General features: G+C 40.1%; 4 protein-coding genes across 8 annotated transcripts; 3 read left to right on the forward strand and 1 right to left on the reverse strand.

The window, feature by feature from the left end:
• Nucleotides 1-9,633: 9,633 nt before the first annotated feature.
• Nucleotides 9,634-17,755, forward strand: LOC103714797 (pyruvate kinase, cytosolic isozyme). Its single transcript, XM_008802210.4, has 3 exons — nt 9,634-10,380; nt 15,962-16,423; nt 16,629-17,755. The coding sequence occupies exons 1-3, from the start codon at nt 10,123-10,125 to the stop codon at nt 17,439-17,441; spliced, it is 1,533 nt and encodes a 510-aa protein (XP_008800432.1). The 5' UTR covers nt 9,634-10,122; the 3' UTR covers nt 17,442-17,755.
• A 136-nt stretch (nt 17,756-17,891) lies between these two features.
• On the forward strand, nt 17,892-25,841 carry LOC103714796 (acyl-carrier-protein phosphodiesterase PptH-like). Of its 2 annotated transcripts, none has more exons than XM_008802209.4 (7): nt 17,892-18,325; nt 18,466-18,959; nt 19,199-19,318; nt 19,410-19,463; nt 22,353-22,516; nt 25,236-25,412; nt 25,489-25,841. In XM_008802209.4, exons 2-7 carry the CDS (start codon nt 18,537-18,539, stop codon nt 25,691-25,693), a joined length of 1,143 nt encoding a protein of 380 aa, XP_008800431.2. In that variant the 5' UTR covers nt 17,892-18,325; nt 18,466-18,536; the 3' UTR covers nt 25,694-25,841. The 2 variants fall into 2 exon arrangements, with proteins under 2 accessions (XP_008800431.2, XP_038976940.1); XM_039121012.1 differs by having other exon boundaries at nt 25,499-25,685.
• A 7,114-nt stretch (nt 25,842-32,955) lies between these two features.
• LOC120107649 (aquaporin TIP3-1-like) lies at nt 32,956-34,305 on the reverse strand. The gene is made up of 3 exons (XM_039121006.1): nt 34,038-34,305; nt 33,683-33,930; nt 32,956-33,597 (listed from the first exon to the last, which is right to left on the reverse strand). Exons 1-3 carry the CDS (start codon nt 34,171-34,173, stop codon nt 33,214-33,216), a joined length of 768 nt encoding a protein of 255 aa, XP_038976934.1. The 5' UTR covers nt 34,174-34,305; the 3' UTR covers nt 32,956-33,213.
• A 4,506-nt stretch (nt 34,306-38,811) lies between these two features.
• LOC120107648 lies at nt 38,812-52,156 on the forward strand. 4 transcript variants are annotated; one of them, XM_039121003.1, is made up of 6 exons: nt 38,812-39,102; nt 40,158-40,220; nt 40,321-40,477; nt 50,555-51,191; nt 51,272-51,453; nt 51,809-52,156. In XM_039121003.1, exons 1-6 carry the CDS (start codon nt 39,069-39,071, stop codon nt 51,867-51,869), a joined length of 1,134 nt encoding a protein of 377 aa, XP_038976931.1. In that variant the 5' UTR covers nt 38,812-39,068; the 3' UTR covers nt 51,870-52,156. The 4 variants fall into 4 exon arrangements, with proteins under 4 accessions (XP_038976931.1, XP_038976930.1, XP_038976932.1 ...); XM_039121002.1 differs by having other exon boundaries at nt 38,813-39,102; nt 51,802-52,156; XM_039121004.1 differs by lacking the exon at nt 40,158-40,220 and having other exon boundaries at nt 38,815-39,102; nt 51,802-52,156.
• Nucleotides 52,157-71,168: the final 19,012 nt, after the last annotated feature.

Genomic DNA, 71,168 nt, shown 5'->3' on the forward strand with positions numbered 1-71,168 from the left:
AGATTAGGTTTTCTCCTAGAAACTGACACGACCCGCTGGTACTTTTTCTATCAAGCTTACATCCAGCGAAGTCTGAATCTGTGTACCCTATTAAGTTTAGGCTAGATTCTTTAGAGTACCATAGCCCTATGTTCTTAGTTCCTATTAAGTATTTAAAAATTCTCTTAACTGCAGCTAGGTGTGATTCTTTAGGATTAGCCTGATATCTAGCACACATGCAAACACTAAACATAATATCAGGTCTACTTGCAGAAAGATATAGTAAAGATCCTATCATACCTCTATAAAGTTTTTGATCTACAGATTTACCTGATTCATCTTGATCTAATTTGCATGATGAGCTCATGGGGGTGCTGATTGATTTGTTTCCTTCCATATCAAACTTCTTGAGCATCTCCTTGACATATTTTGCTTGATTGATGAAGATGCCTCCTTCAGATTGTTTGATTTGAAGCCCGAGGAAGTAGTTCAGCTCTCCCATCATGCTCATCTCAAACTCACTCTGCATCAAATCAGCAAACTCTTCGCAGAGGCGATTGTTAGTAGCACCGAAAATGATATCATCAACATAAATCTGTACTAATAGCATCTCCTTATTTTGCTTTTTCAGAAATAATGTTGTGTCTACATTTCCCCTAGAAAATTCTTGTTTTAATAGGAATTTACTAAGTCTCTCATACCACGCTCTAGGTGCTTGTTTTAATCCATAAAGTGCTTTGTTCAATTTATACACATGATTAGGGTATTGATGATTTTCAAAACCAGGAGGTTGTTCTACATACACTTCCTCATTAATATACCCATTTAAAAATGCACTTTTTACATCCATTTGAAATAGTTTGAAATCCTTAGAGCATGCATATGCTAATAATAGTCTAATAGCCTCAAGTCTAGCTACGGGAGCAAAGGTTTCATCAAAATCTATGCCTTCTTCTTGATTATAACCCTTTGCCACTAGTCTAGCCTTATTCCTTATAACAATTCCATTTTCATCTAGCTTATTTTTATATATCCATTTTATACCTATAATTGGATATTTAGAAGGTCTCTCTACTAGATCCCACACTTTGTTTCTAGTAAATTGGTTTAGTTCTTCTTGCATTGCATTTATCCAATTTACATCATTTTCGGCTTCTTCTATATGTTTGGGCTCAAAGTGTGAAACAAAAGCTAGATGGTTATTTAGATTTCTAAGTGAAGCTCTAGTCCTAACCGGTTGAGATGGATCATCTAGAATGAGTTCCTTAGGATGCCCGTGAGCATACCTCCAAGCTTTTGTTAGCCCATGATCCACAGTAGCCTCTTGGCTTGATGATTCTCCTTCAATCAACTTTTGATTATCATCTTGTAATCCCATCTCATCTATCTTTTCCTCAAGTATTTCAACATCATCATCAAAATTAACTTTCTTACTAGAGGAGATGTCACTAGAGTCATCAAATACTACATGTATAGATTCTTCTATGACTAAGGTTCTTTTATTGAATACTCTATAGGCTTTACTAGTTGTAGAATAACCTAAGAATATTCCTTCATCAGATTTAGGGTCAAATTTTCCTAGATTATCTTTCCCATTATTATGCACAAAACACCTACATCCAAAAACATGAAAATAATTAATCTTTGGTTTTCTGTTTTTCCACAGTTCATAAGGTGTTTTCTTTATAATGGGTCTCAATAGAACTCTATTTAATATGTGACAAGAGGTATTAATGGCTTCTCCCCAAAAGTACTTAGGGAGGTTACTTTCACATAACATAGTTCTAGCCATTTCCTCTAGTGTTCTATTCTTCCTTTCCACAACTCCATTTTGTTGTGGTGTCCTAGGTGCTGAGAAATTATGGGTTATCCCCTTTTTACTACAAAATTCATCAAATGATTGATTTTCGAATTCGGTACCATGGTCACTTCTAATGGCTATGACTGAAGACTCTCTAGCATTTGTTACTTCCTTATGGAACTTCTTAAAAACAGAAAATGCTTGATCCTTATGTGCTAGAAACATGACCCATGTGTACCTAGAGTAATCATCTACTATAACTAGACCATATTTATTTCCACCTAGGCTTGTTGTTCTAGTTGGACCAAATAGGTCCATGTGTAGTAATTCTAGAGGCCTAGAAGTAGAGACACATTTTATGGATTTAAAAGAGTTCCTAGATTGTTTGCCAAATTGACATGCTTCACATATTTTGTTCTTTTCAAATTTTAATTTTGGCAAACCTATCATGGAGTCTCTTTTAACTAGTTTAGTTATTGTGTCCATGCTTGCATGACCTAACTTACGGTGCCATAACCAACTAGCATCATTATCTTTAGTTTCATTTACAACTAGACATTGGTTATGTTTTGCAAGATCTTCTAGGTCTACAACATATACATTTCCATGTCTAATTCCTTTAAAAACTAAACTATTATCATTAGGATTTGTTATAATGCATAGTGATGGTTTAAACATAACATCATATCCTATATCACATAATTGACTAATGCTTAACAAGTTATGCTTAAGACCATCAACATATCTAACATTATCTATAAAAGTAGAAGGGGTGATTTGAACTTTACCAATACCAATGATATGACCTTGGTTGTTGTTTCCAAAAGTCACAGCACTTCCCTTCTTAGCTTCAAGGGTGAAAAATTGATCTTTATCACCCGTCATGTGCCTTGAGCAGCCACTATCCAAATACCAGCGGTTTTTGTTGACCTTGGCTGCAAGACACTCCTACACAAGCAAATCATGTCATCTTAGGTACCCAAGTTTTCTTGGGTCCTTCATGGTTAGTCAAGTTGGTTCCTTTTGGAACCCATACCCTTTTAATTTTCCTTTTTGTTTTACTTTTCCTATAGTCACATGCATTTGCCTTATGTCCTATAGTTCCACAACAAAAGCAGGTTATTTTCTTAGTTTTAGTTTCTCCAGCTTTAACAAAGAAGTTACTAAGAAGTTTTTGTTTATTTCTTGGTTTATACCCTAAACCCGCTTTATTAAATACTGCTCGTTGACTATTTAGTATCATATTTAACTTTTCAGAACTATACGTAAACTTTTCAACTAAAGGTTTGTATTTTCCAAGTTCTTTAGTTAATGTTTGATTTTCTGCTTTTAAATCATTTAGTTCTTTTGTGAGATCCTTGTTTAAGATTTGTTTATGGTTTTTAAGTTCTGAAAGTTCCTTAGTTAGTTTTTCATTATCTTTTGTTAAGTTGTTAGTCTTCTTAATTAAGAGTTGATTGCTTGTCTTAAGTTCTAGATTTTCTTTGGTAAGATTATCTTTATCCTTAATTAATGAATCATGTTTATGAATGTAAGTTTGGTTAGTTACTTTTAGTTCTCTGTTTTTAACATTTATATTCTTATATTCAATCATTAATTCATTAAACGCATCATAAAGTTCATCAAATGTAAAATCAAAATGCGTATCGGAAGTTACCTCGTTTTCGTTGGCCATGAAGCAGAAATTGGCCTTCTCTTCTTGTTCTTCATCCGATGATGAAGATGATGCGTCGGAGTCCGATAGGGTGGTGACAAGGGCTTTCTTCTTCTTCTTGTACTTGCTGCCCTTCTTTAGTAAGGGACACTCAGCTCTGATGTGTCCCGGCTTTTTGCACTCATAGCACCAAATCCCCTCATTTTCTCTTTCCTTACCTTTGTCCTTGCGGTAGGAATTTGAGGGGCCTCTCCTTTGATGATAGGACTTCTTGTGGTTGATAAATTTCTTGAACTTGCGCACAAGAAGTGCCTCACCACCATCTTCCTCATCTTCTTCTTCTTCACTACTGCTACTGCAAGATAAATCTTTGTTAGATGAAGTAGACTTTAAAGCTATTACCTTTTTCTTATGGGAGGACTCTTCCTCGTTGTGTTGTTTCATGGTGAGCTCGTGCGTCATAAGGGATCCAAGAAGCTCCTCAAGTGGTATCTTGTTCAAGTCCTTGGCTTCTTGGATTGCCGTCACTTTAGCTTCCCATGACCTTGGTAGACACCGAAGGATTTTCCTGACAAGCTCACTGTTAGTATAGTTCTTGCCAAGGCTTTTTAGGGCATTGACAATATCAGTAAACCTAGTGAACATGCATGTGATTGTTTCATTTGAATCCATTTTAAATAGTTCATATTTATGAACCAAGATGTTTATTTTGGATTCCTTGACTTGATTCGTGCCCTCATGGGTCACTTCAAGTCTGTCCCAAATTTCTTTTGCAGAATTACAAGTTGAAACCCTATTGAATTCATTACGGTCTAAGGCACAATAAAACACATTCATAGCTTTAGAGTTTAATTGTGCCTTCCTCATGTCATGTTCATCCCAATCCGTTTCTAGTTTGGGTACCTTGACACCATCTACATATATGGATGGGATGTATGGGCCATTCACTACAATGGTCCACATCTCATAGTCTTGGGCTTGGATGAATATTCTCATCCTAGCCTTCCAGTATGAGTAGTCGGATCCATTGAAGAAAGGGGGTCTTTGGGTGGACTGACCCTCAATGTGAGAAGATCCAAATGGGGTTGTCATTTTGATCTTTTAACTCTTGAGTGGAAGAGTTTTTGGCTCTGATACCACTTGTTGCCCAGATAGACAACCCAAGAGGGGGGGGGTGAATTGGGTTTAAATTAATTTGGGTAATTAAAACGTTATGGATGATTAATTAAAAACTATTGCAAGTTATTTAATTAATGCTAAGTGCTGTGAGTGATGTGAGAGGAAGAAGAGAAGAGACAATCCAATGCAAACACAGAGTTTTATAGTGGTTCGGAGCTACCCCTTGCTCCTACGTCCACTCCCCAAGTCTCTCTTGGGAATTCACTATAACCCCCTTGGATTACAGCCGGTTGTTTTGCAAGCTCACAACCAAACTTGTTGTTTTACGAGCTCACAACGAACTCAGTCGGTTTTCCCAGGCTCACCGACTAGAACCAACCCCGATTGTTTTCCCGGACTCACAATCAAACCCTTACACACGTTGGTTTTTAACTTGGCTCACCAACCAACCTTAATTTCCTTGATTCAATCCTCCGATTGAACCAAGTAAATACAAGTTATAGAAAGACAGGAAAATAAGCTTCTTAAAAGCAGATGTAAAACAATATAATCAAAAGAGGAGTTTAGAAGCCCTCAAACGCTTTTAAGCTGAGGTAGAGGAATGGCTTCTTGAACTCCGGTCTCCTCTCGAATGAGTAGTCGACTTGAATGCAGGAGGAGGAAGCTTTAATTGCTGGGAAGATGTAGTTGGTTGCAGTAAATGCTGATCTTCCCCCTTTTTCGTTGAAGAGCACGTTGCAGAGCTTGAAAGCTTGAATGCTTGGAGTGGAATTGTTGTTCTCTGCCTTGCTACAGTCTTCTGTGGCTATTTAAGCCAACCCCCACGGAAACTAGCCGTTACACTGCTTTTTCTGCCCGTTCTGCACACTCTGCGCAGCCTGACAATATGACCGTTGGTGGGTTGGAGTCGACTCGCGCGATCAGGAGTCGATTCGGCTGTAGCGGGAGTCGACTCAAGCTTTTCCGGAGTCGACGCGGCAACTGTTCCAAATTTGAATTAAAGTTGCCGTCACGACTGGGAGTCGACTCGTCTTGACCCGGAGTCGACTCGCCAACTTCTGGAGCTGACCTGGCAATTTTGGAGTCGGCTCATCCACTGAAGTCCGTGGATCCAATTTTGAATTTTGTCCACTCGAGTCGACTCGACTGTCCTTGGAGTCGACTCGAATCTCAGAGCCCGAACTCCCGATTCTCTGTCTTTTGGCTCATCCAGTCTTGGAGTCGACTCGAACTTCCTTGGAGTCGACTCGGCTCTCAGTTTCCGAAAGTTGGTCTTCTGCCTTTTGACGTGAAGCTTGTCTTGGAGTCGACTCGAGCTATCTGGGAGTCGACTCGAATCTCAGAGGCAGTAACATGGTTTTCTGTCTGTCGATGGTCGCACAGTCTCGGAGTCGACTCGCGTATTGCGGGAGTCGACTCGAATCTCAGAGTCCATAAAATGCTCTCTGACCTTTTCTTTGTGTACCGCTGAGAGTCGACTCTTGCTTTCTCTGGAGTCGACTTGCCAACCATCGGAGTCGACTCGCGTTCCACTGGAGTCGACTCGAATCTCAGACTCGAAAACTGCTCTCTGACTTTTCTTTGTGTACCTCTTGGAGTCGACTCTTACTACCCTGGAGTCGACTCGTTGAACATTGGAGTCGACTCGCGCACTTCAGGAGTCGACTCGTTGACAGGTTCTGAGATGAGGCTTTCTGTTCTTCTTTCTGTTCTCAGTCGGAGTCGACTCGTACTAGTCTGGAGTTGACTCGAGCTCGTGCCAGTGAACTTGATACGCTTGGAGTCGACTCGTGATACTCGGGAGTCGACTCGAGTCTCAGACTTTGGTTCAGCAGACTTCTTAACTTATCCAAAATACTATGAACCAAATCTAGAGACACTTGGACAGGATTTTCACTGAAACACTCAATTGAATTCATTAGTAATCACAAGATATACTCAAATGCTTTGAGCTCATCAAAATCAAATGGGGTTTTAATCAATCACTCCACAACCTTCCATCCTAGAGGTGATATCTTTGCTTCACACTCCTCTCTAGAAGAAAGCCATCTAGGATGCCTGATCCATCCAAACCAATCTAGATCACACTAATCCAATTCGTAAAGCTAGGTAGCGCGTGCTCTGCGCATGCTAAGCAATAGGAGACACTCAATGAGAGTCTCCTTCTTTCAATGACTCTCGGTAGCAATTGGAGTCATACAAACCATTAGAGGCCGGAAAAACTCTAGCCTCCACCATATTTGGCACACTATCACTGATTGATACGCTTTCATGAGCCGACTTCAGCAGATCACAAGTCGACCCTAAAATAGTTTTAGAAGACAGATAAAAAACTGAAAACTTCAACGTAGTAGCAAGTCAACCCATGAAGTACACAAGCTGATTTTAGTCAAACAAGAGTCGACCCCAGAAAATAATGAGTTGACCTCTGAACAGCCACAGTAGAAAGATAGAGAGCAGTAAAACTTAATCCATTGAAAAGTCGATCCCTAAAAATAACAAGTCGACTCTTGTCACCAGACAAGTCGACCACTCAATTGAGAGAGATGACTTCATAATGTACATAGAAGAAAGATAGAGCAAAGTAGAAATAGAAGCAAGTTTGAGTTAACCCATGAAGATCACGACTCGACTTTTGAAGATCACAAGTCGACCCCCGAAGATGTCGAGTCGACTCCTTTGTACCTGACAACAGTAACAAGTAGTTTTTTGTGAGTCAGAATGACTGTTTTTCATCTCACGACGACTCTATTACCTGTCTAACAACTAGAAGTGTATTACAACATCTTCCAAAGGATATAAATGCATGAAAACACCAAAAAAAAAAAGAGCTCAAGTAGTACAAAGAAATCCATCAGAGCAAAAAGAAAAAAAAAATAAAAGAACATAAAAGAGAAAATCATTCAAGAACCTTCATAGTGAGTTGAACGATTACATCTTCTACAACTGAGAGTTAGTGAAGCGTATTCAAGATCATTCAAAGCCAACTAATAGAGTCAACTTCCATTTATTGTTTTTGTATTTATTGTTTAGGAGTTATACTTTATCAAGCATGTACTTAATTCTTTCTATACTTTGCTGTAACAAGTTTCAGGGACTGAAACTTAAGAAAAGATCCATCCAAATTTTGAATTCGATTGTGTTGACCAGGGGATAGGCTTGGAGAAGGTTTTGGTTGATTGCTAAAAAAAAATTAACTTTGTTGATTGTGAGCCCGAGTAAAATAGTTGGTGTAGATTTTGGTTGATTATCTAAAAAAATCAACTCGATTGATTATGAGCCTGTGTAAAATGATCGGACTGTAATCTTAGAAAGATTATAGTAAAATTCTCAATAAGAAAGTTTTGAAAAGTGGATGTAGGTGCAGGGTTAGCACAAACCACTATAAATTCTATATGTTTGTGCTGCTTGTTTTGCTTGCATTAATTTCTTGCATATTTATGTATTACTCATTTGCTGAAATTAATATGCATCTGCCAAGCTTTTAATTTCGCTGCATTATACTTAAGTTTTTGAAAAACCTAATTCACTATCCCCTTTTAGGCTGCATAGCTGGGCAACAAGTTTCTAAATGGAGACATAAAGATCTACATAGAAGAACCTAAAGAATTTGTTGCAAAGGAGCAAGAGAATAAGATTTGTAAACTTGTTAAGTCCCTGTATGGTTTGAAATAGGCTCCCAAACAATATCATGAAAAACTGAATAAGATCATCCTATCTTAATAAAATGACCCTTTCTCATTTTATTGACAAAATAATCAGAAAGTTTAGGTTTTCTAATGGAAAACCAATTTCTGCTCTGTATGATTCTGGAGCATACCTTAACAAAAACTTGAGTGAACTTGTTGGTAAAACTAAATATTCTCAAATTATTGGATCTCTCCTATAAATGGCAAACAACACAAGAATTACCTATACTATAGGAGAATTAAGTAGATATACTTATAACCCAAATCAATGTCCTACTTTGTCAATGAATTGAGAAAAGATTAATTGTAATTTAGCATACAAGAAAAATAAAATTCCCTTCATGATATGTGTAGAAGGCTGTTGTGGACCTCTAACTAGGTCTACTCTAATCAACATTCAAAGATGCAAATAAAACCAAAGAAGTTTTGAAGCAAACCTCGACATAGTCAAATGATTATACCAAAGTATAAACTTAAGAAGTTAAAATAAAAATAGTTAATGAATTCATAATTAAGCCACCTCAACCATGGAACATGTGATGTTTGGACAAGTAAATGACAGATATTAGAGTCTACTAATAAGCCAGGACATAACATGGGATCATAAAAAGAACTATCATTCTTTAGTGGGGCAAGTGTATATAACCATGATCTAAATGGGTTAAGCTAGCTCCGTTGGCCAATTTAAAAACTCAAGCATATTTAAACTAATTAAGTCATAAGTATCTTCTAAATGAATAAATCTCCAAGAGTTTTTCATGATTATTGAGTAATAATCATTTAAAGTAATCTATTAATTTTCTTCACAATCCGTTATAAGACTTACAAAAGAATAAATACATCAAAATAAACAAATAATTGTAGATGCATACTAACTATAAAAGTTTATAATTAGAGGTGAAATCAAATCGAGCTAAGTCGAGTAGCTAGAGGCTGGGGCTCAATTTGATTCAATCAATATCGACCGAGTCTTAATATCCAAGCTCGAACTTGACTCGAACAATAAAAAACAATACTCGAGATCGACTCGACTTAACTTAAATATCAACCAACCCATATTCGAGCTCGAGTTCGAGCTCCAATTCGAAGCTCGGTCATAATTAAAAATATATTAAAGCTTAAATTAGATCAAAACAAAATATACAAATATTTATATTTTCATATATTAATTATATAATATAATATAATATTATTAAGCTCAAGCATCGTTTGTAAGCAATTCCTCCTTGGTTTGCAGCATCCTAAGATTACTACACCTACCGCAACAATGTACATTGTTCTGGCCATCAAGGTGAATCTACCCCTCCCGTTCCAGCGGTCCAATAACATCATCAGTCTACAAAAAACTGGTTTTTAAGACGCAGCTCAAGCGTGCCATGGAAGACCGGCAGCACAAAACCGTGTATCTTTTTGAGGAGGTGACAGCGGCCGAAACCGCTCGAAATCTTTTCGCTTCCAATTTCAGCTGCGCCCATAGGACGCACACTGGCAGCAGCCCTGGCCGCTGTTTCGCCAGATCCATCTTTCTCGCGTCTCGGTGCAGGAGTTCATCGATACAGCGGCTGAGATTGCACCGGCCAATCCACCGAATGTACCCCCATCTCCCGTGGTTCTGTGGGCGGATGTACGAATTCCATCGAAATCCGGGCTCATAGAATCGAAGGGAACGCAGATCCCACCGGTCAAACCCCAGCCGCAAGGCATCCCATTTCCTATAAATATTAGAGAAGGGAGAGATTTTTTGTCGTTTTAATTGTTAGATTCTAATCTCATTTCTTGGATCCCACTCTTTTTACGACTTTTTTTGGATTTTGTTTTCTTTTATTTGGGGGGCTGTTGAGAGAGAGAAAGAGAGAGCGAGGGGGAAAGAAGAGGTTAGGATGGCGAACATAGATATAGAGGGGATATTGAAGGAGCTGCCGAGCGATGGGCGGGTGCCGAAGACGAAGATCGTGTGCACGCTCGGACCGGCGTCGCGGTCGGTGCCGATGCTGGAGAAGCTGCTGCGGGCGGGGATGAACGTCGCCCGCTTCAACTTCTCCCACGGCAGCCACGAGTATCACCAGGAGACTCTCAACAACCTCCGCACCGCCATGCAAAACACCCAGATCCTCTGCGCCGTCATGCTCGACACCAAGGTCTCCCTTTTCTCTGTCTCTCTAAATTTTATTAATCACCGTTTTGATGTGATTGGTATATTTGATTTTGAGGTAGATTCTGTGACAAGACTTGTTTTTTAAAGGAACTGAATTGTGTTGCGTGGTGATCGTCTTTTTGTTCGAGATATCGTTTGGTGCATTGTGTTTGGTATCAGTTGGTGTTCCATCTTTCTCAAACACGGTGATGATGATACTGTAGTTATTTGATTAAATTATTACGATTTGGTGTTTATTCTTTGTCGTCTTCTGCTTGTTTGTTCAAGGAAGATCATTTTTTTTTAAAATTTTAACATAATGTTTCGTCCAAATAGTGATGTTACGAAGTAGAAAGAAATCATGTTGCATAAGGGCCTCCTGATTTATAATTCATATGTCGATTTCTATCAATCATTTCATATAGCAATTGAAGTCGAAATATATAGTTGTAGACTGACTGAGATTAGCTGTGACATGTAACAACAAGGGGCACCTCCTCATATATAAAACAATTTTACCTCCAATTAATCTAAATTTCTTATTCATGCGACGTTCTTGTTATAATTGGGAAAAATGCCAGTGTCTCAGAAAAAGATATATATTTTTCTTTATAATTCCTTGAAACCCCAAATATAAGATCTGGTTTTGCAACATCTGACAGCCACAGTCCACCAAATGAAGTTCTTAGCCACAGTCCACCAAATGAAGTTCTTACTCATAATAAAACGACCTTTGACAGTGTTTAAGCCCAAAATAGTTGCTGATGAGTTATTGCCTCAGAAAAAGAGATCGAAGTTTTTCTTTATCCCAAGGTGAAGGTCTTCTTAATTTGATGATTTAACTTGCAATTGTTTAATTCCGAATGGAGATATCTGTAAAGGTTGGTTTATGCTATTATAATGTGCACAATCAAGGCGGTTTGGCAATCCTTGATCAAGATACAGTGGATTCTCTTTTGACAGCTCCAGAAGGAGAAGGAAGGATGGAATTCAACAGACATATGTTTGTTCTGTATTTCATCCAATCTGACAATTCCCATTTTGCGAATGTCCACTGCAAAGTCGCTGAATGCATAAGCCACCAATACCTAAAATGGACCATGTAATGTACTTTGTCTGTTGAGTTGTGGGTACCTGTCAGCTTTTACCAGAAATTCTTTTATCTTACCTTTGTCTAATTCTTTTTGAATCATATGCTTAGAGGGTAGGCCCAACCTCTACGACTGCAATTTTAGCTCCTTTTCCTATTGTTTGTTACATATCCTCTTATCATTCTCCATAACCCTTTTAGTGTTCTACGTTCTACTCAATTCATGTTAGCCTGCCTTCTCTATTAGTAAGAATTTGGCTAAAACGAATTGGCTTGAACTTGAAGGACGATATCCTTGCCTACTTGACTTCTTCCATTTCTTTAATACAACTATTAGGCTTTGTGATGAAACATGTATATGATTACTGCATAATGTATGCTTTGCAATAGATGAAAGGTTATCCTAAAAACGATGTGTATCACAAAATTTCCCACCAGTCAAGGGATAGCATGGCACTAGTGTTATGTGTGGATTTTGCTGGATACACCATAAGTGCACTATTTTTAGAAATTATCTTTAAAGGTCTTGCTAGTGCACATTAGTGGACTATCTTATTATAGTGTTAGTACATCCGGCCCGGCATCCGGTTAGGCATACTAAATGTTGGTATTGCCCTCCGTGCTGCATACTGATTTGGTACTAGCACGGTACAGTCGGTACGCATCGGTACCAACTAGTATGGCAAATTTTGGTGGAACCTGTATTTTTATCCTAGCTTACTTTTGCAAATTCACTGTTTGTTCTTTTTGTTGATCATCTCATCCACATTGGTCTCCTTGTGTAGCTTCCTAATTATGTTTCAATCAATATAATTTGTTACTTCTCCCATTTTGTTCTACAATTTATCATGCTTTCTGAGCATGCTGTCCGATAGGTTGTTATATTCAGTGGTATCTTGAAAATAAGTATCTTTTTAACTCATCTCTTAATTAAAAAAAAAAAAATCAGATTTTAAGAATTCAGGCAAGAGGTTGGGTCCATGACCAGGGGCAATGTAGGTCAAAATCTGTTCAATCTTTACTAAGAAAAGAAAAATAGTGAAAAGAAGAATTTTTGTCAAATTCCAACAATTTTCTAGTATGCAGTATTTAGGTTCCATAAAGTTCTGACTGGCCAACTTCTGCTTTTCTTCCTTTTGCATTTTGATTGCCAGTCAGGCTCTTTGGAAGTGAACATGGAAGGTTTTTAAATGCTTAAGTGGTCTATGATACATAAGCTTTATATTTGGTTGCATGCAATTACTGGAATGTGCTCAAGAAAGTTCTAAAGAAGTAAGTACTTGAAAGCAAGATCCAGTTTTGGGTCTTGCATGTATTGAAAGTTAACTTTATAAATTTTGGTTGATTCAGTCAAATAAAGTGTTGGTGGTCAGACAAGTCAACAATGACAGCTATTCATGTTCAAACATGGTCATAAAAGTCCAAGTAGAAGACGGTATATGGTAACATTTTGGCCTTCTACTTAGGAAGTGATATCAACCAAAAGGAAACTGCATCATTTGAAGGGAGGTCGATGGTGATTTCATTTAAGCTTTTGTTATGATGTCCTACAAACATGTTCCTTTTCACCAAAATCCCTTAATCAAAATTTACTGGGAACGTACTCTAATGGAACTTCTAGAACTTTCGCCAATTGCATGCCACCAAATAAAACCAGGTAGGTAGTCCAGATAAAGGAGATAGTGAAGAAATCAGCAACGTTAAATGGTCACCACATGGTACATAAAACATGTGTATCATTACAAGTTTGTTTAAAAATATGATCTTTTTATCAGAAATGTGGGACCTTTCAAGCACAGATGCTACTGTGCAACAATGCTCGGTTGAAGGTGTTAAAAGACACTGATCTCATTAAAAAATTGTTAATGTGCATCCATTTTACTAGTGCATGCTCAGGTAAGCCTGGGTTTTGATAGGAAAGTGAGGTATATGAGAACACTGGACAAGGTAGGAACTACAAAAGTGAAGTGGGAAAAATACCTATCAATGATTAAAGAAACTATAAAACATTAGGGACTAAGAAAGATTGGGAGAAAAGAGAAGAATAAGAGAATAATTTACAGCCAGAACAATATTTTGTGGGAAAGGATGGTGATACAGAAATAACTAATGTTCTGGATTTAGATTTTCTTGCAATCTGATTACCATTTTCAGAAGATTTCTATACAAAGTTAATGAAATCTGAAAAGTTGAAACATGGAGTACCTTTGTTTAATCATATATGTACAAGATCTAGATTAGAGAAAGCCAGAAGGTTGATAGTATCACTACTTGCAGTTTGTATATTTAAACTCATACTCTGTTGTTTGTAAATGTTCTAAAGCTTGATTCTTTCTGAAGCACATGATTGACTGGATTGTACTATTCTATAATAGGATTTACCACTGTTGCTGAAAAAAGCAATGCATTGTGTTAATATTACACCAATTCATTGTAATTGCTTGACTTCAGAAAGTATGTAGTAAACATAACTTCACTACCTTTCCTGTACTGGCACTGAATATGCATACAGGCACACATATGTACACCTTGCGCATATACACGTACATTAGTGTGTTTAAAGATGTAAAATATTCATTCATTATATGTAAAAGTTTGTTAACTAATTTATGCTTAAACATTTATATAGATGCTGACTGATATGTGTAAATTTTGCTAGCTATGTCCACTATGCTTCATAGAAAATTTATACTTATTAAAATAACTAACCATTGTGTACTTTGTAGATTAAGTAATTTTTTTACTATACAGTTTAATACAAAGATGTAAGACCATTTGAAGTTCTATCCAATCAAAATTATAAGATATGTAGTTTTTTTTTGTTTTTTTAGTGAAGAACATATGTAGTTTTAAAGTGACTGTCCTGTTCACAAGTTTTTTCTTTTAAAAGCTAGTAGGAAAAAAAATGTGAACTGATGCAATTATATGGTTCAAAAGTCTTAGGTCATTAAAAAGCGATGATCTTCTGATAAAATAGTGAAATTAACTCTAGCTGCCTAGCTAGCTAGCATCCAGAGATGTGCTCTGAGGAAATGTGGTCTTAAAAATATTTATTGCAAATAATCATAATTTTAGCTTTTGGTCCAAGTTTTGCTTTCCTTTAAATTGTAAAATGGTTGGATAAGTCAATGGTATTTGAGCTTTGTAAGTGATGAAATTACATTGCTGTTGGTTCAGCAATACATGTCTTCATTTCTGGAGTGAAACAGTTATGTTTGATCCCTATTTAATCTCCGTCTATGTTATTCCTTGTCTCTCTAAATCTTGACCTGCTCCATTAAGCTTTACCCGATCAATATGGGTTTCGATATGCATTGCATTTCTGGCCCATCAAGTTCTGAGAATACCTTATGAGCATCTTTCAATCCTCACATCAACCCTATGCAAATTGGTGCTAATTTTATGGCTAAGATGACAGGGCAAATGAGGGCTCTGACATATCATCTGGAATACCAGTTGTCAGGTAGTGAAATCTCTGTTGTTGTTTGTATAGTTTAAGCTTATTGAACCAATAATGTTCCTCTAGACAGAGAAGAAATGACAAATTTTCATTTAGAAAAGTGTGTTTTATTTGTAATACCAAAAAGGCCAAACTGAAGTATTTTATGCTGCTGATATGCATTAGAATTACCGAAAAGGCCAAACTGAAGTATTTTATGCTGCTGATATGCATTAGAATGTCTCATATGCTAGGCTAAATTGTTTTATTTGTTTTACGGAATTACCGAAAAGGCCAAACTGAAGTATTTTATGCTGCTGATATGCATTAGAATGTCTCATATGCCCTAAATTGTTTACTGGTTGGTAGTTAATTGAATCAATATTTTATGGTGTAGTGTGATGGATACCATTATTTGGACCTTTGGAGATGCGATCATTTTCTTTTTAACATATCCTCTGAGGTCATACTTCACTGCAGATGCATTGGATAAATATCTTGTTCTTTGATAATGAGTGAACTGCACCGATGTATGTTGCAGATTTGAACTCGAAATTTGTTACAGATTTACTTATATCTCCATGACTTCATGTCTTTTCTGTTTGCTCTGTACATCGAGATGTTCTTGAATTTCTGAACCATAAATTTTCACTAAGACATAATGCTTTATCTTGTTTCCATGCTGAATTTACTAGAAGAAATTGTACTCTGTGTAGTAATTAAATTCTTAACTTATCATGAATGTTCTTGCAATCATTTCGCACATTAACAGTATAAAAGGAACTTGATGTATGTTTTAAGGAACTTCCTATTCTCCAAATATAGTAGTACTCGTGCCCTATTATGGACATGGTTTCCAGAAGATCAGTGCTCTTGTAGGTCACATGAAATTTCAGAGAGAACATGGTCACAAGACATTATAAATATTCACCAGATTTTAGCTTGATGAATCTTGGATCTACATGTTACTGGACTACAGGTTGTGCTGGTGGTTGTTCTTGCATCTGCTTGCAATATCTACCTGCTCCTCTTACTCTTTTGGTTTTATTGTTGCAGGGACCTGAGATTCGCACTGGTTTCTTGAAGGATGGGAAGCCTATTCGACTGAACGAGGGTCAGGAAATCACAGTGACCACTGATTACAGCATCAAGGGTGATGAGAACATGATTAGTATGAGTTACAAGAAACTCCCTCAAGACCTAGAGCCTGGAAGTACCATCTTGTGTGCAGATGGTACTATAACCCTGACTGTCCTCTCATGCGACCCAGATGGTGGGACTGTGAGGTGCCGGTGCGAAAACACTGCTCTTTTAGGTGAAAGAAAGAATGTCAATCTGCCAGGTGTTGTTGTGGATCTTCCCACATTGACGGAGAAGGACAAGGAAGACATCATGGGATGGGGTGTGCCAAACAATATTGATATGATTGCGCTCTCATTTGTGCGCAAAGGGTCTGATCTTGTTAATGTTCGAGAGTTTCTTGGGCCTCATGCAAAGAATATAGTACTGATGTCAAAGGTTTGTTTGACCGTTGACTAGCTTCAGTATCTTGGCATGCTATTTACTTTGCACTTTTGCTAACAATTTCTTTGTTTAGAGTCTTAATGTGCTACTTGACTCTACTTACCTCCATATTAGCTTCTGAAATTTGACCTATGCAAAATCTTGCTTACAATGAATAATACCTTTTTCTAATTTTATGTTGTTTGTGGTGGATTTGAAGGTTGAGAACCAGGAAGGTGTGATGAACTTTGATGAAATCCTGAAGGAGACTAATGCTTTCATGGTTGCTCGGGGTGACCTTGGGATGGAGATTCCCATCGAGAAAATCTTCCTTGCTCAGAAGATGATGATCTACAAATGCAATCTTGTTGGCAAGCCTGTTGTCACTGCAACCCAGATGCTTGAATCGATGATCAAGTCCCCGCGCCCAACTCGTGCCGAAGCCACTGACGTTGCCAATGCTGTTCTTGATGGCACTGACTGCGTCATGCTTAGTGGTGAGAGCGCTGCTGGAGCTTATCCTGAGATGGCAGTGAAGATCATGGCGAAGATCTGTGTTGAGGCAGAGTCCACCCTTGACTGTGGTGCCATATACAAGGGGATGATACAGACTGCTCCTCTGCCTATGAGCCCATTAGAGAGCCTTGCATCATCGGCTGTCCGTACTGCAAACAAGGCGAATGCATCATTGATTGTGGTCTTGACTCGTGGAGGGACTACTGCAAAGCTGGTGGCCAAGTATCGTCCGGCAGTCCCGATCATATCAGTGATAGTCCCAAGTTTGACAACAGATTCATTTGATTGGACTGTCAGCGATGGGGCACCGGCGAGGCATAGCCTCATCTACAGGGGGCTGGTACCTCTGCTGGCCGAGGGTTCGGCCAAGGCAACGGACTCGGAGTCTACGGAGGTCATCTTGGAGGCTGCACTCAATGCGGCAGTGAAGAGGCGGCTGTGCAAACCAGGGGACGCCGTCGTTGCACTGCACCGCATTGGAGCTGCTTCTGTCATAAAGATCTGCATTGTGAAGTGATCCAATAATTGATCAAATAAATAAATAAATTGATGAGAGGTATTCTGGGCTCTCCCTGTTTTTCAATGAACAGGTTTTCTGCTGCTTTGTTTGTGGGATTCTCAATGTTGATGGCAATTTTTCTAGAATGAATTGGATATTAGTGGCTGAGCGCTTAATTCTTAATAATGAGCCCTGCTTCTTTTGTAATTGCTTGTATCGGCAGCGACATTAAAAATTTTAGCAGCTTAAGTTGTATCTGAGCTTGGATCTATGCTTATCAGAAACTTATGCTCTTGTACGGTGTCAATGGGATTCAACATTCAAAGTTCGAAGCCATGGATCCCAATAATTGGTCGACTACGATCGTATTATTGCTTCTTAAACTCATGTTTAAGTGAATTCCTTGCTTGGAGGACATATCATGCGGCCATTATCTAGTGGATTTATTGTATCAAGGAAAGATGGTGAAGAGCATCATTACCAAGAAGTTGGAGCATAGGGCCTGGATATTGATGGTGACTGCCACAGATGTGTTTGCTCATCCCTGAACAAGCACTGTTCCCAGCTTCCATCTCGTCTCAGGGTTTGTGTAGCATTGCTTGTTCCAAATTCCACATTCTGTAGAGGAACCAGCCACAAACGGTCAAATTCTATTGTTATATCTGGCATTCAGGTGGCTCCCAGCAGTCGCAATCCCTGTTTGCCATAGGATTCTGACCAGGTGTTCTTTTGTTTCTCATTTCAGCAAGATTGTTCTCCCTATAAAACACACCGCTATAATTTTGGCGTTCTCCAAGTCATTGGCCTCAAAACTTTCCGGTAAAATGATGGTAACAGGATAGGGAGAGGGACAAAAGCAAAATTCTTTGCTTTCCTTTGCAGTCTTTGCAAGTTCCTTTTTGGTATGCCTTCCAAAAATTCTCTGCAGAAGTGCCTTCCTTTTTCAGTCTGTAGTTCTTCTTGCATTAGCTGTCAATTCTACAGTCTGAGAAGAGCAACTGGCTGCAGAAATACTAATTCTCCCCATTTAATCTCCAAGCAGGTAGATCTTTCACTAGCTGGTACTTCTGATTCCAACTAACCCAGTTAGTGTTCCATTGTTTGGTGCCGCAAATGGTAGCTGCCATCATGGGGTTTCTGCCTTCTCACTTAGGCTTCCTGCGCAAATCAAGTTGCCCCAGTGGTATCTGTGATTCCATGGTTTTGAAACAACGTATCAGAAATAGAAGGGTTGGCATTTTTTGTAGGCAGCAGATGTTGCCCACAAACTGTTTGTATCATGGTCAGAAGGACACTGGTTCTCTGAAGGTCTATGTCATCTCGGACTTGCATACGGACTATGCAGAGAACATGGCATGGGTTAGGCGCTTGTCAACTGTGTGGTACAGGAATGATATCCTCATTGTTGCTGGGGATGTTGCGGAAACATACAAGAACTTTGTGGTCACCATGTCTGAGTTGAAGCATAGGTTCGGTAGTGTCTTCTATGTGCCTGGGAACCATGACCTCTGGTGCCGAAGGGAAGGAGGGAACTATGTAAGGTTCCTTGTTTCTTTGAAATGTCCAAAAAATAAATGCCAAAGCGTTTTTTCTCTTACTTTTCATTGTAAGTGGTTACCTGGGACCTGGGCTGGCAAGTTGTTCCTGTGGGTGCTTGCCAATCTAACTTATCAGATGCCCCCTAGAGTTGGACTGTTGGGGAATGCACAATTTTGTGATATATGATTTGCACCATTGTTGAATTGACTGAATGTGAAGTATTGATTTTGTTTCAGATTAATTCACTGGAGAAGTTGAGAGCCTTGCTTGATGTATGTGCTGAACTAGGAGTAGAAACCAGCCCAAGAAATGTCAATGGTTTGGGAATTATTCCTTTATTCTCGTGGTACCACAAGGTAAATAATTCCAGATCACCCCTCTGCCACCTTTCGATTTGTCAAATTTATCTATTTTCTATTTTCTGATGTTAGTGTAATTGCTTTGCAGAGTTTTGATAGAGAGAAGGATGTAACTGGTGTTCGGATCCCTTCACTTGAGATGGTGATTCACTTTCTTCTGTATTGAAAAGGTTTTGGATGACATGATAATATTGATTACTCTTCACAGATTAAGCTATTATTACTTTTATTACGTAACCTAATTTTGCTATCCTAAACTGTCAAGTCTCATTAAAACAACCTGAACCCACAGCCTATATGCCGGACACACTAACAGATCTGAAATCAGCATTGGTCAATCAACATTTCAATTTATAAACCTATAGATCAACCAAAAAGAATCCTTAGCACCTCAAGCATAATACAGATGCTGTCCATTTTGTGAGTCATGACCTTTTGAGCTTAAATTTATCCAAGTTCAGATCAACCAAATCTGAATGCAACTTATTCAATTTCCCGTATTTGCTTAATCTTGACTTTCCATTCTGCTCGACCTTGACTGCATCCCATTTTACCTTATTCAAGCAGTTTCAAAACCTTAAATATCCTTGCCAACATAAAAATTAAATCGACAAGTTCTTTGACAAGTGAATAATCACAAAACTGGTTATTAACTGGATAACTTATAAATGGACTATGACATTATTGATCCTAGAATGAACCCTTCATGCTTCTTAAGAATTCACAGACTTTTTTTTTCCTGTTTCCTTTGCAAATATGAATCACAATACCAAAGAATTGAGACCATCAAAGTAGAATATATCTCAGTAAATTACTTTACGCCTATCATTGCTTAAACAATGAAAATGATGGACAGCTGATATTGTTTGTTGACCTCTCCTTCTCTGCTGGTCTACCCTACATTTCCAATTTCATTAACAGAAAGTTAAATTGAATAACTAACTTGGTCCTTTAAATAAAAAATAATTAACTTGGTCCTTTAACCAAAAAATAATTAACTTGGTCGATCAGTGGATGCATTTTTAAAATCTATACACACATATAGATATATTATGTATTTTGCAGCATAAAAACTGCTATTTGGTTTCTTAGACTTCAAAGTGAAATAACTGAGGACAAATTGACATGTAGACACCTTTGCTATGCATCTATGCTAGTATCATACCACTAAAACTATATAGTCAGAAGTTCCAAACAGTACCATGTACTTTAAGTTGATATTTATGACTTTTCTAATTAAGTTTTATCTTTTATTATGTTGGGGCCTAACAAACTGAAATTGAACCACCAAGTTGTTCGTCATGGAACCAAGTGTTTGAACTTTGGTTTGTATCTCATGTATTCGTTCTCGATTTTCTTAATCTTTATACTATTTGAACAGTTTGTTCCAGCGCTTTTCATTTGAAGCAACTGAGTTCAATTTCATAGATTTTGTTGTGCATACACATTACATATACATAGACATACATATGTACATACATACATAAAGAGTTACGGTGCATTGCTTCTCAGAGCACTTGGGTAATATTTTTAAAAGGAGCCTCTCAAAATTAAAATCATCATCATTGATCATGATTTACGATATTTAAAATGCTAGAAATAAAAAATCATATATTTGTGAGGTCTTTTACGTATGCATCCACAAAAACAAAATTGACAATTTAAGCAGTTTGAAATCATGCTTTAGCTTGATCTATAGTTCAGAAATATCCAAATTAGCTAAAATTTTATTTGCATATATATTAAAATATTAAGAACAAGATCAATGGTTTGAAATTACATATTATGTAGTTTATGTTGGGCTTTTTCTCATTAGCTGTATTGCTACCATTCATTTTTTACTGGCTAGATGCATAGGCAAGAGAACTATAACATAAATGATTTTTAGTTTCTAACTACTTTATATATCTTAGATTACGACCAACGGTGTTGATTTTCATTTTGAGGGGCCCTTCATCAATTTCCATTGGGAAGCATCTGGAGCCAAATCCTCTCAGAAGCATTCTAGCCTAATTCTCTCCCTCTATACACACGTGGATATACGATTATACATACACATATATACATGCATCTGCATATGCATTATACTTTAAAGTAAAACCAACTATAAGCCTTATAAATTGAGGATCCACACATCATGGATCATAATTTGCATTATTTGAAATATGCGGAAACAAATTTTTATAAGAAAAAGTGTCTTGGATGTGTCTTCCTTTTGTAACAAGTGGATAAGGAAACAAACAATACCACTAAAGATAGTGTGCTAAAACATATTATATGCCAAATAAATTGAAAATACAGACCATATATTTTGTTCTAGACACAATAGAAAGTACAAATACTGAAATTAGCTGATTTGGATGCTTCTGAATTATTAATCAAATCAAAAACTGTATTGTGCTATTAAGGTTGTTTATTTAAGACTATTTGATGCTTCAGTAGGCTTTTGTTTTGGATTCTAAATGTTGTACATCAAGTTTAACAGCTTCTATTTTCAGTATTGATGTTGTATCATTAATATTTTATCAGCAATTAAGGTTTCAAACTTTCAATTATACCAAAAGGACCCATCTTGGGCATTTTTCCCCTAAAAAAAAGCTTGCAACTATTTTTTACCTCATTATTACATATGGATCCTTAAGTGTTGAATTCCTCCCTTGTGCTTTAGCGACCGGTGCAATTACTATATGAGGTAGTTACTTTCTTTCATTTAGAAGAATATAATTTGTTGCAGTCATGCAGTTAAAACCACACAGAGAATCCGCCATTACCTCTTGTAAAATCTTCTTGGGCTGAAAAGCTAATGAGCTCTGACAACTTTACACGGTTTGCTGGAATTCTTTTAATAGCATAATTTGACATTATTTTGCACAAAATTGCTGGCTTATAAATTTTCCGACATTGTTCAAACCATTCAACCTTGTCTGCAACCATTCAACCTTTTGCTGGCTTATGTTTGAGATGATTAAGACTTCTTTATTATCATGATCTCTTAAATAATAACAATTCTCACTTTTTATTATATGAGTAGGCTTGCAAGGATTTTCATGCATGCACATGGCCCCCGGAATTATCAAACAGTGATGTAGCTCTTGCTCATCACTTTGATATGATGAATGAGAAGAACAATAGTGCCGTCGATGAAGTCCATAAGACCAATTTCCATATAATAACATTCTCACACTTTCTTCCAAGGTAAGTTCTCAAATAAGTGCTATTATACATGCTGGATTAGTAAAAGATCACTCAATATAGTTTAGAGAAGAAAGATAAATAGCCATATTGTCAAATTCTTGGTAAACTAGGTATGAAGCCAGAGATTACTATCATATGAAAGAGAGTGCCTAACTAATGAATTTAATGTGAACCAGAAATAATGAAAATATTTAGAAGGAGTTCAATCAATTTTATGTTATATTGACTTAATCTTACCATGCAAAAGGACTTATTAGAAAGTTTGACAGGTTAGATAGTAAGGTATTACTTTTATGTGTTCGTTGACAAGATCCTGCAAACTATCTCATTATTAAGCATGATTGGGAAGAAAGCATGCAACTTTGTTTGGATGTAGTTGATCTGGTATTATTTGTGGATTAGGTTATCCATTTAAGCATTGCCTTGTATCAACCAAACACCACCCGACTCAAATCCTGTGGGAAGAAAAAAAAAGACTTCCATGGGTCTTTTTTCTCTTCTTGCAGCTCAAAGGCTAAAATCTGGGATGGGTTTGGACAAGCTCTTAAAAAATGCAAGCTAGATGGGCCAAGAGGCCCGATGCCTCCTGGATTTCAGCCAACTCCCGTAGGAATATCTAAACAGGCCCTTGGTAGGACTTTTGTCTTCCTCTAACTCCTCCTAATGTTAAGCATGAGTCTTATAAACCTGTCTGCAAAATCCTTTAGCTTGTGTACTTCATCCTCTTGAGCTTCTTTCCCAGCTAGGTATTCCACATTCTTAAGAAGGAATCACAATTTATAATTTGTTGAGCATCTTCCTCTCTTGATTGTACCAAAGCTTCTTCATAATTGTCCATCTTTGCCTTCATGACAGAACTGCATTATCTGCCAATTACATGATTTCCGTTTCTTCCATTCTCGTGGAAGATTACCTTGAATCACTAGTCCACCTCCCCACAAGTTCTCTGACTATTGGCATCTTGAGATATATGTGGCGTGCAATGAACTGAGTGTTACCTCAGTGGTCTCATACCCCTCCGCTTAAAACATGGAGGTCCTGGGGTCGAGTCTTGGGTGGTGTATTCCTAGGATTTCGCTCAGGTAATTATATGCAGTTGGGGTTCTCTCCTATTCTCAAAGATTAAAAAAGGAAATATTATATGGCATGCCAGGTTTGGGAATCTGACTTTCAAAGCACTCTCTAACAACGGACCTTGATAATCTAAGACTAAATATAACTCTTGGCATATTTGAGTGAGCTGAGAGCTAATCTACCATCGTTTGAACTCTCTCGCAATTCCTTGAAATTCTGTTTGCTGGATGCCATTGTTCTCTTTAAGTCATCAACTATGCTTCTATTTATTCTGCAATCTCCTTCATCCTATTCGCTCTATAAAATACTAAACTCCATCTTGTCGTCCTTTATTTGCTCCTTGGAACGTGTTTTTTTATTTCAAAACCTTCGTTCATTTGGCTTCATACCAACCTTTTCTTTGGATGTTAACATAAATCTCTCCATTCTTTCGAGCAACCTCAATTTAAACTGATTGTCACGAACTGGCATTTTCCTATCTTTAAGCCTGTGTCACACTTGTTTGACCTTCCTTCTCCTCTGTTAGACTTGCCTAAAGCTCATGTCAATATTCATAGGCACACTCCTTTGCACTAGAACCTAAGTTCACCTTGAGGACTCTTAGGTTTACATCTGAACATCACCTTTGAAGGGACTGCACGAAGAAAAAAGTAAAGAAAAGAAAATTCTTATCAAGTTCAGACTCTGAATTACAGTGAGGGGACTTTCTTGTTTAAAAATGAAGCCAAGTGGGACCATTTAATGCTGAATAATTATAAAAGACGTCTTAAGCATTTCTACATAATGCATATATTGTTCATAGAAGCGGTATATGGAGTGATCTGGGTTGTAAAAAATGAAGATCAGGTGTTTGATTGGAAACAAGCCTTGCATGGTGTATAATTAAAATGAGACCACACTACCGCTGCAACCTGCAACCATATATCAACTCTCTCTCTCTCTCTCTCTGAGTGTGTGTGCACGCTCACATGTGCATGTGTATGTGCATGCTCATGTGTGTGCACGTGTCCCTGCATGTGCATAGATATGCTGAAATAAGGCAAGAAAAAACATGTGGAGGGAAATGCATTAGAAAACAAAAAACTGAACAATTATGTCTTCGTATGTACATACAATAACATGGTATACAATGCTACTTATCACTAACTTCCTACTTATAGTTATGATGGCTATAAACTCAGACTTTGCCATATGTGATAAATAAGAGACAATTGTATGTGGATAATGTGGCATAACAGACAAACTATCAGCAAATTTCTATAGTGATTGGCCAAGCTGTTGAGTCCAAATCCAAGGGATGAGTTGTGAGAATTCTTGAAGTTGCATGAGCATGAAAGAGTTGAATACATGGTTGCACTGATAATGAGTCAAAGTGATGGATATGCAATGCTGGTGACGAGGCACATCAACGGGTGAACTAACATGGCACAGAAAGGAACCATAATAAGTACAAGAAGTGAACATGGAGTGATGTGAGATGATGAAGGTTACTTCATATTATTTTCTTAATGCAAAGCACACTCAGAAAATAAGAATGAATTTCATACAGCATCCTTATTTGGTCTAATGTTGATATTGAACGTCGCATTCTCCCATTTTTTAAAAACTTCTGTACAGAATTTAAGCTCATTATTGGTTGATGCAGGCAAGACTTATGTCCAGAGAAAAGGATGCTTTTTTACCCAAACCTTCCAAAGATAATAGGCTCAGACTTTCTGGAGGCCAGATTGAGGTCTATACACAGTAAAAATGGAAACGGATCAGCTTGTCATGTCTTTGGCCATACACACTTCTGTTGGGATGCTGTGCTTGATGGTATTAGGTATCGCTGATTCACTTTAATTTGTTGCCATATTTCAGAAGATAAAATAAACAAAAACTCATTTTTTGACATATAGGTATGTCCAGGCTCCTTTGGCTTATCCTAGAGAAAGGAAAAGGAGGATGAATGGTGGTGAAAATTGGCTGCCATTTTGCATCTATCATAAAGGATTCACCAATAAAGTATCACCTTCCTACTGGTCTGAGTACTACTCCAAAAACAAAAGAGAACCTGATAATACTGATCTTGCACCATGGGTTGCCAGATTTTATACAAGGTAGCCCAAACCCCTTTTTCTCTCATTATTCATTCTTTGTGTTGTACAATTATGTAACCTGCAAATGTAAAAAAAGATTTAGCAGAAGACAATTGAGGGTGGCAAACCCAACGCTATTAAATATATTAAGAAAGCTACATTCATTTTTCTCATTGTTTCTTCTGAATATATTGTCGTTACTTTGTAATGTATGGAAGCTGATTGTTTTTCTCCATACAATTTGTTGCTGGATTTTCACCCCGGCAACAGCCTTAGTCCCAACCGAGCCGAGCAGAAAGAGACCGCGTCCCCCACGAGGTATTGTCCGCTTTGGGCGCTCCGGTCCGCGCGTCCAGCGCTGACGGAGGGAGACGTTTCCGGCCCGCGCGTCCAGCGCTGACGGGGGGATTGCCCTCACGGTTTTGTCCCACAAAAGGGCCCTCGTGAGGAAAAGGCTTCGCCCTCCTCATTATAAGGCACGGAACCTTTCCGCTCTAGCCGATGTGGGACTAAATTCAAGGCCCCCTCCCCCCCCACAACATAGCCCCCCCAGCGGGAAGGTTCCGGCCAGGTTTTACCCCAACGGGCCCCCACAGTCCTGGAGGGTAGTCAATGGAGAGAGGAGGCGGCCCTTCCTCTAGCGCCAACTGTTGCTGGTGGTCCAAACCGAGAACGATTGGCACAGCGGTGTGAACGGGGTTCCGTTTGGGTTGCCTTGGTTGGTGTTGATTGCGCTCCACTTTCCACCGGAAAACCTGCAAGCAAGCCTCGCACCACCACTGGGGTAGTGGGGGCCCTCCGACGATCAAGTCAGAGGAGATTGGAGGAGAAGGAAAGATAATAGTAGCCAGTAGGAGAATGCACTGGAAGTTCTTGCTTACCTCCCCCCTTCTCCCCCCAGCAGCATATATATCAGGCTGGGGGGTCCTTCTGGGGGGTTGGTCATCGTGTGGCACGATGGAGTTGCCACTGACATGGCCGTTACGGGGCGTCGTGGGGTAGCGCTGGGTACGGCCATGACAGGGCGTAGTGGAGCTCCGCTTTGTACGGCTGTTACAGGAGATCGTGGAGCAGCGCCGGATACGACCGTTGCAGGGAGTAGTGGAGCAGAGGGTCGCGGCGTGCTTCAGGGGAACAGCCTGTCGTTGTCGAGAGATTGCCGACTCGGGGTCGGATTGCTGGATCAAGGGGCAGCCGACTCGGGGTCGGGCTGCGAAGCCGAAGATATCCGACTCGGGGTCGGGTTACTGGATCAAGGGGTAGCCGACTCGGGGTCGGGCTGCGAAGCCGAAGATATCCGACTCGGGGTCGGGTTACTGGATCAAGGGGCAGCCGACTCGGGGTCGGGCTGCGAAGCCGAAGATATCCGACTCGGGGTCGGGTTACTGGATCAAGGGGCAGCTGTAGTCTTCTTGGGCGCGCGTGCCGGTCACGTGGGGCATGGTGGCTGAGTTCCCCCGTAACACAATTAATAATGGTGATTCTGAAGGAATGAAACTTGAAATAAAGTACTACTTTTTTTTTTTTTTTTTTTGCTTTTTGGTTTTGCAGCCTCTTACCTTTTTTATCCTCATTTTCACATTGTCTCCTCCATGTATGTTAACCTTAGGTCATATATCTCCTGTTAGCAACACAATAAACGATACATAAATTTTTGGTATGAAGAATGAGTCTAATAAACTAGCCAGATAATCAAGACTCAAGAAGATACTCAACTGTTCCAAAATGATATATGAATCTGGAAAACCTATGATTTCTTAGTAGTTAAAAAATCTATTTCTCCTATCAGAAGTTGTCACTCTATAGCAAAGCCACCTTTAAAACTACCAAATTGTGAATTAAATGTTACCGCTCCTAACATTGTTTATTAGTTCTATGAACAACCAAAATAACTATTGGAAAAGGAAAAAGGATTTTAGTTTTAATATTTCTAAATATTATCTTTTGCAACTGCTGCAATTGGATAATGAAGCTCACACCATAGAATGATCATTCTCTGATGGAGTACAAGGCAGATTTCACCAAGATCAGTAATCAGTCCTTAATGGTTCAATCCTTGCGACCCTTTTTCTCTGTTGAAACTGGTTATATCCCCTTAGTGGGTTATACTATGAAATAACTTAATCATTGGTTCTCAATACCAATGTTCTATTGATCTTGATTCAGACAACTTGTTTAATAAGGAAACCATTTGTGAGGTTTGAAGGCAAGTACAAACCCTTTGCACACCGTAGATTATTTGATATGATTGTCATGGTCATTATTTGGTCTTTTTCTAACAATAGGAGTGTCTAGTCCATAATGTCTTTGTTTAACAAACTACCAGTTAATTAGTTGCCAATTTCATCTAGACTTGGTTTTTAAAGGAAATGCAATAGAGTTCCTTCAAAACATGCAAAGTTGCACTAATAGTCAAGGGTAGTTGCTAGTATGATATGGCAGATATCTCTGTTACTATCAACCTGTAATTTCATATGCTTCTAGTCTGGTCTATCATATAGTGATCTTTTGTTTTGTAACCTGTCTTATCGTGATGAAAAACTCATTTTTTCATCAGATTTCGCATGAGTCATTATTCACATGATAATATGGTCCAGTATTTGGACATTCCGAGTCCAACTCTCCTAAGTGCAAGCTCTGAGGAGAGAGAGTGCCAACCAATGGATTGAAGTCTTGTTGAGAATTTAATAGTTGCTTGGGTATAAAATGTGAAAGTCAAGTGGCAAATGGAGTACAGTTAGATATGATTATACTATTTAAGGCCTTCTCAATAGCAAGATTTAGATCCTATAGGATGGAGGTGTTCCAATTTCTTCATGGAATAGGACGTCCTGCTATCCCACCCCATCCCAACAGCTATCCCGGTCGAGCATCGTTGTAGGTACCCTCAGTCTCTCTCCCCTTCTTCTTTCTTTTCTTTATTTCCTTGTGTTTGTTTCCTTGTCTTCATTCTTTCCTTTCTTCCTTCTTTCCTTATTTTCCTTTTTCCTTTTTCCTTCTTTCCCTTCTTTCTTTCCTTTTTCTTCTTCTTTCTTATTTCCTTTCTTCCTTCCTTTCTTTTCTTTCCCTTCCTTTCTTTCCTTTTTTTTCTTTTTCTCTTCCTTCCTGCCTTTCTTTTTTCCCATTTCCTTCTCCTTTCATTCCTTTTTCTTTTCCCATTTTTATTCTTTCCTTCCTTCCTTTCTTTCTTCTTTCTTCTCTCAACTAAATGATTGATTCAAAAATAGATTAACGAACCTATAGATCAACTAAGAATAGCTAGTCATAACTGCCGAAGAAAGGCACCATCAATTAGTCAATTCATATTTAAAACACAATATAAGAAAGGAAGACAATGGATGTGTTATTGACTGGTCAATTCTATTGGAAAATCTACTCCACAAATTTGTGTCGATTTTGGATGAACTTTTTCCAAAGTCCAAAAATGCAACTAGAAAGGCCAATTGCTGGGTGCGAGAAGGGTGAAAGGTTGAGTTTAAATCCTTGTTAGGATGATAAGCTTCTCTAAGAAATCTTTGCATTCTATAACCTACTATCTGAATTTAGCTTGACTAGGGAAGGAGATAAGCTCATCAAAGATGGGATTCAAGCGTCAACTACTTGGCTTGCTCCATATGTAGGCTACTTAATGGATGTGGCATGTGTTACACCTTATCACCTATAATTGATTGGTTGTGCTAGGATTGTTTGTTCGAGATTTCTAAAAGAAAAGGGCTCAAGCGAGGGCAATTTAGTGAGCCAGAACTTAAGGATTTTATCTCTAAAAAAATACTTGAGCAGGCTTTACTCAACATGGTTGATCTCTCGAGGGAGTCCTGTCTTTCATTGTGGTGTTTGGTCCTAAAGACAACTGCTAGACAGGAGTTTTGGACTGAGTTGTTTGAAGCACATGTTAGCTTCCAAGGACCTTGGATTGTTGGAGGAATCTTTTATATCACACAGGTATGTCAGAGAAAAAGGTGAACAAGCAGATCTTTTGCAGACTCTAGGGAATTCTCAGACCTCATTAGAACTCTAGATCTTATTGATTTCGATGTGAAGGGTTTTTATGTGAAGCAACATGGGACAGAATTTTTCATTGGTTTTTCTGGACTGTTTCCGATTTCTGTAGATTGGGGAAGCTCTCTACCACTTGGTTGTTCAGAAAGTTTTCTGGAATCCTTGCTTAGACCATGTATCAACAGGTTTAGAGATTAGAAGCTTCCTGAGGAGGTTCAATCATTTTAGTTTGAGAAAATGTGGACACAGGAGGATGGTTTGGAAGGTGGTGCTAAGTACATGAGGTCCTAAACTTTGGTGAGAGCTTAAAAGGATGTGGGAGGTGCTTGGATTGAGAATCCTTGAAGAATCCAGCATAAACTTAAAGGGTGAGCAGCAAGGCGAAGCTCCTGTTAGCTGAATCAAAGAAAAGGTTGTTGGACATAGATTTGTTGGACAAATAGGATAGATCTTCCATGGCTCCTTCGGAAAGTGAGAAAAGGAAAGTGTGCAAAGAGGAAGTATTGAAAATTTATAAAAAGGTATATTGGAAACAGAAATCTAGAATCTCTTGGTTGCAAGAGCTGGGTCAGAACTGAGTCTTCTTCCATAGAGAACTAGCACTCATAAAGGCATAATCTCATTACTTTCTTCTGAGTTGATGTTATATCTCAAAAGCAACTTTTGTTCTTCCAAGCTTTCTTCGGCAAGATGCAAGCCAGTTTTTATACCTAAATTGGGAGGCACTTTATAGTAAACATTCTTTGAATTTGATAAATTGATATCTCTATTTTCCTTGGAGGACATTAAAGAGGTGGTTTTTGCTCTTGATTTAGATAAAGCACCCAGATTAGATGGTTTTCTTCTATTTTCTTTTTAGAGGACTTATGGTAGGATGACTTTTGTCATTGTTTGAATCTTGGCAAAGAAAAGAGCTAGAAGTTTTGAGATTTAGTTACGCATTTATTGTGCTCATATTGAGGAAAGAAGGTATGCCTACTCCAAAAGATTTCAGACCAATTTGCTCTCCTACATGGTGCCTTCAATTTTTTTCCAAGGTCTTTGCCACTCAGTTGGTCCAATATTTTTTTGAACTAGTGGATAGGACGCTCAACTGGCTTTTATGAAAGGGAGGTTGGTCTTAGTATTCTTTACACCTATGAGGCAATTGCTGGCTATAAGACGAAGAACAAGAAGGGAGCCATTTTTCAGAAAAAAAATTGATTATGAAAAAGGTGTATGACAAACTTGACTGGAATTTATTGTTTTGTGAAGCATGTAGAGATCAGTTGGATAGTTCTCAAGCCTTGAAGTTAATTTTCATAGAGTTTATTGGTCTGTTGGGAAGTGAAGTAACCTATTGCGAAGGTTTTGGAAACGCTGTTCAATTGTAGATTTGACAATTTCAACATGTATACATCTTGATTTACTTCAATGACAAAAGAAAAAGAAAAAGAAAAAAAAAACCTGTGCAGAAACTAAAACCTCAGATTGGCAGAGCTAATCATGACCTTGCTATCTGGACGGGGATATTGTATTGTTTTCCACTGGTAGGAGTTTGATCTTGGTTAATTCACCTATAATTAGTTTTTTTATCCCATTGTAGACTTCCTTTTTGATGGAAACGGAGGAAGCCTGGGCTTCCACCAGCATTTATTAAAAGAGTGCAAAACTATTTAAAATGATGGAAGGAAGAAAACAAAGTTAAAAGATTGAATGACTCTTTCCTTCTACTTAAGCATCCCCATGACTGAAAAATGCGGATTGCTCTTATCAAAGTGTAGAGGATTGAATGACTCTTTCTAACACAAATTCTTTTATTTCTCTCCCATTAGACTTCCCAACAAATGGCAGCAGGAAGCTGATTCCCTGCGCGCTTACACAACTGCTTACGATTTGTTGCTCTCCAATATATCCCAGAGATCATGAAAATTCAATGGCCGGTATCTCCATCTTAGCTGAAGTTTGTGAACCTTCTAACAAAATGTTGCCTTGTAGAGAGATAGTTCACCGATTTAGAGTTATTACCACCAAAATTTGCTATTTCGATATCGAACTTTGTACCGGTGCCACACTAGCATAGTGTCGGTATGGAGTTCTTTGGTATACTGAATATCGGTATGTCATTGATACGGGATACCGGTATCGAATCGGATTTGTTTCGTACCGTTCGATTTAGGCTAGTACGGTGTACCTTGAGGCGTACCTTAATTACCATAGAAGGAGCGAACAATATTCAAGTTTCAAGAACTTCTCCATATGAATCTTGTTTCTGAGTGAGAACCAAACAAAGACTCTTACTTTCTTCAGAATATCAGCCCTCCACACGATCTTGTAATAGGGCATCGCAGGCCACCATTGTTTGAGAGTCCGTAGTAAGAATCAATTGAGAAGGTGCCGTTAGTGGTTAATTTCCACAGAAGCACGTCCGCAATGCTGGAAAGTCTCAACAGAGCAAGGATCTCATGATGGTATGGTAGACGAAGGTACTCGAGAGATCACCTTCCTATATGGCTTCTATTGAAGAAACACTAAACATATTAGAGATTATCTTAGCACGAAAAGAAAGGTGGTCAAAGGTGGCTTTATTTTTTGTGATGTTATAGAAAGTCCTTGGACTATTTATTTTCTAATTGTACATTTGCTCGAAGTATTTGGAAAACTCTTAGAATCTAAAGATCAACCAGTGATGGTGTCTTCCTTTTGAATCTTTTGGAGAAGGAAATGAGGTATGTCAGAGCTTCATGGGGCCTGGTGGCAATGGTGATCTATTGGTTGATTTGCAAAGAAATGAAGAAAATTTATTTTTCTGAATAAGAAATGGCCCATCCTTGGCTTGAGCTTCTTTAAAGAGCGGATTGTTGTCCATAAAGAGTTTCCGAGGGAGTTCCAGTAGTCTTTGGGTTAGAGAAGTTGGCCCAAGGGTCTTCTTGTTTGAAGGCAGCCATATATAGACTCTCCATCTTATGTAAAGACTCATACAGTGTTTAGTCCCACTGAATAGATTTTAAATATTTATATAGAATCAAAAAATTTAAATAATCAGACTCGACTCTAAATCAATATGGATTAAAAAATACTGCAGCACAAATTCATTAAGACTGAACATAGAATGATTATTGTAATTAAATTTGAATGAATTTGAATCCTACGCTATATTTATTAGTCCATAACCTATATGAATTAGAGAATATGCCGGACGAATTTATTGAGGCTGAATACAAATTATGGTGCTTGTAATTAAATTTGAATAGACTTAAATATTTAATGTGACGAGTACGTCAGGACTTAAATGAAGAAAGTATGTTTAGTCCTCCTCACCCGATTCATCTTTGCACCAGCTTAATCTCAGCGGCCAGAACTCTAAAATGACATTGCTCTTCATCCGATACAAAACACGCTCTCTCACACACAAAAGCGAGTACATTAGTGATGATAACCATGGACATTGGAAGGAGGTTGGCGTTCCCAGGAATACCGTTCTACAAACCACTACACACGATCAAACAACTGAAGCAGAAACAAAACAACGGATCAGACGAACTCGCACACTTCGGATCGGACTATCTAGTAATCTTCAGGAGCTAAGGGCTGGTGAGCATGGGGAGCCTCCGTGGGGATCACAAGGAACTCATAGATAAGCCCTGCAAGTCCGGCACCCACAAAAGGCCCAAGCCAGTACACCCAGTGGCTCCTCCACCGCCAGCCGACGAGCGCCGGACCAAAAGCCCGTGCCGGGTTCATCGAAGCACCATCGAATGGGCCGCCGGCGAGGATGTTTGCTCCGACGATGAAGCCTATGGCAAGCGGTGCAATGGTGCCGAGATGTCCTCTCTTCGGGTCGATCGCCGTGGCGTAGACGGTGTAGACCAGCCCGAACGTCAGCACGATCTCGAGCACTACTGCATGCCACTCTCCAATGCCTGATCCCAGTGAGAACCCCAGCGGCCTCTGCATGGTCCCAAAATACACAAGGTATCATTTTAAGCTCGAGCACCAACTTAGGATTGGAAGCTAGAAGTCCATCATATATTACCATGCCTCCTGTTGTGAGCCTTAGAAGGAGTGAAGCTACGATTGCTCCAAGGAGCTGGGCCACCCAGTAGTAGATGGCACGGATGACGGAGATCCGGCCGCCGACAAGGGCACCGAAGGTGACAGCCGGGTTGATGTGCCCACCGGAGGTATTGAAGGCGATGGAGACTGCAACAAAGAAGGCCAAGGCATGGGCTATGGCAACCATCACAAGGCCGCCAGCGGTGGAGGTGTCCCTGTACAGCTTCTCTGCAACCAGGTATACCTAAAATTAGTAGACATGCATGCATGCATGCAGACACTGTTTAAGGAGTAAAGAGACGGTGCGTGCAGTTTAGTCACAAAATTTGGTGTACCGAGGGAAAGGACGGAGCCTTCGCCGGCGAATACAAAGAGGGCCGTGCCGATGAACTCAGAGAGGGCGGCGCGCATGGTGTCGGGGTGGACGGCATCCTCGGTCCGGCCGAAGGTGAAACGAGGGCGAGCCGGCATGGTTGGATGGAGTATTGGATCCTCTCTTCTTCTACTTGTTCCTCAGCCTGTTCTTCTTCCTCCTTGGGAGTCCTATATATATATATAGCTTGGTATGAGAACTCTGCAAACAAGAATGGGGGGAGGAGAGGCGAATGGAGGCGGTGGCATGGGGAAGATCGAGGGGAGGTTATAATAAGAAAGGTGGTAGAAAAGTGTGGACACGTGGGAGGAGGGAGGTTGGGAGGAGTGGCACGTAGAGGGAGTGTGTTGAAAGGTGGACAGAACCGCTTGTCAGGTGGAATCTTGTCTTGTTCCATTTCATAGCGATCGGCTCGGGCAAAGAGGGATATCTGGAAGCTAGGTGAAGAGATATCTGGAAGCTAGGTGAGGGCATATGATTATGAATTAAATTGGTTCTGGATCTTGGATGCCGTCATGAACCGGACCCGTTGGGTTGGTGGGTTTCCGTTTTGGGTCCATTTGGGTTTGGAACACATGACATGTTTGGGGTTTTGGTTGCTATCTAGGTGTGCTAGGCACAGAGGGGGCTGATTGGGTTCAGTAAAAACAACAAAAAAAATATGATAATATATAGTTGCAATAGCAATAGTTTTTTTTTTAAAAAATTTAGTTGATGTATAAATAATCTAAAAATTTATGTTGTCAATCAAGGTCGGTGGTATTGATTATCATTTTGACAAGTTCTTTATTGATTTTAGATAGAAAGCATTTGGAACTCAGTATTCTCAAAAATACCATTATATATATATATATATATATATATATATATATATATATATATATATATATATATATATATATATATATATATATATTCTATTTAGAAATATGACTTTAGCAAGTTTACTATTGATTGGTTTCCTCTCAATAAAAAATAATGTTGCTATATTAAGGCTTGTTTGGCACCATTTTTATACACAAACAAGTGAAATATGACATTGATCGCTATCGAAAATAGTATTTGTACCAAACTTTTGCTATCCTTTACTTTTGGTTCACTTTTTTTTTTTCTAAAGTAGTAAATTTTTAAGACCAAAAATCTTAAAAATTGATTTTACAATAAATTTAAAGAAATAGAAGGGTTTCATGACACAAGGTGTTCAGTCTAGTTTATTTTTCTTCTTGAATATTTTGAAAGCAACAATGGAGAGCAAGAGCAAAAGAAAACAAGTCGTTAATTTTATAACTTTAATCTATTGTTGTATATACTTCTCAAATTGCATCATAACTCCTCTAAAAGAGAGAAATATGTATATTTTATTGGTATGAAATATAAAATATGCTTCTCCCATCGATGAAACTCTTAGTTGGAGTTATTAAGATGTTTAGCAAGCATATCAAGAAATAAGGGTAGTTGTCATCAACCGACAAAATTGAATCTACTTTAAGCCAACTAGAATTAGGTTAAAATAACAAATTCAATGCACCATGAATGAGGATATAAATTCGAATTGCAAATTTATGGAGGTGCATGTATGTAACTTTAATATTTTAAAGATAAATATGCAAATCAAGTAATTTTATGGCATATGAGAGCATATATCTTTTAAATAAACATATAATTGATTACCTATTCTTAAATAAGAAAAGAACTCCCTAAGAGGTCGTTTGGAGCCTTGTAGTTGAAGTTGCATTGCAACTCATGTTGAAGTAAAATTTAAGTTGCAATATTTATCTTACAAAAAAGCTCACTTATTGTAGTTGGAAGAGAGTTTGAAAAAAGGAGAGGTATCTTTGATAGGCATTTTATCGAACATTTTGCAAGTTGACAACACTCGATGTATATTGAGATAAAGGTATTATAGACGAAGAAATCAATATCGAAACCATTGATGGAGAGGGCTTGGGCATAGACTTGATCACCCTTATGGAGGGGGTGGGTAGCCATGCAAGTCTTGAGGAGAGCAGAGAAGGTGAAGGAGAAGGGAAGGTAGTGGCCAAAGAAAATGAGGGTGGGCAGTGATAGAAGAGGAGGCGAGGTAGGGGAGAGAAGGAAAGAAAGATTTTTTTTTTTTTATCATGATACAGGCTCAAGTGGATGCTCTCAACCGAATGAGCAACTCATCTTATTGTGCAACTTGAGTTCTGGGCATCCAAGAAAGTGGGATGGCTTGTCCCTCCAATTTACGTTGCATGCACTCTACCTATAGGACTCTATATAGCCATTAAGAGTAATAATAATAGTGAAAATCTCTAAAATTATATGAAAATAATAGCATAAAACAATTGTCATTACAAATTAATCCCAATTGATGCTTTGTTAAGCTTACATGCTGGAGGTAAACAAATCTTATGAAAGCTTAAACTATGTGAAAAAATTAGCTTAAGATCATATCGAGGTTATTTGGTTATTGATGATTGTTATAGTGCTCCAAAATAAAGTGACATATTGACATTTCTAAAAGAATATAGGGGTCGCAATTTAGTAGTTAACTATTTCTAAAATCGGTTCTACAAGGAAAGTATATAAGAAAATATACCCAAATATGCAAAAACTAATCTAATTATATATTGTGTATATTCTTAATTTATTAATCCACTATATTAAAGATTTCATCGTAGTCCATGTTTTTCATATTATAGTATTGTACTACTTGTGTTTGGGTAAATTGAGAATTTTTATAAAATTAAGCAATACATTGCAATTATATGTTTCAATTAGAAAACAAAGGTCCAGCGATAATCCTCCTCAAGGCAACAAAAAATACGTCTATAGGAATTTCAATAGTTTATCTTATTAGCAAGTTGATTTTTCTTTATAATCTTATACAAAATGACAGTGCGCTCAATTGTTGCCCTAATTTCAGCACTCTCTCTCTCTGCACATATATACACCCCCCTCTCTCACACACACATGCCCTCCATAGCATGCATTATTTTCTAATATCAAATAATTTGCTTGGATCAGTGTGGTATAATTTGCTTTGCTAATATGCTCAACAAAATTTAAAACTCTAGATGTCTTGTTTGTTTTATGTTACTACTTTTCCAGGAGCAAAGTTTATTTTTCTAATTCAAAGAGCAACCATTTGTCAGTTTATATTTAATTTAATTTATCCTAATCCTACTAGAATCTATACAATACCATTACTTTTCTTTTTCTGAGTAGTCTTACCTTATAATCCTTGCAATCAAATGTAGCTCCATAGTAGTGGAATCTTTCCTGCATGCATTTTTCTATTTATTTTCGTAGCCTTGTTTATATTTCATAATTCTATGGGAATTTTCAAAGAGTATACCTTTATATCCTTTAGCAGTTAGAGTTGTTATTAAAGCGCGAAATTATACAATATCATCAGCCTATTCTTCCACTCAAGTTTTTTCATGAAGTAAACTATAGTGAGTTTCTTTAATAGCTCTCGTATAATAGAAGAAAAAAAAACTATAAAAATTAGGTTGGTTAAAAAGTCACCACCCCAGACATCTTGTCTAATGTTATACAATATAAAAGACTACAAATGATGGATTAATATTAATTAAGGTAGGTGAAAAACTATTGAGTGCATGTACACCCATCCAAAAAAAGAATATCTTATGCGATTGCTTTAGGCTCTTCTTCTAAATTCCATTTCTAGCTAGCCAAAAGTATGTCGTAAAATAGACAAAAATACTCAAGAAAATAAAACTTAAAAATCAAATAGAAAGAGAGGGAAGGGGGTGGTGATGGAGATGTATCTTAATAATACCACTTCTTTAACCGTCACTCTTGAGTATTAGATTCTCACATTAAAAAAAAAACTTCAACTAAGGATACTTGCGGTTCTTATTATTTGCCTGGAAAGGCTAGATACTTGAAGAGAGTTAAGAGAAGCTTTAATTGAGATGGAAGGGCTAGCCATGAAGAAAGTGGGGTGGAGAGAGGTGAAAGAAAGTTAAAGAATTCAGGATTTATTAGAATGGTAGAATATTTTCTAGTCAAGCAATATTTTTATATTTTGAGCTATATATGAGGATTTTTTTATGAAGGAGAAGTAGGTTACGAATGGTTATATTTAGAGTTTGTTAATATATTTAAAGATATAATGGCTAGGTTTCGGATGGTTTGAAAATTCACTAGGATTGTTATGATACGACAACAATAAAATAATGGGTATAATTACTTATAAAATAGGTATTTTATGATTATAAAAATTATGCTAGCCGATGATAGAGATGTGGTATAGGATGTCTAGCCAATTAGTTGAAGCAAGAGGGAGGTCATGTTTTAAGAAAGCTCGGGGGCGTCTATGCAATTTGACTTTTTCTCTTCGGAAAAAAAATCCAACCACAGTTATTCAAATTATCCTATTTCTTTTTTTTTTTTTTTGGTAAAACAGCTGCTCATTTCATATAACTCTAACGTGAGTACAACCTGCTAAATCCCTGCTAAAACGGCTACTCATTTCTTCCTCTTCAATGCTTCACCAGTTTTTGTTAGGCAAGTACATCCTATGGATACATGAAGTATAGTTTGTATGTATACATATAGTTGGTTATGCTGTGATAATGCCCTAATGTCCAGCTTAAATTATTCCCATACCAGGGATGATTGGAGCCACCTTTGGGGCTGGCCCAGAAGGCGCAGCTTAATTTAATTTTTTGTTGGTAGGTGGCCAAGAATTGAAGCCCATCATTACACACACGGAGCTGTGCGCGCCCTGCGGTTGCGGTCCGAACCCCGAATACGTCGCCTCCCCCGGAAGGAAACCTAAAACCCCTCCTCCCTCGCTGTTCGTCAAACCTAAAGCCTCGGACGCTCTCCTCTTGCATTCTTTTCCCGTAATCGAACAACTGGAGAGAGAATCGAAGCGATTCCACCCTCTTCTCCCTCTCGTTGCCTCTTTCTCCATCTCTCCTTCGGTTTTGAATGCCATTCGAATCGCCCTGGAGCTTATGATCCCCATCCAGCCCTGATGCCAGCCGCCGTGAGAGGAGTTCCCCGAAGGGGTAACCTTTCCTTCTCCATTTTCCTTTTCTTCTCTCTATGTTCATGCTTGAAGTGGTAATGGTGTAGTTTTTGTTGACAAAAACTTCGGCAAATGAAGATCCTATTGGGAGTTTTAAAGGCCCTCTGTGATCCCCCAAAGAGTTAGATGTTCTGTTTTATTGCTGAAAAATTCGCATCGAAATGAAGTTTTAAAGGTGTCTCTTGACTCTCCTAAACAGTCGCAAAATGGGCTTTGTAACCTAGGTTCTATAACAAAACTGAAACCTATCAAACATGGAAGTAATTCTGGAAGTTGTCCTGCTGATGTACGGTTGGACATGTGGGGAATCTTTTATGATGCTCTTCTGCCCTGCAAATTTATTTTTATCGGATAGATGAAGAGTGTCTGCAAATTTAGTCTCTGCTCTTTATAATGCTTTAGTGATAAAGTGAGCTTTAATTATGGGAGATAGGAGGAAGGAGTCTTGCGATATTTAATGGCAAAATATGGCTATTCGGTTTTTCCAAAAAAATGATCGAATAAGATTTACTCTCAGGATAATAAGATAGAAGATAAGATGTATGGATTTTAAAGGACATACTTCTTATTCTCTCTCTTTTTTTATACATCCTTTTATCAGTCTTCGGTTTGGCTTTTTTTTTTGGCTTCCTTATTTTGTTCTTTTTATTTGTAGTGTTATATACTGAAGATTTTTCCCTTCATATGCATTGTTGCATCCACCCAGTCATCATTTCTTTATCAGTTCTGTCCTTTTTTTGCTTCGTGAAACGATTTTGTTCTAATCATATGTATCTTTCATTATAAATTGAAGTTTTTTGACTTTTCCCATGAGCTTGGATTAAATGCATAATATTCCTGTTATTGCAGCTACTTCATCTCACTACTGAATTGATAGGTTACCTAAGTTCCATTTTTGTTTCTCCATATGAATCTTTCGGCTCCTTTCAGATCAATTAATATTGAGGCTTAGTCTCTATGTTGTACATTTTTCACAATTAACTTAAGGGACAATAACTATAACTGTCTTGAATAAGCATCACTTTTGACATGCAGATGTCCCACCCCACCAAATTTTCCACTCTAGACTTATACAGTGTTTGCAGAGTGAAACAAAAAGTATTATTCTTTGAACAGAGGAGTTTGCTACTTAATTATGTACAACTTACTTGCTTTGTTATTGAGCAAAAATAATGTTTTTTTTCTGTATATTTGACAGCATTTATTGGGACATATAGTGCATTTCTCAAGTCAAATGTCAAAGGGCGATGGAAATCATTTGCTGCTTCAGTTCCCTCTGGTTCATATAAACCACAAAAAGGCCAGAAAAAATCAAAGGAAGAAAGACGTGCTATGGTAGAGGCCTTTGTTGACAAGTAAGATCACATTCTTCATTGCCAGTTATTTCCACTACTTTGATACATCTTGAAAGCTCTCGTAAACAGCAAGTTAAAAAGTTTAATTTTGTGTCTAGAAATGAGATTTAGGTATCCATTGCAGCAGACAAAATGCCTAACATTTAATGGATTTAATCATTTTCCCTCAAGAACAGAAGCAGCTTAGATATGAATTAAATTGCAACAGTTCATTATTACAAATATTACTCCATGAATTATTTACACTTGAACTTAAGGAGATCCTTTTTAGAGGCTTTTATGCTGTGTCATTAGGAATATCTGATTCTGCTTTATTTTGATGAGCCTATGCTTGTAGGTGTTGGCAATGCATTCAAGGCTCTTTATACATAGAACTAGTTGTTAAAATTTCTATGTAATTGAGAGCAAATGACATGCATCAATGATATCAATTTAATTTTTTGCAATCTGATGCTGAGTCAGATATGATGAGTTGATCTTGTGTGAAAAGGAAGGTGCCACTTTGAAGAAAAGGGAAAATTATGCTTGTTTTTCAAGTTCAATATATTTAAACTGCTTTGCTATACACCCCATCTCCTTAAAAAAAGTTTCAGTTAGACCCTTCAACTTCCAATTTTAGTCAATGTCACCCTTCCTCTAGTCTACCCTGTAACACCATTAAAGGTGCTTATAGAATGACCAAATTACCCTTCCCCTTATTTTTCCTTCTCTCTCAGAAATTCTAGTCTCTAAAATTTCAACTAAGATCAAATTGCCCACTGCCTCCTTCATTGTCACTGTTGCTCCACCTTAACCAAGTATATAGGTGCCCTTTGATCGAGCTCCAAGGCATCAAGCTTAGCGCAAGCACAGAGCAAGCTAAGCATAGAAAAGCCATTCGGCTTGAAGTGTCCCCCAAACTCATCTCTTTGGAGAGCATGAGCACTTCATTAGGCCTTCCATTGATAGCGAACTCATTAATGGTAGAATTCTAGGTGATGAGGTTTCATCCATTCCCTCGAACACCTTGTAGACGCTCTTGAAAAGGTCGTGAGGCCATTCTTGAAAGAGAGGAAGTGGGCCTTCTCGCTTGCTTGGAGAGCCATGAGCTTGGTGCAATCCTTGAGGAATGACGACAAGAATGAAGCATCTGGCAATAGATGAGGAGGGCGAGGCCGGGGCGATCACTCTTGGCATAGGTGTGGACCATGGTGTTGTAGGTGAAGATGCCTGGAAGGTGGATGTGGGAGAAGATGGCTACGACTGAGGGGATGGGGAAGGAAAAGAGGGAGACAAGGGTGAAGACGAGGTGTTTGTTGAGGATTGGATCGAAGAGAGGGATGCCGATGCTTGGTACCTCTCCAATATTAGTGTCCTATTACTCACCACTCCCCACATGCTCACCTTGTAAGCCTATACTGCCACCGTCCTCTAGTGGTTTTGCCTCGTCCCACTCTAGCTTGTCTCCTCTCAATGTCAACTGCTCAAGATCGTTGCCCTCAGTGACATCTTCTGCTTCTTTGTCATCTACGACAATACTTTGCTTCAGCATTTGCTAATCTTTTTTAATCAGGCCATCGGGGCCACTACGCCCTTCTTTGTTGCCGTGTTCGCCCTACTAATTACCTCCTATTGCAAGTCCAGCAATTACGAGTCCCTCTTCCACCTCTTCCGCTTCCTTATCTATGTTGGCTCCATCACCAGTGGCACCCTCGAGTCCGTCGCCCATGGTATCCTCCTTACCTCTGATGCCAGGCACCTCAACTCTTACCCATTAAAGCCTTTTTTTTGGAATAGTATTTGCTCGTGGAATTGTTCTACTTTTTTTTCTTCTCGTCTTTTCTTTTTCAGTGGGGAGCTTATCCACCAATAGTTCTATTTCTCTTCACTATTGTGCCGCTGGAAGTTAAATGTACATGTATACATACAACCTTTTCTTTTTATTACCTAAGCCACCAGTAAGAGATGTTGCCCAGCTATGCAGCCCAAGAGGGGGAGGAGTGAATTAGATTTTTCGAAAACTTTTATGAAATGTAGCGGAATTAAAACTTGATAGAAGAATATAGATTTTAGCAGTAAGATAATAAGTCAATAAGCTGAAGATAAAAGCAAACAGATTAAGCAATGCAAACACAAGAGATTTATAGTAGCTCGATGTCAACCCTGCATCTATGTCCACTCTCCAAGACTGCCTTCTTGAAAATTTCACTATAATCTATAATCTAGATTACAACACAGTTGTTTTCCAGGTTTACAATTAAACCCAGTTGATTTTTTCAGGCAATCAACCAAAACCTTCAACCGATTGTTTTATTCGGGCTCACAACCAATCCAATTGATTCTCTCAAAAAATCGCCAAAACTTTCACATTCACAATCCAATTTTAGGTTTGGATGGACCTTTCCCCCAAGTTTCAGTCCCTGAAAGAATTTAAGCACAATAAAGTACAGCTCTTAAACAATGAATACAAAACAATAAATGGAGCTTGACTCTGTTGGATTGCTTTGATTGCTCTTAAAGGCACTTCACCAACTCGCAAATGTTGAAGATGTGATCTTGCAGCTCGCAATGAAAGCACTTGAATGATATTTTCTTTGAAGCTCTTTCTTTCTGCTTTCTTTTTCTTGCTCTAGTGGATTTGTTTTTGTAATACTTGAACTCTTGTTTTTCTTTGGTGTTCCCATATATTTATACTCTTTGGAGATGGTTAAATATTAAAATTGCTACTATTTGTTAAATACAATATGTGGCCTATATAATTTGTGCATCAAGGTTTGGCCTATATAATTGACTGCTTGCATCAAGGTTTGACGTATCGACGCATAACACATTGTACTGGTACCAAACTAAGACTTGGTATAGAAGATGTATCGGGTCCTGGTATACCGAATTGGATCTTTTACCAGGCATACCGACACTGTACCAATATGGTATCAGTGTAGGGTTTGGTATTGAGATTGCGAACCTTGGCCTGCGCATCATAACTACCTTTTAAAATACTGACTAGTGCAGAAAAAGAGCAAACAAAATAGAAGATTCTCTTCCATTTTTGTAAAATTGGTGCATAGAAGTCTCGTAATCTATGGTACTTGCTTTTGTACCTACACTCACAATTGGTGATTATGGGTCAATTTAGGTCATCTTAGCCATTTAAGTTGTAATGGATTGTTAGGAATGATTTGGACAAGAGGTGTATGGAAGTTAGGAAACATTTAGCAAAAGCTTATAACTGACTTGAACATATTAAGTGGCTATTTTCTGATGATATATATGATGTATCTGTTTAGTTAATGGCAAAACAATAAATTTTGGAAAATTGATCTAAGCTTGGCCTATTGGAATCACGGCATTGATTTTCCAGAGTTGGGCATAGGCAAGAGATGGTACAAAGTGGATGTTGCATTGTTGTTGATTGAGGTCTCTGGCTAAGACATAAACTTTACCAAGGCATGTCCTTATCTTTTGTATGTTTATGATGTATAACTTGTATTTTTAGGTTAGAGTTGCAGCTTTACCTTGTCCAATCAAAAGATTCTGAATCATAAATACAAAATAGACTTCTAATTTTCAGTTGGTGTACATGCATCTCTGCTTATTGGGGCTGAAAATGGATAGGACACAGAACATATATTAGTCCATCCATATTTTTATCCATTCTTTTTTTGGCAGATATGTATATGACTATGGAAGTATGTATACAATATATTTTTCCACTCTGTTTTATTAACTCAAAGTAAGTATACAAGCCCAGCAGTTTTTTCTATTATCAAACAAATGATCGTATATAAAACAACAAAATAACTGCATCCACTTGATCCCATGACTTTTCTTTTACTATTATTTTTTTCCAGGAAGGAGAGGTCCACAGGTTTATAGGATACAAAACAAGGGTTAGCCCTCTCCTAAAAATCCCTTATCCCCCAAATCAAAACCTAATTAACTTGCGATTTGAACCCAGGTCTCTTGGATAGAGGCTTTACCAACTTGGTTAGCTTGAACCTTCAATCACATGGCTCAGTTAGTGGATCGTAATAATTCTGCTAAATTATACAGTTTGGGTAATGGTTGACCGGTAAGGATGCAGAGCAGCAGATTGAAAACATGTTGATGTTGTCATTTATTTCCCATTGGAGTTTACGGGAGCTATATGAGACTAAACATGATGGAAAATGGATTTGGATATTTGAATACAAATAGGAAATTTATGGTGTCTATATACACATCTGTTTTTTCTTAATACAGATATGGATATATGTTTCTTGAACCTCATCTCCATTGCATCAACAATATATGCATATTAAGAATCAACCGTTTAAGTTTATATTCTTGTTTATAGATTTTCCTTTTTCTGGACTACCTAGATCTTAATTACAATTACATTGTTGGTGGTCTAGACTGATGGAGGCAAACTTTGACCAAGTTCATTTTGGACAAGAGAACATAAGGCTTCATGTTACTCAGCAAAAATCTAAACCAAATATGATTTTGGTATTATGAATCGACAACAAGGAAATAGTCAACCAAATTATGTTTTGATAAAGGGAACTTAGGGCTTAGAAGGACTTTGGACAAACAACAATCAAATTTCATTTCAAAAAAGAAAACTAAGGCTAAGGATGACAATGAACCAATCTTAACAAGATTTGAATATTTGAATCAAATCCAGGCTTTAGATTCACCAAAGGTAAACCTTAATAAAGGTTAGTTTCCGTAACACGAATTAAAGGTATTAAGTGTTCCTGGACATGAACTAAAGGCTAGATTGATCATAGGAAAACCTCATCTAAATTAGATTTTAAACTATCGGCTAACTAGGGATCAATGAGATACTCTGCCCTTTGCTTTTTGAAGCTCAAATTTGACATAAACCTGAAAGTAGAACTTTAATGATAATTCTCACAAACATGAGAAATTAAGTAGCAATGTTGCCATAAACTAGTCTTAGCAACTAGTTGATTGGTCTAGTACAGTTTTTCTGGGACTAGTTCCTTAATGGAGAAATTTGAAGTGGCAAGAAAAAGAAACGAAAAATGAGATATAGATGCAAGAACATGAAAAAGAGGAAACAAATTGCCAAGTGATCTTTTAATTCAACTTTTTTTAATTCATGTCAAACAACGAAAGCTATTCTTACGCCAAAATAGTGTTAAATGAAGGTAAGATTTGAAAACTTGGTTTTAGTTGTTGATTCTATCATGCTTATAGAGTTTCTGTTTCAACAATTTCGCCAATTCCTCTCGAAGTTTTAGAGTGTTGATGACAAGAATCGGGGAAAAATTCAAAAATGTTGAAAAGAAAGAAAGGCAAAAGAAGTCATGAGAAGTTATTACTAAAAATTTGGAGTATTTTGTTTTTTGAAGGAGTAAAAGACCCACCAAGGCAAATTACCTAGGTCTAAATACTTGAGATGCGTCATCCAAGATTGAAACCCCCTCCCCTAGAGGGAGAAGAAGTGTCGCCATTGAGGGATCACCCAATTTACAAAGAGAATCTTGTGATTGTGATATGTAGGTTCTTTGTGTACTTTTGACGGCTCTAAGTTGAAGTTTTGAAGTTTATAATGCATATTGCAGCAATTCATAAATTTTTCCGTAAATTTTTACCATGAACATGTAATATATATATATATATATATATAATCCTCCTACATCTATATATAAACGCTGGTTCATCAAGAATACGCAAGAAAAGCACTTCGAATTGTTGATTCATCGCCAGAGATGGCTTAGAACCAATAGTTCATTATCTAATGGATCTTTCCGTTCTAATACTCTATCCGAGAGTTATCAGTATTTATCAAATCTGTATATATATATATATATATTATTTGCTTCTTGACCTTTAGCAATTCCTAAGCATTTTAGTGCCTAGCGTATTCAAATATTTCATGACTTTTACTTAGAATTCTCAACATATTTAATGTGTGCTTTCTTTTTAATATTTTGAAGGTAACAACTATTTAACTTAATACATGTAGTTATTTAATATTATATGTGATTTGAATACTTGTAGTTATTAATATTGTATGTGACTTATATCTAGAAAAATAATGTTACTATGATCGATAGTGTCTTCCATTTAGTATGCATCAGACTTTGCTTTTTATAAATATTGTGTTAAAGGCCTTTTTGGAGGCCTTGACCCATTAGAGGTAAGGCTTGTCATCTATACCCTCTTTTAACGTGACAATTAAGAGAAAATTTACTGAATATTGACACTTTATAACCTATGTATTTAGAGATGAAGAAATATGACCAAATTATGATAGTAAACACAAAAACAAAATTTTAGAAAAGACATCCATGTCTATATTCATTAGTTTTGGCTTGGAGCCATGGATAGTGGACCAGAACTAGTCGTTTTCAGCCAAAACTGATTGAAACCAAAACTAATGATTAGTTTTAGTTTGGATTTCGATGCTAGCAACCCCATATAGTTGTTGACAACAGCACAAAGAATGAGTAACTTGAAAATATACTCTTCTAAGGAGTGACTTTCAGAATGGAAGATGATGGTTCTTTAATCAGCCTGGACTTAAAATGTCTCTGGACAACTCTTTGCTAAAATTTATCCTGACCTGATGTACAAAAATTAGAATTTGCAAGAAAAGATTTAAAACATCTCGCAATAATATACAGAGTTGCCTTTAATCAAAATTATTGGGGGCTGACTTACAAAGCTGAGCCCCAAAATAGCTACTTGATGAGTTTGAGTCAATCCACCCTAACCAGGTTATTCGTGGTTAGATGATCAACATTTTTTTTTAGCATTCTGGGTTAGGTTCAACTTGAGAATCATCTACTTCAAAAAGCATAGCTCCATTCTAGGTGACAACCTTGTACAGTTTTGCCCCAACCTTGCCCTGTTGTGGAGCTTTTATGAGAGGTATTTTTTAGTTACATCTACACATTTTGGAAAATTCTGCTTTCCGATTATATATTTACTTTTGCAGTAATCAAGACTCTGATGTATGGGTCAAATCTGTATTAGTTTGTACCTAACCAATTTGACCTGTCTTAGACCGTTGGGCAGAAAAAGAAACCTAAAACACCCTTGCATGCTTGAATCTTTTTCCTCTCCTCCTCTTTCTCATAGCACCTCCTTCCTTCCCCTTTGGCCTTTTTGTCCCTTTGGCAAAACTACTCACTTTATCTTTCCTCCTTTTGTCTCTCTTCCTCCTCTTCCCTATGAATCACCCTCCTTTCTCTCCCTCATCTTTCAATAAAGTTTAGAAAAGAGGACTAATATATTAGATAAGTCTCATCTAACATTTGCAAGATTTTGGCTTAGATTGTGCAGATTCAAGCTTAACACTTGCGAACCCTCTATGCTGGAGTAAGTTGGTGGACTAGATCTATTTTGTACAGTTCTTCTGAAATAGGTTACCCTTCTCTTGAGTTTCTTGAAAGTCAACTTGCAATCGCTTTTGTTCAAAAGTTGCAAAAAAAAAGTTATATTTAATCATAAGAATGCTTATTGAGGGCTAGCCAAATCCTGGATAAAAGATAATTCATTTCTATCCCATACTTAAAACTGTGAAAAAAGTATATGTGGAAAATTATGTTTTTTCTGTCTTTTTCTTGTTATTCTATGATTTTTGATTAATTGCAAAATTAAATGATACTGGTGCATGATTGACAGTGCTCGGAATTTTTGACCTACTGTTGGAATTGCTAATTAACATAGATGAGGAATGCTACAATGCTAGTCAAAATTCAAAATACCTTCTTTCAATTCAAAATATGATAAGTAACCAAGAGCCAACAAAAATTACTAACTAAATATGAAGATGTAGCCATGATTTCGCATGAACCTGCAAAGCCAGACGGCGCATAAATTTATAGATTGATGGCTCATTTTTTGTTTAGTTTTGCCTCAATATGGCTGAAATCACCAACTTTGGTCCGAACATGGATTCATTTTACCAAAACTGATGAATGTAGGAATATGGCTTAAACCACCAAGTTTGGTCCAAAACTGAGTTTGTTTTGACAAAACCGATGAATTTGACCAAATCTGAGAATAGGTGTTGGATTTGGCTCAGTTTTACCAAAAGGCGCCAGTGTCATCTGTAAGTTAAATCCTTATTCCCACTTTCAATTTTTTATGTTTTATAAAGGCTACATATATTTCTTAGTATAAACATAAATGATTAAAGATTTTGATAAATAGCTTGTTCAGGTTTACATCTCTGCCAATGTTAATGACTTACATTACCCATATTCATATACAATTATGCCCCCACCTAAGTTCTTGTTTGCTCCAATGATTTAATTGAACATAGAACAAATGGAGAACTAGCATCCTTAGTCCAACTCTGTCTATAACGGGTAAGAATTTGCCACAGCATGAATTGGCTGCTTGGCCATGCTGATCTTTAAACCAGGTTTGATGCAGTTGTGATACTTTTACCTTCATGCAGTTGTCCTCATACTGCCACCTATCTTTTTGATTAAAATATCATTTTAAATACTATATTCTGTGAAAGCTAATCTTAGTGAAAAGAAAACAAAAAAAAGAGAAGAAAACAAAACATAAATTGTGGTCTTTTTTGAATATCAGTATGATGCATGCCTGAAAATCCATCACTTGTATTTGCATTGCTTTAGACAAACATTTGATTAGATTCTTGCTTCCAGAAAGCAACACTTCTGCATTTAAATCCATTTTTGCATCGAACTCAGTTCATTGCTGCAATTAAATCAATTGCCTTTAAAGGTGGATCTTAAACTATAAACTTTGTTTCTTCCTTCTCTTTTCTTTAATAAACATATATGAGACCTTGCAATTACCAAAGAGTTCGGTCATAATCAGTATCACTACTACCTTTGTTTATCATTATCATAATCATCTAGCCTTTTCCCAACAATTTGAAATCGGCTTTATGGATGATCCATTTCATAGTTTTTGTCATATTTTTGATACTGGCTGTCAACCTAACATCAACCGTCGACCTTTCTTATATGGGCTTGGGATGACAACAACATCATTAGCAATGAATATTTTATATTTAGAGGCACACAAAATGATTAGTTTTTTAAAGCAATTTCATATTTACTTTCTTCATATTTACTATTCTCATATCATATGCGATAACTTTATTACTTTTAACATCATTTCATCTGTTTAACATTGAATTATCAAAAGGGTTACAATTTGAGATTTTAATCTTGATTTATGAATCTAGAATGAGTTGAAGGAATATGAGTTGAAATCTGCTGGTGAATTGGGGGTTATCCCAATTCACAGTTTCACAACCCTATGCTTAGTTCTAGGTTCAGAGTCTTGGATGGTGCATCCCAGGTATTTGAACCTGGGTAATTTGAGTACAGGTGGGTCCCTCCCTTACTCTCAAAAAAATGAATTGAAATCTGTAGGATGTGTAACATCTAAAATTGCTAGGGTTCATTTTAATGCTTGGGAGCCTACGAGGACTATGCTGCTTTTTCACAGCTTACCATCTTTATTAATAGAAAATACATTAATTTCGTAGATATGGAAGCTTGAAAAACTAGTTTGTTATTTTAACGTTGCAATACAAACAGTCATATGTCCACTCTACTATTGCTACCGCTAGAAGGGACTTTGCTCCACTCTACTATTGCTACCGCTAGAAGGGATTAGAGGGTAGGGAAAGTGATCAGAGAAGTTGGTAGAACTTGCAAAGACTTGCTTAGCTATTTTTATGATTTTTATTTTTAATTTACAAAATAAAATAGTTTATTTGGAAATAGTATGTTAGTGTTCTCCAACTCAAGATATTATTTAATTTATTTTTTAAAATTTCAACAACAATAGAAGCATATGATGTTTGTTCCTCGGGATTCGTTCTTCAAAAAACTTGAATCCCAAAACTAGCACGGCATTGGGAATTTTGAAAAGATCAGATACATTCTCTAGTAGCTGATCAGGATTCCAGTACTTTCATATATTTTTCTCTGAACTCAGTCCATTTTCTGATGACATTAAGTACATTGCGGAAGCCTGTAGTTTCTTTTTCTGTTGCAAAACCTGCATAACAATTGTCTCAAAATTGCTGGATGAGTTGTTATGATCATGAAACTTATGTTGGATATATGGTGCCTTGTTTTGGTGCAGGTACAAATCCTCAAATGCAGGAAAGTTCCCCACTGCTTCTCATATCCGCCAAGAGATTGGTGGGTCTTATTATGTTGTAAGAGAGATCATTCAGGAATTGAGATACAACCATAAAATGTCCCTTTCAAACAAGATTGAGGAAGTTCAATTGGGAAAAGCAGAAAAGGTCATTGACCCAAGTTCTGTTGCAAAGGGACGGTTCTTGTCCAATGAAGAAAAAATCTCAACCTCTAGTACACCACCAAAGGTAAAATCCAGTATGAAAAGCATTGACCAAATTGCGGTAGATGAATGCCCACTCCTGAAAAATGATGAAGCAAACATGCATTTGGAAGCAAGTATAGATAAAGCCATTGAGAAGCCTTCCGTTGAAGAACCTGTAAGCCCTGTAGTGATGGTAGTTGATCCTTCCAATGAGAAGGTTATTGATGTTTCTAGACTTCCTAGAGTCAGCAGTGCTTGGATAGATAAAGAAGTACGGAGGAAAGATATCCCTTTCAGAGTTTCTAAGGAGAGATTGCAAGATAGTGCTCAGGTTTCCAACAGGGATCAAAAGTCCAATGCTTCCACTAGCAGCATTGCTAGTGAACAACAAGTTGTCAGATCTTCAAGACCCTCTGACAAAAAAGTTCATTCTGTGAGTATCATGATGTCATAGATATTTTGTTTACCAATAAATATGTACAGTCATTGCTGATAATTATGCAATTTATGCAGCATAAATCTTCAGTGTCTTTAAAGTTGGAAACTGAAATAGACGTCTCACGGTCTGCTTCAGGACAAATAGAAGGCAGTAGTACAGATATAAGCACTACTAAATTTTCTCAGGACATGGACAGCTTAAAGGGAGTTGAGCAGATGGGAAATCATGAAGCTCCTAAAACAGAGGAACTGCATCGGTAAGCCTGTTATAAATTTACCCTTATTGAAATTATGTATACTTGTCTCTCAGACTCAGGTTCACTTGCTATTCATTACTTATTCCATGCTTTTCCTGGATTTGTTTCTTCTATTGCATTGCTGTATTTTTACTAACCTGGATGTCACTTTGGGTTGCTCTAAACACAAGTTATGGTAGTAGCATTTGCTTCAAATTTCTATAAATACATGGCTATATAGTATAGACTTATCTAAATGAAATGTAGAATAGTAATTTATTTTTTATTTTATTTTCCAGTCTTTAAATTATTTCTCCATGTTTATACAATGAGATGTTTAACACATCTTTGCTGATTTTCTTTGTTTAGTGAACAGCCAAGAAGTTCAGCACATGGAGAAACATCTCCAAAGACAGCAAACTTTTGGGAGAATCTGAAATCTTTAACAGAAGGGTTTATTAACTTTTGGAAGAAAATGTAAATCTCATCCATGGTACCCTTGATGAATGGTCTATTAGGGTTTCCATGAGATGAAATGTGCCTTTCTCACTGCTAAATGCTTTTCTTGCTTAATAGCATGGTGCTGTTGTGAAGGGTATGTGCCATTTCTTTTCTGAATGTTTTACTATGAAAATGAAGTGCCACCAATTGCTGTCTTGTTGTTACTGAATCATGAATTAATTGTACTTCTTTCTTTAAGATCTTTCATTGACTCGTTTTTCCAGCATCTCTGTCTAAAACTAATAGATGCTTGCTCATCCCTCCTACATTTCTACATACCTTCGTTTACCTGTTGATGGCTTTGACAATAGGTTCTGCATTGTCAAGGTTGATCCATGCTACACTTGAGTGGTGTAAGTTCCATGTCTTGGTGAGGCCTGGGATGCTGCCTTGTTATACACAATATGTCAATATAGAGCAATGACTTGGAAGTGTCTGGCAAGTTGTGATAATAGTAAAATGGTGCTGGATAATAATTTATTACAATTGCTAAATTTCTGGTTCGTATCACAAAAAATGTAATATTATCTGTGGAGAGCTGCATATTATGCAATACAAACTAAGAATCATGTATTACAAAAATTTTAATATATTTGTGAAAAGCTGATTGGCTGATAATTACCATTAGGTATCAGAATTGATATTAAAACTTTATAACATGAAAATTATTTTATCATTGCCCAAATCATTTTTAAAGATCGTACCTATCCTATCATCTTTATGTGTGTGCAGTTTTGCTGACTGATTTCATTTTAAATGTTTGATGTTTGAAAACAGTATTATGGAGTCTTAATGCAGCAAATTGTGAATAATGTAATTGTCACTGACCCCTTTTTTTAAAGAAACAACAAGCAAATATTCCAAGAGTTTGCTATGTATCAACTACAATCTTTATAACAAAATAATGCGACCTATTAAATTAATTTAAAATTACAAAAAAACCTACAAAAGTATAGCCTTTCTTTTAGTCTCAGTTCTTTCACCACCTATTCATAAAAACTAACAAAAAACTAAACAGAATATGGATATCATTGCAGATAATGTCCATGCATGGAAGCATTCAGTAACGCTTTGTTTGGTTAATAAGAATGGAAAAGAATTGCAATAGAAATCAAAATGGAAAGGGAACGGAAGAAAGGAATCAAAATTGTTATTCCTATTCTATTTCTGGGTGCAAAGATGAAGGAGTTCAAATGGAAATAATGCCAATTTCATTCTAATAATTAATTAAGTTAATTATGTATTAGAATGGAATGGGTTTTATATTAATCTTCTATATAGCATTAATTAAGGAATAGAGCCAAATTTTAGAACAATGATTATTATAATTAATTTGGGGAATTTGCTTGATATGGTATGCCTACACAACTAACTTTTAAGTAATAATTGTTATAAGGTTGTTTTGGTTATTATTTTACATTTTTATTGCTTATCGTTATGTGTGCATTATTTTATTTGTATGTATATGTATATATCTATATATATACAATTAATGGTTTACTTTTTTTTCATATTTTTTGTTTAGTTAATGTAAAAATTTCTAGATTTTTTCCCAATTATCATTACTGTCATATTTTCCCTATATTCTTAATTTTCTGTTTTCTGTTTTTATTTTGTTGTTTGTAATTTATTTTTTCATTTGTATTGTATTTTATTTATTTTGGTATTTTAAGTTTTTATTTTTATTTCAATTTTATATTTGAAGATTATATATTTATATTTTTGGTGAATACTCTTAGTCTCTATTTTGTTTATTAGTTCATATTTTACATATTTAATTTATTTTTTTGTGTATTATTATCTTTTGTTTCTTTCTTATATTTTCTACTACAATTTTATTTTTATTTTTTATTTTTATGTTGTATTAGTTAATTTTTTTATTATTTAGTCTTATATTTATTTCGTAGTTATATTCTAATAATATAATTACTTCTGAAATTCAATATAAAGTATTGTTAATTGTCTCATATCAAAAATACTGTTTTGAACTATTTTATACTATAAAAATGTTATATAGTTCCCAACAAAAATAAAATCCATTTCCATTCAAATGGAATGCCCAATTTTTTTATTCAATAGTGGAATCATAAGTTTCTTTATTCCAGAAAATAGTGATCGCGTGATTATGTTGCTTTTAGCCTAAACCAAATACCAGAATTTTCATCCAGTTCCAGCCTTCTTTTCTTAAATCAAAAGTGGCATTAACTTTTTATCTGTGAATCTAATGTGGTTTTGATCGGCAGCCTAGCTTGTTAGTGTTGAATCTGCTGTTGGAGGTCCATTTATTGAAGAATATAGGTATTGTTTTCTTTTGTACATGGAAACATTTTGTTCTCTTTTCATTGAAGAGGAAAGGAGGTTGGGAAGGATAAATGTTACACCTGAGGAGGTGTTTGCTGATTGTATTGTTTGATGAGGGTGATAAAGAATTCTAAAACTGAGCTTATGGCAACTGTATGAAATGGAGAAACCTGCAAGAAGTGAACTGAAAGCTACAATTTGATCACTTCTTACCTGAAAAGGTTTACTAAGGTAGAATTATCTGAAGCAGAATAACTTGAAAGTGCTGTAACCACAGTTCAAAGCCTGCAACTTCTCTATGAATAACAGTCGTACGTAAGTTAAATTTTGTCATTAAATATTACCAAAGGAACCAATGTTTGTGAAATGCACAGCCTCATTGATGTGTGAATGTCATCTGATATCGGTGCATTATTAAACAACGATCTGGTGATAGACTCTCATTACTTCTATGAGTTTAGAGTCGTAGTTCCTAAGAAGAAACCATGAGTGATGATAGCATCAAGGACGGGAAACGTTCTATTACTTAATGAGAGGTACGTAGAAAGCGAAACAATCCAACTTACGGTTCATTAGAAAAGCAAAAAGGAAAAGCTTCTCTCCATGCATGGTGAGGCAGTGCATGAAAGTTTTTTATGTAAATTATTTCTGAGACTGGATGCACTCTCAACAGCTAGTAGATGTAGCAAAGAAGGTTCCATTTATTTTATGAGGTTATTTATATGCTCCAGAGTCCCTTACAATGATAGGAAGGAGATGCAAAAATAAATTACTAGATCAACTAGAACTAGAATTTTTCACCAAAAGGGCGATTGTAGGCTTTGGACGATGACTAGTTTGTCGATCCATTATATCTGACAGTGATTGGGGTGCTAGGATAAGTTGCGCTCCCCTGAAGCTTGTATACTCTCTGTGGTGTAACTAGGATAAGTTGTGATGCCTCTTAAATTCTTTCAGCTCCCATATCTTGCCTATTTATTTCCCTCAGCTTCCCAATCTTGCTAAATAATTGATATTAGCGCATAAAGTTCAGGCGATGAGAATGGGGCATGGACTTGGTTCCACTTTAAATATGATTAGACTGGTGCCTTCTTAAAGCATCCTGTATTAGCTTTTCGATTTTAGAAAGGAAAAAAATTCCAACCAAATCACAATGAATTGGGAGCTTGGAAACCCAATTTTTTCCACTGCACCATAGCATCAATGAATAACACCTAAAATAGATTGTGTTTGGCATTAAATTCAATTTCCATTTTACAATTTTCATAAAAATTAATATCAATTTCTATTTTGAAAAATCAAAATCCAAAACTTGCTTAACCAGCGCTTGAATTGTATTTGACACTTGTAAAGGTGATAAGGATGCAGTGGAATGGACAATGGGGCTGGTAGCAGCCGATAGTTATAGCGGTGACTGGTAATTAGCAGTGTCAATAATGCTAATAGTTAGCTGGGGTGGCAGTGGAGCTGCCAGTGCTAGCGGTGGTGATAGTGATGATGTTAGCGATTGACAAGATGATCTATAGATAGCGCTAGTGGTGATGGGGTGTCATAAGGTATAGGTGATGGCTGTGCCAATAAAGGTGATGTTGGTGACCATGGATGGTTTTTATTTTCAAAAGTAAGAACGAAGGCCTATTTGGAATCTTTTTTATTTTTTTAAAAAAATAAAAATATGGAACTAAGACAAGAAAATTTTGGTGCTATTTTCTATTTTGTATTTTCAAAAATTATTTTACTATTTTTAGAAAAAATAAAGATAAGAAATTCTTATTTTCACTATTTTCAAAAATATGAAATTTTTCTCTTTTACCACTACCATCAATACCCCATCCACCATCATCGCCATTCACGCCAAAGCGCTAGGTCATGAGTCCTAGCCGTACGGATCTTGAGTTCTGGTTGCACGGGTCGCAAGTTCTGGCCGCACGCATCGCAAGTCCCATACGCTTGAGTCTTAGGATATTACCAATCTTAGTAAAGTTTGATGTTAGTTTTATTCTAGAAAGTTTTCATTTTTGTGAATTTTTTTTTGGGAACTTTTGATGTTATTAATAAGGTCAATAGTTAAAATCATACCCCCACTGGAACTCCTTTAGCAATCAGATCCTTGAGTAGTAAAAATTTTAATTATTTTATTATGGAAATTATTCTTCTCTTACCTTCTCTTTATTTTCTCTCTCCTCTCCTTTCTTTTGGTGGATTGCTAGAGTTCGTGAGTGAGTGTATAAGAATGATATCTTTGGAGTAGTTTGCCAGGATGGTATTTTTGATCTTAGAAAAGAGTGACTCATCCCTGCTCCTCTTCCATCGACCCCCTGCTCTTATTAGAGTCCATTGGCTTTCGAGTCACCATTGGCTTTATGTTTTAATCCCTTACATCGTTCGTGCTGTAGTAGGATTTCTACCTTGCCACAATTGGTTGTGACGATATATCCTTCCTCCTTTGAATTTTCAGCCCAAGTTCAACACCTTCTCGAGATTAGTTGGTATTAGAGCATGCTTTCAATATGTTGTCCCATCGCCGCAATGTTCAAAAGTGCATTGAATGTGAGCAAGACCTGCGAAACATCAATTAAATGAATTGTGCAGCCAGCTTGAACAACTTTTATAAAAAAGCAGCAGCTTCATCAACTGCAAGAGCAACGTGAATGCCGATATTGCTAGCATTCCAATCACCACTCTAATTGAGAGATCTTTAATAATAAAAACAAGTGTTCCCATAGAGAAGTGGAAGATTGCAATCCATTCTATAATAGAAAAGTATCTTCATCACGTGAAAAAGATATCCTACACCAACATGAACGAAGACCATATTACAATCATTATGACTTTAGTATCAAAATAGATATCTCTTACTTTGAAGGACGCTTGCAACTTGACAAGTTTGTATATTGGCTTCACACTATCGAACGAGTTTTTGAGCTTAATACAATCTTTGATGATCGGCGTGTCAAGCTAGTTGCCATCAAGCTCAAAAAGTATGCATCAATTTGGTGGAAAAATTTAAGGCGATGATGTGAGCATGAAGGACACAATAAGATCCGAACATGAGACAAGATGCATCGTGAAATCAAACATAAATTTCTTTCTGAAGATTATCACCATAATAAATTTCATAAGTTTCACAATCTTAGGCAGCATGATATGATCATAGAAGAATACACATTGGAATTCGAACAACTACTCATGATGTGCAATATCAAGAAGCTCGAAGAGCAAACTATAGCATGATTTCTTGGAGAATTGAAGCCTAGAATTAAACAAGTTGTTCAAATCCAACCCTATTGGACGTTGAACGATGCAATCCAACCAGCATTGAAAGTCAAGAAGTAGCAGAGTAGTTTGTGATTCCAAGGTATTGGGATGGTACGTCCAACCGGAAGAGTTCTATATCGAAGACATCACTATCTTCAAAAGTTTGCTCCTCTCAAGCACCTCAAAAGAAGGATAAGGGCGCCAACTCCAGCCGATCCAACATTGTTAGTTTCAATCCTTGCAAGTGCTTCAAGTGCCAAAGTTTTGGGCATATTGCAACTGATTGCCCCAATCAAGAGCTAATCTCCTTGGTGGAGGAAGAATGTTATGTCGAAGAAGAACAAGAATAGCCACTCAAGTGGGATGATGAAGATCAAGGCGAAGCATTGGTCGTGTGAGATCTGATTGTGGTCGATCATGATGTTCCCATGATCACGGGTCCTCCAAACTTTATCCTCACCACTGAGATACAGTCTCCCAATCTTCACGTTTCCAAAGTTCTGCAGGACTACAGAGCCGTGCAAGTTGATGCTTTGATAATAGACTAGCGTCCCTTCTTGGAGAAGTATCATAAAACAGCCGTGATGGCTCAGGCCTCTATTTTGGCAACTAAAGTGGAGGGCTTGAACTCCATCAAATCTGATTTGTTGTTCCAGATGTCATTCTTGTGGCATGCCAAACAACGACAAATGCTAGGATTCACTTGAGCTTGAATCAGGGACTCAAGAACAAAGATTATAATCTAGTAAGCAAGTCAACTAGGAAAGTTGGAGCTGAAATTCAAGTATCTGGCGAAAGCATCTGGCAAAATAGTATATGTGGACGATGTTCCTTTCCCAAAAGATTGTCCTTATAGTGCATTCTCCTATAGCACAAGGCATTTGGCTTATAAAAAGGGCATCAACATTAAGTCTCTTTTTTTCCTACAGTGGGAGACTCACAACACTAGTGTGAATTAATACATCCAAAAAAATGAGAAAACAAAACATCCTGCAAGGCTGTTGGCAGCTGAGCCTCACCGGTCCAGAGTACCGCACCAATGTGGTCTGCATAAAGGAGGCCATCCGGTCAACGACACTATTTGCCTTCCTATAGATGTGCCGATCCCAAACAAAACACAACCTCTCGCTAAGCTCCAAATATCTCGAAACAGGGATGGATCTGGATCTCGCTTGCATGCCCCTGTATCCAACTGATCAATGTAGCCAAATCGCCTTCCAACTGAATGGCGTCAGCTTTTAAAACACAACAAGCATAGGTAAGGCCGGCCAATGTAGCTCTTATCTTTGCTCCAAAATCTGAGGTGTCAACAATCGAATTCTCACCTACTACTATCACTCTAGAGTTCGGACCTCTGATCACAAAGCATGCACCAACACTATCCAACACACAACCATCAAAGTTGACCTTGAGAAAGTACAAGGGTGGGGACTTCCAGGTGATGAACACCAATCGAGATGCTACAAAAGCAGAGATAGAATCCCAAGTGACCCGAATTATCATAGGGCCACCAGAATGGGTAGCATGGATGATCTCATCATCCTGTATCCTAGCCCTCTCCAGAATAATCCTCGACAGCAGACTGCTCTCCCCAAAAATTCAGGTATTTCTAGCAATCCAAATGTGATAGGCAACGTATGCAGCCCGGATCGCCACAAGAAAGAAGTGGGGCCTACTCGACCAACTTCTTAAAAACTGAAGGAAGGAGTCAGACAAGGTCATAGTTCGATACACTATCGAAGGGATATCAGTTAGCATCCACAACTGCACCGCCCTTTCGCACTAAAAGAAGGCATGATCAACCAACTCCTTCACCTTACAGCTAGGGCAAGTTGGAGGGATGCTCAACCCTCATCTACACAAGACCCCCATGGTCGGATGTCGCTCCTAGGTCACCTTCCAAAGAAACAAAGCTACACTCGGATGAAGGTCAACCCTCCATATCCAAGCACAGTCCTACTTCTGCATCAGCTCATCTCTGAAGATGCCTTAGAGGTCTCTTACTTTGACCTTAGGGCTACAAGAAGAACTTCAAACCCTCATGTTGAGAGCGTTGCACCTCGAAACTGCAATAGACAACACTCTCTCTACCAAGCTCCCGAAGAGCCGGATCGTCTGGTTGATGTCCGCCCTCTGCTCACTGGGCCGAAGTAGGTTACAGATGTGCATGTTGACCGCCTCCTCCATGTTAACCATAGTCAACCAAAGCCTCAAAGTATGTCACCCATCCACTGGTCCTCCATGACGTCCACATTATGCTTGTCCCCAATCAGCCACCTAGAGTTGGCCAGCACTAGTGGATCATCCACATAGATCTCCTTCCACATGAAGGAGCATCTTCGTCTCCCCTAGGTAGCCCTGTCAGAGATCCATGGGCCATACTTAGCCCTCATCATCGAACTTTAGAGGCACTTCAGCTCAAGAATGAATCTCGCGGCGTGTCTCTCCACCATTGCCTCTCTCCTTATCAGCAAAGACTGGATGCCAAGGCCACCGTCATGCACCAACTGACAGACACTTCCCCAGGCAAGAAGATGCACCCTATGCCCCTAACATACGAACCCCACAAAAAGCTCCGAAACATCTATTCAACCTTTTGAAGCACAGCTTTCGACAGGACAGTATTGGACACACGATATCGAGCTCAAAACTGATCTCACCAAGGTTAGCCAGCCCACTATGGATAAGGATGAGGACGTCCAATCCTCCAACTGGTCCTAGATCTACTGTATCATATTGGTGCACTCTGTAAACCAAAGTCTCCTTCCAGTAATAGAAGTTTCCAAGTAAGTCCATGGCCCCTTTTGCTCCCTGATCCCCAATAACTCCCTAATGTCACGCCTCACCTTTGGCTTGATCTTTGGGCTGAAACAAGTAGCAGACTTGAGGAGATTGACCTTCTGGCTAGAGGCAGAGCAATACGCCTCCAAAATCAGTCTAAGAACCACTGCATTCCTCATAGAGGCCTAGACCAATAGTAGATTGTCATCTACTAAGAATAGATGAGAAATCGACTGGGCACCTAGGGCAGGCGTGTAGGCATCAAGCATCTGGTTAAGCCACGTTGCCCATAGGGCTTAAGATAGCACATCCTCATAGATGATGAACAGATACAAGGACAAGGGGTAACCTTGCTGGAGCCCGACTGCGGACCAGAATGATGTCAACAAACCATTGATAAGAATAGAAAAGGAAGGAGTCATCACATCCCAAGACCTAGCTGATCCAGACCTGATGAAAACCTAGGCTCTTGAGGGAGTACCGAAGGAACTTCCAAGAGACACTGTGAGGATCCATGCGGGCGTGTGTTTAGTCCCATATCGGTTATTCGCTGGGTAGATCTTGGCATGGGTACTTATATAAGATCAAGAAACCCAAATAATATCTCCCAACTAGCCTTTATGGGTGAGATTCTGGGTTGTTACAAATAGTATCAAAGTGGACCTGGCTCATAACCTATGTGGACTAGGAGACACTGCAACACAAATTCATTGAGGCTGACCACGAGCCGATTGTGGTGCTTGTGATTAGATTTGAATGAATTTGAACTCTTAGCCTGACGAGGATGTCAGGGCTTAAATCGGAAGAGTATGTGAGAACCCATGCGGACATGTATTTAGTCCTACATCAGTTATTCGCTAGATAAATTTTGGTTACTATATTTTCTAGATACTAAGAAAGGCTTTCCAAGTAATTGAAAATGAAAACAAGCTTACCAAACAATATTTATGTCTCGGTTCCTATATTTTTGAAAACCAAAACTGAAAATTGGAAACCAAATGGCCCTTAATTTGCCTTCCACTGTTAAAATATTTATTTCTATACTTATCACCCATTAGTCTTATTCATCCTTGATTCCTCTACTAATGTTGGTTGGATGCCAAATTCTTGAAGATCAAGACATCATGTCACCAAAGTTTTCTAATAGTGACCTAGAAAATTGTAATCTCTTTTCTCTAGATTACACTCATTTGCCATCACTAGTGGCACGACTCTTTCGTGAGTCCTCATTTTTTCTTTTTTTTTATCATGATTTTTTTATTTTTCAAAACCACATCGATAAAAAAATGTAGGTATCAATTATATTGCCATTTATATATTAGCAAACACAAATGATACCCACGCGATACATGGGGAGATAATGAAAACTAGAATATAATTTGATGTAATAAAATAATAATAAAAAATTAAAAAATAGAATGAAAAGATATGTTATAAGTAAAATGTATTTAACAATTAGTTATTTTTACTTTCAACATTTCACTAATAAAAAGATCAGCAATAATGGAAAGGATAAATCATTTAACATAACTGTTCAGTGTTTGCAGTAGGATAAATAAATATATGTTTACGAGGAAACATCTAATATTAATCTATTTTTACTAATATAAATATTAATCTGTTCATGAATATTAAAAATAATCTTTATATAAACTTTGAATATTGATTAACTTAATTATAATCCGTTCTGACTGTGATAAAGAATCTAACAGAAACTGTTGCTGGAAATTGGACCCGGGGGCAATCTTCGGTCGAGGGAGAGGGAGCTGCGGGTCACCACGGCGGGGCGGCGACCAGTCGGCGGGCGGCGTCCTCCGTCTGGGGTGGCTGGAGAGAGGAAGCAGGAGGTCCTCACAGCGGGGCAGCGATCCGTCAGCGGGCGGCGTCCTCCGTCTGGGTGCCTGCAGATAAACCGGTGGCCGGGTTTTCCGGCGCCGGCCCTCCGACGCTCAAGTCAGGAAGGGGGCAGATAGTGTAAGGAGGAGATGAACAGTGCTTGTAAGGCGCGGAATTTCCCAACCCCCTCCTGAGAAGCCAAGGCTCCCTTTTATAGGTGGGGGTCGGTTTACCTGTGATGTAACAGGGCGAGGCCATAGTACGGCTCGGCATGTGGCTCAGGTCGGCGCACGGTCAGGCGAATCATTGTACTGATGTCGGCGGTGAGGGCGTCGTACGACCCGAACCAGTACGCTACCAGGCGAATCATTGCATTGGTGTCGGAGGTATGGCCGAGATCAGAGACTTATCATAGTTGACCAGACTCTGCTGGGCTAACTTGCCGTGGAGAGCCGAGGATCCGTAGATGTCAGGAGCCATGCGCATTAATGGTGGATAAGCCGGAGATCCACATTAATTGTAGAGTAAGCCGGAGATCCGCATTAATGGTGGAGTAAGCCGGAGATCCGCATTAATTGTGGAGTAAGCCGGAGATCCGCATTAATTGTAGAGTGAACCGGAGGGTTACAGCGGCCATGCGCAATAAATGCTGAAGCAGTGGCAGGGTATGGTCCTCAGTTGGACCTCGGAGGAGTACGGCCGTAGTAGGTGGCTGACAAGGGTAGACCTTGAGCATCAGGACTTTCCTAGGTCGGAGGTGTCGAGGTCGGATGTCTTGAGGTCGGGCGTTCCGACTTCGGCTGTTCAGGGTCGGCGATTGTGCGGCTTCTTGGGGGCATTTGTGTCACGTGGGGGGAAAAATCTTATTCCCCCAACACTACCTCCCGACTTTCGAGTTCGAGCGGCTTGCGGGCTCGGACGTGGGAAGTAAAGTCTATCATTAAAGTTGGAGGGCGAATCTCGTCTGCGCCCTCATGTTTCTCGGAGTGTTTATAGCGAGACCCGCGCCCTTGGGCGTTTCGAGGTTGCTTTATTCAGCGAACTTATAGTGGAGCTCGTGTCTTTACGTTTCTCGGAGCGGGTGTAACGGGGGTGGCGTCTCTTGGATCGCCAAGATCGCTTCGTGCGGCGGACTCATGATGAGGGTCCTTGGGCTCGACGAGGCGACGCCTCGATCCCGTAATCGGAATTCTCCGCTCATCAATGAGCGTGCCGTTACGGGGTTCAAAACGGACACGCGGCATGACCTAGGATCGGACGCTTCCGATCCCGTATTACTGGATCATGGATCCGGCGAGGTGAAGGCTACGTCGGGGCTCCACGTGCCCCAGGGCCTTATTAAATTAGGGGAGCGGAGGTGCCGTCCGTTCGTTCTTCAAGGCGATTCGATTCTGCGGACCCATAATGAGGCCCCGAGATCCGATGGGACAGGGCTTCGATTTCGTACCCGATTTATTGATCCAGAGTGAATACGGTGCCTCGGTCTCCGAGGTCAACACGTGGCGCAATCCGATCGGGGGATGGGAACCGACCCTGCCGATCTGGACCGCCGAGGGGGTCTATATAAACCCCTCGAGTTTGCCCTAAGGGTTTTACTTGGCTGCTTCTTATTTTCGTTGTCTTTCTCCCTCGCTTCCTTCCTCAACCGAACCTCGCCGTCGGTGCCCGGAGCGATTTCCGGCGATGTCTAGTAGGTTCCTACCCTGCAACTGCTAGGGTTCCCCTTCCTTTTCCTTCCCCAGTTTTCATTCTCTGCTTTCGATTTCACTTCGCTCCTGTAAAATGGGTCTTGGTCCGGAGGAGGTAGGGTCCAGCCTGTCAGGGGAGGAGTTGGAGTTAATCCGCTCCCGGTTTTTCTTCCAGCCCGGGTTTCGTCTCGAAACTGCGGGGCCGGAAGACAGGGTGACGCGGCCGCCCCCAGGTTAGATCGCGATTCACCGCGAGACCCTCTGGGCCGGCCTGCGGTTCCCTGTCCACAGGTTTGTGAACGACTTGCTGGTCGAGTACCAACTTGTCCCAGCACAGCTCGCTCCGAACTCGTGGAGAACCATCATCGGGTTCCTGTCTCTGTGCCTTGGGCATGGGGTCCCGATTTCAGTGAGTATTTTCCGCCGGTGTTTTCTGTTGAAGAAGAACCCGGCGGACGCGGAGTGGCTATACATTGCCTTCCGAGGCGGTATGTCGCTCTAACGCGGGGCCCCTTCCTCTATACACGAGTGGAAGGGGAAATTTTTCTTTCTAGCGTCTGAGGCGCCGTGGGGGTTTAATCCGAGGTGGGGACACCCTCGGTTGAAGGCCCTTAACAAGCTCTCCGAGCCCTCGGGGAGGGAGCAGAGGACCCTGGATTCTCTCCGAGCCCTCGGGAAGGGCTACGACCTGACCGAGCTCCTACGGGAGGACGCCCTGGCGAGCGTGGGTCTGAGCTCGGCGCGCCCCGAGGGTAAGGGTAGTTACATTACCCCCTTTTTTTTTGTCCTTTGTTCTTACTGCTAACGGTCTAACACTTGATGATATTTTTGATTTCAGATATTCCCCATATGCCGACTAGCAACACGTCGTTTTTTTCTCGCCTGAGGAGGCGGGAGGCCGAGGCCGGGGGAGCTATACCCCGGCCTCGGAAGAAGGCGAGGCTGGCCGGCGCTTCTACGTCGGCCGAGACGAGCGGCCCCGAGGCGGGGGCCTCCTCAGCCGACCCGAGGCGGGCGCGGGTCGTCGACGACGCGGGCCCGTCGGCCCCTCCTTGCCCTGCCCCCGTTTCCCAGCAGGAGGGCCCGGCTTCGGGTTCCTCACTGCGTCCGGGGCCCGAGCCGACCAGGGGCCCTGAGGCAAGCGGCCCCAGAGTCCCGAGGCCGGACGCGCCGAGCTCCTCAAGGTACTTCGAAGAGGAGTCGGATGAGCCGGACTCCCCTATCCCTGTGGGGAGTTCGGCTATTCATGATGCTGAGGTCGCACGCGTCGTGTTTCGGCGTGCGATGCTTCCGGCGGACCGGGCCGAGTTCCGGAACATTCCGTTGGAGGACATTGTTGACAGTGCCTACAGCAACACTGCCCGGGTAAGTCCTTTTCTTGATTTTCTTAAAGTTATTAGCGAGTCCAGATGTTTTTAACTCACGATCATTTTGTCTCTTTCTTTACAGCATATTCACGAGCTCGATTCCCTGGTGTTCATCGCCCGGGGATGTCAGGAAGAGACCCGGCAGGTCAGCCGGCAATTGGAGCCGGCTAAGAAAAGGATCGCCGAGCTGGAGGCGGCGTTGGCCGAGGCCGAGGCTCGGAGGGCGGCCACCGAGGCCGAGCGCCTCGCTATGGCGGAGGGGCTCAAGGAGGAGAAGGCTGCTCACGCCCTAACCAGGTCGGCCTTGCGCGCCTCGGAGGCGCGCCTGGGGGAGGTCCAATCCGAGGTTGCGGGCCTCAAGTATGAGGACGGGGTTTTCCGCCTCCGAATCGAGCAGCTCGAGGCCCGAGAGAGGAGGGCACTCGAGCGAGCTGATCATGCCGTGGAGCTCTTCAAGGGGTCACAGGAGTTCCGCGACATGTTAGAGGAGGAGACGGTCGACGGGTTTCTCCGGGGTTTCGAGAACTTTCGGCTGCAGGTGATCCGGTACTGCCCCCAGTACGACTTTTCGACGGTCCGTCCGAGGATGGACGCGGGCTACGGGTCCGACACGGAAGACCTTCCTGCCATTTTGACATCCGAGGCAGGATTGTACGAACAAGACCCCGCCGAGCCTTCGACGAGGGCGGCCGAGACGGAGGGTGTCCCGGAGGCGGCACCGGCGGCCGAGACGGACGACGTCCCGGAGGCGGCACCCGAGGCCCCTGCCCCCGACCCCGAGCCTGTGCCGGCTGAAGATCCCGAGGTCATCACAGTGCCAGACGATCCCCCGGATGCAGCTGCCGCCGCTTAAGGCTTGGCGCATTTTTTCATGTCAGCGGGCGAGATTGTGGAGGCACAGGCGGAGAAGATGGATCCTTTCCTGATAGAGATGCTAAAGAAGCGTGGGCAAGACAAGTCAGGGAGAAAGAAAGGTGCTGACTTGAAACGGGAAGGGGGATGGCATGATCTGGGAAGTGCTAAGCCAGTTGGAGAAGACCCCGAGCCTGTGCCGGCTGAAGGTCCTGACGCCATCGCCACGGACGACCCCGCGGATGTTACTGCCGCCGCTTAAGACTTGGCGTATTTTTTCTTTTTCATTGTATCCGAGGTCGGCTCTTGAATGGCCGACCTCCAATTTTGTAATTGGCCTTCCGGCCCTTTGTCAATGAAAAATACTTTTGTCATTTTGTGCTCGTCTTTCCCTTTCTTGTCGTGAATGAGGCTAGAGTCTTAGCTAACCGCCTCGACGACCTCTAACTCTGTATTTAGTTCTCGGGCCACTTAACGAAGTTGCCCTTTTCCTGAGTTATACCTTAGCCTTCTCGGATCTTAGTCATTCCGAGCAAAGGGAGCTCCGAGCTTAGGTTTCCAGAAAATTTTCTAAGTCCTATAACTCGGATCTTAGAATCGCGAAAGTCGTCACGTTCGGCCTTTAGGAAAATCCAAGGCATTGAGGTCGGGCCTTAGCCCTTCGAGTAGGACCGGGCTAGGTCTGTTCGTGCCGCTATTCGGGGGAGTCTAGTCGGGTTTCCGAACTTGACTTCTGGGTCCTTTGTAGGGAGCGCGGGCTAATAGTCGAATTATCGCCGAAGGTTTTCATAGTTATTGCCCTCGGACTCTGCCGAGATTTCAGTGAGTAAGGCTGGAATCTCTGAAGATCGCCTTAGTATCTGTGTTCGGCTGGTGCACTTGCGGCCGGGACCGCTTTCTCAGCTAGACATCGGAGTCTATGTATGGGGGCCGAGTTGGGCCCTAACTTACGAAGACTTTGTTCAAGTTGAGACTTGACGAGTGGAGACTTGTCGAACGGAGCATGCATAATGTAGTTAGAAGATCGGTCTTAAGCCGACCCATTGGAGTAGCCCGACTTTGGGGCGAGATACGACTCCAACGTTAGATGATTAGCGGTATGTAGATAAAATTTGACAAGGAGGGCATCGAGTTGGATGTACCTCTTGCATTCTTGGAGTTGTGTTTCACATGGCGGAGTAGGTTGCTTCCCTTCCTCATCGTCCTCCGGAGTCATTTTGACTTGTGAGGGGGCTCGGGCTTCTCACGGACCCGACGACACCCACCGAAGTTGAGAGGATCTGGGGAGGCTTCATTGATCTACAGTTCTTTTCGAGGTCGAGGGAGCTTGGGACCCTCTGGTCGGACCCCGGGGCGCCCCAACCTTAGTTGAGGAGTCTTGTGTCAGATCGGCGGGCCTGTGGGCGCTCTACCGAAGTAGGGTGCGCGCTAGTTCAATGGCAGAGCTCTGCTTTAGAAAGTATTGTCCGCTTCGGGGATCGGGGATCGTCGACCGCTCCCGGGGGTCCACTTTGTGGCGCCCCGGGTGGAACCACCCTTTCCACCCCTCACGGCTTCGTCCCGAGGTCGAGGGAGTTTGGAACTCAGCGGTCGACCCTCGGGGCATCCCGACCTTAGTCGAGGGATCGTTCGTCAGGTCGGTGGGTCTGGGCACGCTCTACCGACCTGCGACGCTTCCCAAGGTCGAGGGAGTCTGGTTCTCTACGGTCGACACTCGGGGCATCCCGACCTTAGTCGAGGAAAAGTATTGTCCGCTTCGGGGATCGGGGATCGTCGACCGCTCCCGGGGGTCCACTTTGTGGCGCCCCGGGTGGAACCACCCTTTCCACCCCTCACGGCTTCTTCCCGAGGTCGAGGGAGTCTGGTTCTCTACGATCGACCCTCGGGGCATCCCGACCTTAGTCGAGGGAAAGTATTGTCCGCTTCGGGGATCGGAGATCGTCGACCGCTCCCGGGGGTCCACTTTGTGGCGCCCCAGGTGGAACCACCCTTTCCACCCCTCACGGCTTCTTTCCGAGGTCAAGGAAGTCTGGTTCTCTACGGTCGACCCTCGGGGCATCCCGACCTTAGTCGAGGGAAAGTATTGTCCGCTTCGGGGATCGGAGATCGTCGACCGCTCCCGGGGGTCCACTTTGTGGCGCCCCGGGTGGAACCACCCTTTCCACCCCTCACGGCTTCTTCCCGAGGTCGAGGGAGTCTGGTTCTCTACGGTCGACCCTCGGGGCATCCCGACCTTAGTCGAGGGAAAGTATTGTCCGCTTCGGGGATCGGGGATCGTCGACCGCTCCCGGGGGTCCACTTTGTGGCACCCCGGGTGGAACCACCCTTTCCACCCCTCACGGCTTCTTCCCGAGGTCGAGGGAGTCTGGTTCTCTACTGTCGACCATCGGGGCATCCCGACCTTAGTCGAGGGAAAGTATTGTCCGCTTCGGGGATCGGGGATCGTCGACCGCTCCCGGGGGTCCACTTTGTGGCGCCCCGGGTGGAACCATCCTTTCCACCCCTCACGGCTTCTTTCCGAGGTCGAGGGAGTCTGGTTCTCTACGGTCGACCCTCGGGGCATCCCGACCTTAGTCGAGGGAAAGTATTGTCCGCTTCGGGGATCGGAGATCGTCGACCGCTCCCGGGGGTCCACTTTGTGGCGCCCCGGGTGGAACCACCCTTTCCACCCCTCACGGCTTCTTTCCGAGGTCGAGGGAGTCTGGTTCTCTACGGTCGACTCTCGGGGCATCCCGACCTTAGTCGAGGGAAAGTATTGTCCGCTTCGGGGATCGGGGATCGTCGACCGCTCCCGGGGGTCCACTTTGTGGCGCCCCGGGTGGAACCACCCTTTCCACCCTTACGGCTTCTTTCCAAGGTCGAGGGAGTCTGGTTCTCTACGGTCGACCCTCGGGGCATCCCGACCTTAGTCGAGGGATCCTTGCGTCAAGCCGATGTTTCATCGTCCTGCGATACTTCTCGAGGTCGAGGGAGTTTGGGACTCTACGGTCGAGTCTCGAGGTATCCCGATTTTGGCCGGGGAATCTAAGGATCACAGACGGCCCAACATTAGAAGAGAATTACAGTCATCAAGATAAGAGAATTATTTGCAGAAAAGGAACTGAGCCCATTATCCTGATTGTCTTGAACCCCTAGGGGTTTTACTGATAGTACATTCGTAGATTCTCGGAGTTCCAGCTTCGCGGGATCAGGGTCCCCTCTAGGGACTTTAATTTATACGCCCCTGGTCGTTGCACCCGGGCGATTTGATACGGCCCTTCCCAATTCGGGGCGAGCTTTCCTTGCTCGGTCGGTTGAGAAGCCTCGGCTCTCCTGAGGACGAGGTCCCCTACTTTGAAGAGCTTGGGCTTGACTCTGGAGTTGTAGTATTGGGTCGTTCGCTGTTGGTATCTTGCCATGCGGACCCGGGCGACCTCTCGTGTCTCTTCGACGAGGTCCAAGTTGCTCCTGAGCTGGGAGAAATTGGTGTCGGGGTCATAATGCTCCACCCTTGGAGAAGGCAGGCCGATCTCCAACGGGATGACGGCCTCAGTGCCGTATGCTAGGTTGAAGGGGGTCTCTCCTGTGGGCAGTCGAAACGTGGTCCGGTACGCCCAAAGGACATTGTATAAGTCCTCGACCCACTGTCCTTTGGACCGATCAAGCCTAGCCTTGAGTCCCTGCAAAATAGTGCGATTAGTTACCTCAGTTTCTCCGTTTGTCTGGGGGTGAGCGACCGAGGTGAAACGGTGATCAATGCCGAGCTCAGAGCAAAATTTCCTGAAATGAACATTGTCAAATTGTCGACCATTGTCAGATATAAGGATACGGGGTAGTCCGAATCTGCAGATTATGGTCTTCCACACGAAGTCCCGCATCTTTTGCTCGGTGATCCGGGCGACGGGTTCGGCCTCGACCCATTTGGTGAAGTAGTCGATGGAGACGACCAGGAACTTTCTTTGTCCGGAGGCTTGGGGAAAGGGCCCCAGGATGTCGATCCCCCATTGGGCAAATGGCCAGGGGGCAATGATAGAAGTCAGCAGGGCCGAAGGTCGGCGCTGGATATTGGCGTTTCGCTGGCACCGATCGCATTTCCGGACGAAATCCGTCGCATCCTTCTGGAGTGTGGGCCAGTAATATCCTTGCCGCAGGATCTTGTGGGCCAGTGCCCGACTCCCCATGTGATTTCCGCAGATCCCTTCATGGACCTCTCGGAGGGCATAGTCCGCCTCGGAGGGGCGGAGGCATCTGAGAAGGGGAGAAGTGAATGATCGACGATAAAGTCTATTCTCGTACAGGACATACCGGGGGGCTTGGCGCTTGATTCGGCGAGCCTCCGTCTCGTCATGAGGTAAGGTCCCGTCTTGGAGGTAGCGGACGAGCCCATCGATCCAGCTTGGCTCGGAGTCGATGCACATGGTGGGCTCGGGTTCCTCCGTGCTGGGGATCTGAAGATACTCGAGCGTTGTTCCCTTGGGAAGCTCGCTCATGCGGGAGGTTGCCAATTTGGACAGCTGGTCTGCCCTGAAGTTTTCCGCCCTGGGAATGTACTGAATATTGAAAGAATTCAGGGCAGACGTAAGTTCCCGCACCTTTTGGAGATACTTTTGCATGGATGGCTCTTTAGCTTCAAAGTCTCCTTGGATCTGGTTCACTACCAGCTGGGAGTCGCTGAAGGCCGTCAGGTCTTCCACTTTCAGTTCTTTCGCCAGCTTGAGCCCGGCGATGAGGGCCTCATACTCGGCCTCGTTGTTCGAAGCCGGGAACTCGAGGCGCAAGGCTTGCTCGGCCACCACTCCGTCTGGACTGGTGAGGATGAGTCCGGCTCCACTACCCCCCGAGGTTGAAGACCCGTCCGAGTGCAGGACCTATGGCTGCCTCGGGGCTTCCTCCGCGGATACGGGCGGCAACTCGGGGTCGTCCGGCAGGGTACACTCCACGATGAAGTCGGCGAGTATTTAGGCCTTGATAGCCGGCCTGGGCCGATACTCGAGGTCAAATTTCCCGAGCTCAACCGCCCATTTGGCGATCCTCCCCGCACGATCCGACCTTTGCAATATTTGCTTCATAGGCTGGTCGGTCAATATAGCTATTGTGTGGGCTTGGAAGTAAGGCCTGAGTCTCCGAGCCGAGATGATGAGAGCGAAGATGGTCTTCTCAAGTTTAGAATATC

Source organism: Phoenix dactylifera, unplaced genomic scaffold, assembly GCF_009389715.1.
Source record: "Phoenix dactylifera cultivar Barhee BC4 unplaced genomic scaffold, palm_55x_up_171113_PBpolish2nd_filt_p 000944F, whole genome shotgun sequence".
NCBI lineage: Eukaryota > Viridiplantae > Streptophyta > Magnoliopsida > Arecales > Arecaceae > Phoenix > Phoenix dactylifera.

Excerpts from the sequence above, each read along its gene's own strand:
- LOC103714797 (XM_008802210.4), top strand. The coding sequence starts at position 10,123 with ATGGCGAACATAGATATAGAGGGGATATTGAAGGAGCTGCCGAGCGAT. Across the intron at positions 10,381-15,961 it reads CCGTCATGCTCGACACCAAG|GGACCTGAGATTCGCACTGG; the intron begins GTCTCCCTTTTC and ends TTATTGTTGCAG. Across the intron at positions 16,424-16,628 it reads ATATAGTACTGATGTCAAAG|GTTGAGAACCAGGAAGGTGT; the intron begins GTTTGTTTGACC and ends GTGGATTTGAAG.
- LOC103714796 (XM_008802209.4), top strand. The coding sequence starts at position 18,537 with ATGGTAGCTGCCATCATGGGGTTTCTGCCTTCTCACTTAGGCTTCCTG. Across the intron at positions 19,464-22,352 it reads GGATCCCTTCACTTGAGATG|GCTTGCAAGGATTTTCATGC; the intron begins GTGATTCACTTT and ends TTATATGAGTAG. Across the intron at positions 22,517-25,235 it reads TTCTCACACTTTCTTCCAAG|GCAAGACTTATGTCCAGAGA; the intron begins GTAAGTTCTCAA and ends TGGTTGATGCAG.
- LOC120107649 (XM_039121006.1), bottom strand. The coding sequence starts at position 34,173 with ATGCCGGCTCGCCCTCGTTTCACCTTCGGCCGGACCGAGGATGCCGTC. Across the intron at positions 33,931-34,037 it reads AGGCTCCGTCCTTTCCCTCG|AGAAGCTGTACAGGGACACC; the intron begins GTACACCAAATT and ends ACCTGGTTGCAG. Across the intron at positions 33,598-33,682 it reads GGCTCACAACAGGAGGCATG|AGGCCGCTGGGGTTCTCACT; the intron begins GTAATATATGAT and ends GGGACCATGCAG.
- LOC120107648 (XM_039121002.1), top strand. The coding sequence starts at position 39,069 with ATGCCAGCCGCCGTGAGAGGAGTTCCCCGAAGGG. Across the intron at positions 40,221-40,320 it reads TTTGCAGAGTGAAACAAAAA|CATTTATTGGGACATATAGT; the intron begins GTATTATTCTTT and ends TATATTTGACAG. Across the intron at positions 40,478-50,554 it reads GTAGAGGCCTTTGTTGACAA|GTACAAATCCTCAAATGCAG; the intron begins GTAAGATCACAT and ends GTTTTGGTGCAG.